We start from the raw sequence: 65424 nt of genomic DNA on the forward strand, positions 1-65424 counted from the left end.
CGCTAGTCAGTATCACTCCATAGTTGATTCCTTTACTTGTTTAAGAAATTCAACGTTTCAGAGTTCGGTCTATTTGTCAGCAAGCAAGCACTTTTTCTCGCTATATCGATGGATTTTATGCTTTCGCACGAATATGAATATTCTTTCTTCCCTAGGCCAATTCAATCACGGAACTCTTTTTTTTTTTTTTGTCGGAGAGAGAAAGAGATGGATATCATGGAATCACAGACGCATTAACCGATCTTTATTTGCTGTGTTCGTTGAAGGAGAACAAAGTCATAACTATCTTGTTGAATTAATGGCCTCGAGTCCGGTATGATAGACAAAGCGGATTTTGTGTTCGAATCAGGCTCACTAGACTTGCAGAGGCAGAGGCAGGCGGCCATGGAGCTTAGACTCGTCGCCAAGAACAAGCAGAAAAACCGCCGTCAGTGGCTTTTACAGATCTGTGATGATAACTTGATTTAGCGAACCATGGTAAATACCACCGTTAGTAGCTTTGTCTTAGTCCGGCACGACTCGCTTTGTGTCAGTCCAGTATATTCAGATAAATACAAAGAAAGGATGAACAATATTATTACCTTTTCTTGATATTTTTCATAAAAAGTTACTTTATTTTTATTATTTTATAAAAATATTATCTTTTATCGATATTCAGGACAAACAGTTGCCCTTATCTTTTGTTTATGCTTTATGCTTTCTTCTTTTAGTACAGACAATTCTCCTACTTGGACCAAAAGTAGGCTTCGATCAAAGGATGGGCTTCAGGAAAATACTTTGACCGACAAAAAAACATATTTACGTATACACCTTTCAACCCGTTCACTTTTTTGTCCATCAAAAATTCTACACGGTAATTGTGAATTGTGAAGGTCATGCCCCTCTGGCAAATTAAAGTAGCAGAATTTGCAGCAAGGAAAAGGAAAAATTAGATTTCATATAAACCCCGTTGGTCCGACCATGGTTATCATTGGGAGCCACTCCTTTGAAGGCTGATCATCAGGGAGTAGTAAGCTCCCGTGGGTCCCTTATTCAAAAGCGAAGAGTGGGTCCCCTTCTCCACCACCTTTCCTTTGTCCAACACCGCAATTAGATCACAATTCTGTATGGTGCTCAACCGATGGGCCACTACCACACTCGTCCTCCCCACCATGACTCGCTCCAATGCATCCTGCACCACCTTTTCCGACTGGCTGTCCAGTGCGCTCGTTGCCTCGTCCAACAACAACACCGCCGGTTTCTTCAGTATTGCCCGTGCTATCGCAATCCGCTGCTTCTGCCCTCCCGACAGCTGCGCTCCCCTGTCTCCGCACCACGTTTCGTACCCATCTTTCAGCCCCGCTATGAAGTCGTGAGCGTTGGCCGTCCTCGCCGCTTCGATGATCTCTGCCTCGTCCACCTTATTTGCCACCCCATACGTAATGTTCTCTCTGATCGTCCCGCTTAACAGCGTCGGTTCTTGGCTTACCAACGCTATGTGCTTCCTGAAGCACCTTAGATGGTATGTCCTTATGTCCCTTCCGTCTATACTCACCGTACCTTTTAGTGGGTCGTAGAATCTCTCGATTAGGCCGATGATTGTTGATTTACCAGAACCACTCTGACCCACCAATGCCGTTGATTTCCCGGCTTCAATGCTCAAAGAGAAACCTCTAAAGATCATCACGTCGGGTCTAGCTGGGTATGCGAAGTCAATGTCCCGAAGCTCTACGTAACCGGTTATCTTCTCGGGACGGTGACCTTCCAAGTCTTCGGGTTCAATACGGGTGTATCGATCGAGCACTGCAAATACCGAACCTACCGCGTCGGCACCCTTGGCCAAGTCGGAAGTCATGCTTCCAGCATCGGCGATGACCCGTCCGGTGCTCATAAGGACCATGAAGGTCTCGAAGAGAGCCTTGGCGGTGATGTAGCCCTGAGAGATGAGCTTGCCACCGTACCAGAAGTCGAGGACCCAAGTGCAAGACATAAGACTCTGGGAGGTGCCCAGGCCGATGCCGGCGAACCAGGACTGGCGAATGCTCTCCCTTCGGGGGCCTTCATTGGCACGGTCGAGCATGCAGAGGATACGGTCTTGGGAGGAGAAGGCGGTGATGGTTCGGAGGTTGGAAACGGCTTCGGCAGCAAGCTTACTGCTCTGGTCTTGGGCTTTGATGGCCTTCTTGGACATGGTCTTGAGGAGGACTCGGCGGGCGTAGTAGCAGAGGATGATCAAGGGCTGGACCGCTATGATGACGATTGCGAGCCTCCATGCGATTATAAGTCCCATGGTGAAGGCGATGCTTACTGCGGAGAACGTCTGCACAACAAGAGCCATTCGGTCTCCCACCAACGATCTCACCTGAAATACATGCACCGTTAATTCCACCTATCAACTACGTATTGTTATGGTATGAGTGTATGACCTGTCCGGCCGGGGTGATGATCGTGAATCACACAGCCTTTTGATGTATTGTTGTAGCCCTACCTTAACGTCACTTTAATTTAAATCTAATTCAAGCTGGGGCCTAAACAAATAATCAAAGGCTGCGATCTCATGGCCGGCTTCAGCCCTGCAGGCATGTCGTAACAAAAGTGGTTTTGGATGCAATTAGATTTACATTCTCTTTTTTTTTACGATTTTCTTTTTTTTTTTTTGATTTTTGGGGCGATTATTAATTTACTGTTCAATGATGAACTATCAAGATATATTATATATGATTTCATGTGTTTCTTAATTATCAAAAGGTTGATTAAACAAATTGGATGGTCAAAATGCACCCAAGAAACTGTTTTTATTAGCAAAGTATTTTATTTAATTAAAATACATTCATTGTAAATATCATTCATTCATGCTAATTAGTTAAAATATGCAATGAAGCTATCTCATTACCAAAATTTTAGAATAAGAGCAAATTAATTAATTAATGCTTTTCTTTGCGTATCAATACAGTTTCAACTTTCAATTGGGTTTCAATATTATCAATATACTTTTATAGTAATATAAATTAGGGAAAATTTCAGATTAGTATATTGTACTTTGGGAAAATTCTACTTAAGTGGCATTTGAAAAAGATACAAATGTCCTACAGGTGTCTTCTAATTTTCTTTATCAACCATCCAAATATTGACAAAGAAAAATAACAGTCCTAGATCCTTGAATGTTTAGAGACGATAATGCCTACTCAAATGTGACTCTAACTTTCTTGAATGGAAGAGACAAAGATTTGGGATTATTAATTTTCTTTCAACATTTAGATGGTTGATAAACAAAATTAAATGGCACATGAAGAGTATTTTTGTCTTTTTCAAATATCACTTAATGACTGATTAACAACTAATTATCAGTAGATACTGGATTATCATATTTCTAAAGTTTGAATACTGAATGACACTAGACCCAAAATACAACATACTAATTGGAAAATTTCATAGTCTTCATGACTTAAGGTTACCTAAGTATTGCAACTTTAAACGAACATTCTGTTTAAAGAATTTTCTTTTTCATAGTCTTCTTTGATTAAACCTACGATAACCTGAGACGTCAGGGATCATGGACTAGTAGAAGTCCAGAAAACAACTTCAAGGTCTGAAAAAGAAAATGTGCATTTTGTCCAAAATGTCCTTTGTTTTGTGTTGTGCCCGTGGTCCCGTGGCTTCCAAGTTCTCAACTCGCTGCTCTTAGTGGCCATAGTTTTCATTTGAGTTTTGAGTCATAAAAGGCAAAAAGTAGATTAGCTGAATTTGATACCTGTTTTACTGACTGTGTGGTGGGATTAATCATTTTGCCTGAACAAGATCTAAAAAAAAAAAAAAATAATAATAATAATACATCAAATGGGAATAAATGTAATCAAACAAAATCTAAAAATCAAAACACCCGATCACCACCTGTTGGCTATCACTTTTATGATACTTTAAGATTGGTCAAAAGTTTTCGAGAGAATGACTAATCAGTTCATGTCAGAATTTTATAGCCCTACAATACAGGGAATCCTGACCGTAAATTGATGTTAAATTTATGAATAGGATGCGATTTATAAGGGGTTACTAATGAACTATAGGGGGGGAGCTCATTTAAAATTCTGCATTACGTTGCAGAGTACTTAACCCTAACTTTTTCGGTATCTTAGTCGAATAATATCTCTGCAGGTTGTATTCGATATGGGAGATCGAATCGCATGGGCAGAGGCAGAGGATGAGGATTTACTCAACTTTGATGCTGGCCCAGTGGCCCACATCACATACTCTCGTATTATAAAAGTGAAACAACTATAAAGAGAAAATAAAAAATAAAAAAATAATGGGGATAAAAGGATAATTACCACGTTGGCATCCTTGGCGAGTCTAGAGCAAACGGCTCCAGTAGAATTTTCATGTTGATCGAACCACCCAACTTCAAACGTCAGAATCTTGGACAACATTCTCTCCCTGATCCTCTTGGTCAAGTATTCACCCATCGCGGCGAAGCTGTAATGCTGGCTCATGTTGATCACAAACGAGAACAGCGCCAATCCAACGAACAACAGACAGTACATCCTTGTCTTTGATTTCATCTCATCGTGATCCGTCAAGAAATACACCGACACCATACTTCCCAACACGTAGGCGTATGCCGGCTGCACCCCACCGAATAATATCGCACTCACGCACCCCAAGCTCGCTTGCTTCCACTCCGGAGTATTCAGAAGCAACAATCTCCGAAACGACGGCACCAACTGGGTGGCCTCACCCTTACCGCCGACCGGTGCCCGACTCGCTACTACTACCGAGTTTGTTGAGCTGGATCTACTCAAGGTAGAGAATCTTTTGCTATTGTTATCTTGGTTCACTGTCTGGGATGGTAAAGACGAAGAAGTTGATGAGATCTCGATCTCTCTTGCTGATTCGTCAGTTTGCTGGAGCCGAACGAGAGAAGTGTACAAGCCGTCCTCATCCTGGAACAACTCCTCGTGTGATCCTGTCTCCACCACCTGCCCATTCTTCATCACGGCAATCACGTCGGCGCTGCGGATTGTGGAGAGACGGTGAGCGATCACGATCGTCGTGCGGCCGACGGAAGCGTTGTCGAGTGCTTCTTGGACGACTCTCTCGGATTCTGAGTCTAACGCGCTGGTTGCCTCGTCCAAGAGAAGAATTCGGGGTGCTCTAATAACAGCTCGTGCAATTGCTATTCTCTGTTTCTGTCCCCCGGACATCTGAACGCCCCTCTCACCAACCTGGTTGGATTTGTTTAGCTATAATTAGTTATAATTAACGACAATTTTATCTTCTACCCTTTCTGTTTTTAATTTTTAATTAGCAGAAGAAGCTCCAGGCTAAGTGACAACAGGAACTTACCTGGGTATCATAGCCTTGTGGCAATTGAGATACGATGAAATTATGAACATTTGCAATTTTGGCCGCTGCAACAACCTCCTCCATGGTTGCACTTTCCTTACCGAATAGTATGTTTTCTTTGATGGAGGTTGCAAACAGGGCTGGTTCTTGGCTCACTAGGCCCATTTGAGATCGAAGCCATTTGAGCTGAAGCTTATCGATGGGGATCCCGTCTAGTAGAATTTCGCCACTGAGAGGGTTGTAAAACCTCTCCAACAGAGAAATCACTGTTGATTTTCCCGAACCGCTTCCACCAACCAAAGCAATCGTCTTTCCCGCCGGTATTTTCAGGCAAAAATCTTCAAAGATAACATTTTCCGGCCTAGATGGATAAGCGAATCCGACATTTCTGAATTCGATCGCCCCAGAAACATCTTGCAGGATCTGACCTTCCATGTTATCCGAATCTATCTTCGGCACCCTCTTTATTACCTCCATTATACGTTCTCCGGCCGAGAAGGCTTCGGAGAAGTATTTCAAGTTGGAGATTCCAGAGCCCAACGACCTACTCATTTGGAACAACAAGTATAGAGGGCAAATTTTAAATATTTCAGTAAGAGTTAAAAACCAGAAAGAAGAGATACATCTATCTACAGAGTCGTACGTGATGAGACATGAGAGTCTTACAGGCCACCAACGGATATGGAGGCTCCGACTGCGAAGACCGTTCCTCCTTCCGCACCATGATACATGACCAGTCTGCTACCATACCAAGACATGAAAGACCATATAGCAAAGACGACACCATTGCTTCCAATTGCTAGACCCTTGGCCAACCCTTGCTTCAGCCCCAACTTCACAGATCCTTCGAGGGCTGCAGAGAACTCAGCCATGGTTTTGCTCTCGCCGACGAAAGAGTAAACCGTTCTGATCGACGAAACAGATTGCTCTACTATGTTTCCCGCTTTGTTATACTCCTCTCTGATCTTCCTGGCTAAACCCATGAGAATCCTCCCGTATATCAAGCCCGGGATGATCAAAATCAACACGAAAGGAAATCCTACCAGAGCCAGCCTCCACATCAACAGAAAAGCCGCGATGTAACTTCCTATGAACGTCGACGCATTCATTAAGAAGTTGGGCAGCTGATACAAATTAACCAACCGATCGATCGTGCAAGCAGCATAAGATACAATCAATACAACCGGGTCAGGTTAACTGCTACCTTTGTATTGCCTTGTATGCACGGAATCATCAGAGAGGATTAGCAGGCGCAGGCCGTACCTTTTCACTGATAACGTCTTGAATTACGAGACAATCGTTGGAGACGCTAGTGACCACCTCCGCCGTGCTCGTCACCTGTACATCGAAATAACCTATGTCTTGTCTCATAACCGCTTTGAGATATCTCGCTCTCATCCTCGTCGCTTGCCTCTCTCCCGTTCTTGTCCAACAATAACCCTCTTTACAGTCAACAATAAGAGAACAAAATCATAATCCACAGGAATCCTCCAAAATGAGCTCAATTGAAATTAATGATGAGAAAAAAATTTAAAACACCTACCCAAGAAACAGACAATCCAGTATCCACATGCCATGTACAGTAGATTTACTGCATTCTGTAACCCCATGAAACAATTAATCAAACAGGGAGAGTAAGAAAAGAAAAAAAATGGGAGACGGGGTGGGAAGAAAGAAATTAAAGGGAGATATACCACATCGTATATATACTAATATACCTCGGTGACATTGTGAAGGAAGAGATGGGGATCAGCGGTGGAGCCACCGCCAAGATTGTTCATGATCTTGCTGGTGATAATCAACATCACCGGCATCCCGACTCCATCACCGACGGCGCCAATGAAGCCTAGAATCATCAACAGAATATCTGTGTGGTCGGCATGCATGAAGATGGTTCGGAAGGACCCGCCCTTGAATACTGCAGACTTGTTATCTCGAACTACTCTCCCCTTATTATCCATCTCGCCTCGCCCACTCGAGCAGGAAGATGGTAATTAAGAGAAGGAGATAAACAAACCAAGGACAAGGAGCTGTATGTTCTTTTCTTTGTTTCCCCTTCCCCTTCTTCTCAGACTCTAATAAAGCGTCTCTGCTTTTACTCTCTCTCTTACACTTCTCTTAACCAGACCACGGCATAACATGACTAGTGAGGGAGCATTCCTTAATGCTATATATACAGTGAGAGAAGCTTATGAAGATATAATGATACTTTGTTTATGACGGATTTGATGTATTCCAAATATGATAAATATATAATAGTTTAGATTTTAGAGTTTAATGAATGAATGAACTTGTTCAAGGTTTCGGTTGATTTTATTTTTTATTTGGTAAATTTAGGCAAAAAGACAAGCTAGGGATTGAGTGGGGTAATGTGTCATGGGGTGGAAGCTCGCAAATAGCCCAGGCTGTTTAATTTCAGTTGTAGTCAGGCTGTTTAATTTCCATATTTGACCTCCTGTATTTTTTTTTTTTTTTTTTTTTAAAACCAAAAGAGGCAATTCAGTTTAAACTCAACCATGCTCAGATGCAACTATTCAAGTGGGAATTTGTATTTGGAATCTAATTTGATTCAAGAGATTGGAATTCAATTCATTTGCAATTGGTTGGGAATATAGATCTCAACCCAAATCAAATCCGATCTTTCCTTTTGTTTTCTAAAACAAAAATAGCTGGCACATTGGGAAAAATTAATATGTATATTCACACTCTCAAATCTGATCATTCTTTTTCTTGGTATAACATTTATTCATGATTAAGTTCATTGGTTGGGAATATATGTAGATCTCAACTCAACTCAAATCAAATCTGATCTTTCTTTGTGTTTTCTAAAATAAAACTAGCTGCCACATTGGGAAAAATTAATATGTATATTCACACTCTCAAATCTGATTTTTCTTTTTGTTGGTATAACATTTATTCATGGTTTTGTTCATTGTTATCTTATTTTATAATTAACAACATATAATAATAATACTTCCATCTTAGTATTCAAATTTTCACTTTACAATTAAAAAATGTAGAATAAAATCTCCACAAATTTCTCTACCAATGGAGACTTATGCCCATTAGGTTTTCTTTTATTTATATACGACCTCTTCCCAGCCACTTCCAAAATGCCTTTCTAGGCGGTCAATAGACAGTACGTAGCTTTTCTATTGATTGTTATTGTTTAGGAGAATCTCATCAAAGTTGTAGTGTTGTTATTATTATTATTATTTTTTTTATAGTTCATTTAGTTAATCATTAATTTGGACAACATTATTCTAAAAAGGCTAAGTTTCATTTGTAATAAAAAAGAAAGAATCTGAAAAAGTGCATGCTTTTCTATTATTTTTATTCTTAGCTGATAAGATAATGAAGTAAGCTCAAATGGGGTTTGTGCTAGATTTAGAACTTAGTGGCATGATTTAGAAATAGTGAAAATTAGTGCAAATAGTTGCCTGCACTATATATCTTTAGTTGGAAAAGAGGATTGAGGTCCGATATATAGAAGAAGATTAATTCTATCTGAATTTGAATATGATAAGTCAGGTTATATATGATTTTCATGAATATAATTAATTAATATTGAGACTAAAATTAAAAAACTCTAAGATTGGGACCCAAAATGAACTGAAAATGATTTCCCACAATCCCCACCTCTTTTCCTTTTTCTTTCTTTTCTCTTTTTCTTTTCTTTATTCTCATTGAAGAGAAACCCAAAAAGCTGCATATACAATGTACAGGGGAACCATGCTATTGGGCTATAAAGAATGCACCCAACCGACTGACTGTAGGGAGATATTACTAGAAAATAATAATTTCTCTCCAACCTTGTAGGTAAGTGAAATGGCAATGATTGGATTATGTGTTGGTGACTCATCCATGGTTTGACATGGGCAAACTCGAGGACAAATTACATATGAGAATTGATCATTCAATATCCTCTGTGTGTGTGGGGGAGGGGCCGGGGTAATTAGGTTCTGATTTTTCATGCCAAGTGTTCAGATCTATCATTGGACTATGGCTGATTCATCAAACAGGTGACAATCATTTTCCTATGTGACAAATATTGAAAAAAAAAAAACTAAGACACCGATTTTTTTGGTTCAAAAGACATGGAAATTATTATAAAATATTATTGGAAATGGAAAGGAAAAAAAAAAGCACAACTGGGTCCCTTTTGTTTGATAAATTCAAAGAACTAGATGGAACATTTGATATTAACAGAAAAGATGAGAGCTCCACTTTATTTAGATTTTTTTGCATGATCTAAGTTGGGTATCCGCTTTATATATATAGGTTATTTTTTTTTTTTTTATTGTTGGGTAATAACTTTATATATGGTTATAGATAGGGAGGAACGTGAATTGAACATGGTATATAGGAGTGAGAAAAGGAAAAGGTCTTCTTCATATATCTTTTCTGCGTGCAACTTGGGGAAATTGCTATTCACAATTTCATATAGTAATAGATAAATAAGGGAAACCATGCATGAAAGAGACCATGGGAGATAAAAAAAAGGTATAGTTGCTATTTGCAAAGTTCAACATAAAAAGAGGCACTATTATAAATGACCAATCAGCTTCTAAGTGTCTCTTGACATGCTCGAAGGTTTTGAAGTTTAAAAGCAAATGGTGGCAAAAAAAGAACACCTTTTGGCCTATTATTTATATAGGGCTACTGTTCACTAATGTGTATGGTTTATTACGTACTGATGCGTCGCAATCTGGCTGCTCCTAGCTGGAGGTGACTTGGCTTCCAGTGGACAATGGATGTGAAGAATCTGCACAGAAAGAACCAGAGAACCCGGGGGTGCTTACCCGGCGAGGTCGCTCCGATGCTTAAGTCAGTATATGCGAGCTGAGAGTAATTAGAGAGCCAGAGAGCTAGTAAGCAGTAATTGCACGTACCTTGGGCCCCGGGAGGGAGGCCTTTATATAATGGAGTCCTCGCGGGCTTTACGGAGTAGTTCCGTGATCTTTGCCATAATAGAATCTGTTTTCGTGTTATCTGGAGACAACATTATGAGTGGATAAGGCTAATCACTTCCGCCCGGATCGGACGGGAAGATAATTCTTAGTTGTTACGAGGCGTGATCCCGCGGAATTCGGGAATCGTTGGAGTGACTTTCGAGATTACATCGAGGGCAGATCGGCACGCTCGAGCTGGTTTCCCCTCGAACTGATGTTCCCGAGCTAAGGCTCATACACCTCGAACTGAATTAGGTATTGGTGCCGCGACCTGGTACCAAGGTGCCCTTAGCTCGGGGTGATCTCAGCTCGAAGAATTTTAGTTCGGAGTAATGGAGTATTACTTTGTAGCGAGCTGGCTATGCCGAATTGTCACCTATGTCGAGTCACGTCCACGTGTCCCCTTATTACGAGGTCGGGCCAAATAACCCTCCATCACGTATATTATAATTCAATGCTTTATCAAGAAGATCCAACGAATGTTGATGTGCGCCTTTTGGATTGTCGCCAAACATAACTTATGGGCTTTTTGCATGAATCCCACTTCAGACCTCTCAAAGAGGCATCTATTTATTTATTTATTTGTGTATTTGATGCTATGCACCATTAATAGATTTCCTGACCCCTTTTTCTCCAAAGTGCTAGTTGTGGGATTTGATTCCCTGTCAACACTAGAACAAACCAGCCCTCGATTGGTCAAATGGGCATCTAATTAAGCCAAGTTAACATAGAGTAATGGCTTCCAAGTTAATCAACCCGGCCCTCTTTGGTTCTTCCCCTTATTATACAAGTTTTAACGAGTTATGAAGAAAAGAAAAAGGCTTGCTAGATGTCTGTTTACATTGTACATTGAAAAAAGAAGAATAGTTGTGCCAATGGATGGATATAGCTGGACCTTCTTTGGTGGATATTGTTATTATTGCCGCACAATGTGAGTAGACAACCACTAAACCATATGACACAGCATTTACATTATTATTAGCAATCCTATGTGAAATAAAACATCGCCCTCATCAATACAAGTAGATGATCTTTTTTCTTCAAGGTTCCGTTGCTGGCATTGCATCACAAATTCATCTCCAATGATGCATCTTCCTAGTTGCTGGGCTCCCCAAATAATCCAAGTGATCGTGTTCAGCAACGGACGACCCAGAATTAAGTGTGGTTTGCTCCTTATCATCACTAAATTTGACTTGGTCTCTGCACTTACGGGTCAGTTTGGAAGGAGTATAAATATAAATATGTATATAAAATATAAGGTTTTGCGCTAATCCTATATATTTATATTTTTGGAACCTACAGAAATGAATAGGATGAAGTACGAGTGATATAAGAAGAATCATGGTTAGCCCATCTGCATCATTAGTATATTGATATATGGGCATTCAAAGTTCTTTGGTATGATGTTGCAGTTTGTTTAACCAAGTGATCTGAAGATTTCAATACAATGTATGGATGAACCTGTGGTTGCTCATACTTTTAAGTCCCATACTCCTATGGGCTTTTACATGTGTATTAGAGAATAAAAACCTATTCAGGGACTTCACCTAACAGAGGTCATGGATTTTATTATGTGGGTTTCGCTTTAATAATTGATATATTGCCACTTATGCGTTTCTTCATTTTTGGTTGTAGGTAAATCCTTTGTGGATGATACATCTGATCGGTTGATTCCTTACCCGAGAGAGATAGAGAGAGGATTTCTTCCTCACAGGATTGGTTCTCACAGCCTTGAATAAAATCATACAAATATGGAGACATTAAGGACAAATTCTGTGAGGATGCAATCGGGATATAATAATATCATATGGATGTGTAAGTGAATGTATTAACCTGGCAAAAAACTAGCCAAGAATCCCAGACAAAAGAAAGAAAAAGATTTATCACACAACAATAGCTCGAGCTCCAGATAAGGCACTAGAAAGAGTGATCTTGGTTGCAAAAATATGGGGCATTTCTTTGTTGCCTTTACATGCTGACGATGATGGTACACACATATATTGAAATTGACGAAGAAAAATATTCAAGGGGCAATGTGAGCAAAGAATTCAGATGGCTCCACACAGAGTACGCCATACATATGCCCAGCGTGCATTGAGAATATTTCCAATTTTTTGTGTAAAAATGCTGTACATACAATCCCCTTAGAACAGATTACAATATAGATGGAAGTCATGGAACATCTAATAGTGACCCATATAATTTTAATGATGAGAACACGCAACACGGTGTGCATCCAATTCCCTCAAACTAATCATACCGCTTGGGAATAAGCAAATCAATCACTATAGCTTGTTGGGATTGTGACTTGGGGGGAATTGGGGTGGGGATGAAAGTGCAATTAAAGCTCCCTTTAATCACCCCTCGATCCCATACCTTGCAATCAGTGTCATAAGCGATTTTGGTGTCCTCCCTTTGAGGATTTGCTTTTTATCAATGAGTCAGACTTCACTCACATTACATAGCCCTCACACCACATCTTTGAATTGGCACTAAGTACTCAGTACTCCTCCCCAATCCCAACTCAAACCCTTCGACTTGTCTTAATCTCCTCTTTTCAATAGAAGCAGAGCTGACATGATATACTATAGATTACATCCAGCTGATGACATGTAAAAATATGCAGGCCATTTGCTAGTGAAAAATGTCTGAATGAAGGATGTCTACCCAAACTCCAGTTCTAATAATTCAAGTATGTGGATCCATCTAATATCTATATGAGAGAGATGGGCACAAATTAAGCACTAGTGCTAGTGGAGCCAAAGCCCAAGGGTTGTTGAGCGTGGCGTGCAGGCGAATTGTTACATCAGAGAGAGAGAGAGAGAGATGATCAGGCAAATGTCCTTTTCCTCGTTTGAGATGTAAATGCTTCATTGGTGAGAATGCCTGTATAATGTCCACTATATATATTCATTTGTCTAGAGGAATAGAGCTGCTTATCTACCATATACATAACTACCTAACTAACTACATGTAACCCAATAGCAAAAGGAGACTTCGATACTTGGCCAAAAACACCATTTAAAAGGTATACTCATTCTATGGCCATAATCATTTGATTGTGAGCCTAAAAGGTCTGCTGCCAATATATAGTGGACGATGCAATAGCTTATTCATTCATGGGTTTGATCCCACATCTCTTATTTAGAGGCTTCGAAATGATCATCTTAACAAGTGGGCCATTGACAGCAAATTTTCTAGATCTAAGGGTCCATTTGGTTTGTAGTTGGAATGGGAATTGGAATTGGAGTTGTATTATTGTAATCTTTCAGAATCTGAATCGGAATGATCTATTCCCATTGTCTGTTTAGTTCAGGAATAAAAACAGAAATTATAATAAGCTGGAATGGGATCTCATTCCCAAGGGGAGGGGAGGGAATATAATGGTCATTCCCTTAAATGGGAAAATGAGAATGAAATTCCGATTCCACCCTACCAATTAACAGATGAAATGGAAATGACCCATTCCAATTCCGATTTCAAACCTCTAATCATGCGAACCAAAATGGCCCTAAAAATTATATTGTTTAAATATACCCTCTTTTAGATGATAAAAATTGCTTAAATGTACCCTCTTTTGAGATGATTTCTTTTAATGATGGAAAGCTGTTTTTCCTAATTGGTTCCAGTGGTCAATCATGCCAAGGGTTTTTAATCATGGAAAAGTTTTGCTATCCTTTGCATCACATGTTAGTTCATACGGACTTCATACAATAATAACAGTGCTGACAGCATAATTGTATGGACTAAGGTGTCACATGAAAAGAGGCTGTGGATGGCTAAAGCCCCAAGTTAATGGAATATCTGTCGTCGCACAGCGATTGGTCACCTGTGACTGTGAGAAGCGTATGGAAAAGTATAGGAAATGGATTTCTGGTCTGGTCAGAAATGGCTTTATTGCTGAAGAAAGAAAATACTTCCATTTACTTAGAATGCAAATACTAGGGCCTGTAGTCTTCTTTTTGATATGTCAGGGCTTGAAGTCATTTTAATCCTGCTAATTGTCGACATACACAAGCAAATTCAACCTTCTGTATGGGAATATTTGGGTGCTGTTTTCTAACATTCTTTCCATTTAAATTAAAAGAAAGTTGATGTGTGCAAGCTCATCCTCAAGACCTTTTAAAGCAACTCCTGTATCAAGCATCGCTTGCCTGTCCTCAAGTATGTGGCCTGCTTCAAAAGCAAATCAAAACTAGTCCCTTCGATGTTTTGCTTGATACAGGAGCTTGCTTGTGTATGTCGACAGGCAAGCGATGCTTGATACAGGAGTTGCTTTTGTGAAATCTTTTTTGGCATTTGGGCTGTGTTTGGTTGTAGTGCAAATAAATTTGCATCGATGTAAAACTATGGCAGTATAAATTATTTGAGTGTAAATTTTAACTTATCTTGTTTAATTGCAGTACAATTGAAGTATTAAGACATGAAACAGAATAAAGTAAAACCCAAAACAAAATTAAATGAGAATTTGCATTTTTTTCCCCTATACGCCCATGCATTTGTATTAGTGTAAATAAACTTGCACTGCAACCAAACATAGCCTTAGGCTCGGTTTGGAAAGAGTACAAATTCAAATGTCTACAATGCAAATCCTTGTATTTTGTATTTCTAAACCTTTATTTGCACTATACATATTTGTTTTTGTACTCTTTCTAAACATGAAAACTAAAATACCCCCCCTATTGTTGAATTTTTCTTGTACATATTAGGTTCAAAATTTCAAATTATGTTTTCTAGTTTTGCACTATTACAATTTTTTTTTTTAGGTTTAACCTCATTCCCAACATGAAAACTAAACCATCCTTTTTACCCAAAGATACCTTTAATCGTTATCGAATTACCGCCGGAAGCTTCGACTGTTTGTGGTGGTCTTGCCATGAAATTCGTTTACGATTGAATCTTTGATCCTTAGCATTGATTATCGCGAGAATTGTTTAACATTGGGTTTACTCAAGCTCTGTGTTTTCTAAGTTAACTTTGTAGAACCAAAGAATACTTTAACAAGGGTCAGGTCAGGTGGGTCTTGTCAGAGAGTGGAACCCATTCTTCTGCAGCCAATTTAGCCCATTGCTAGTGACATAACTCTAGCATGGGTTGCATGGGCTGTAGCTTAGGTGTCACGTCTGTTGACATGGCCGCTAAGCTCTTTAAGTACTGCAGCAGGCGTATTTTGGCAATGACCGCTCAATGCTCGTCACCAATTTGTATCTTCCACGTTGGTTGCGTCGCAGTGATGATAACCAATGACCCGAGTCGTCGGGGAGAAGCTAAAATGGAATTCGTTAGCTCTCTTAGGAATCACCATGGAGCTGACGACAATGCCTACGCAGCCGTGTTTCAACAAGAAGGCGGAGCGGGTAATCCAAGAGTGTGTCACTCAACAAGGATTTGCACCGAAAGTTCTGCCGGTGAGTGAGCTCATCTTATATCACGACAGTGTTCGACAACTTTTTGCATTCGTATCGGAGGGAAGGCCGTGGTTCAACAGGTGGCACCAAAAAGTATCTCTTAGCCTTGTTGGATGAGCAAAAAAGCTTCATAAAATAAATTGGAAAAGGGTAGTTTGAGCATTTAAAAAGTTTAAACAGTCAAATGAAATTCTTTTTCAAAGTGAACTAATGGAATGCTAATGGAGGGGATTCTTTGTTTAACAATGAAAGTTCAGGGGTCTTTGTTGTAAAAAAAAAGTGTAGGGGTCTTTGTTACTAACCCCTTAGTATAGGGGGGTCTATGTAATTTACCCAAAATAAAATCTTGGGATCCTCTAAAGTTTTTGGAATTTGGGGGAAAATTTGGAAATAATTCAGATTATTAATATTAAACCTAGGGGCATTTTAACTATTTACCACTAGATATGGAGTGGGTTCATATAACCCCATCCCCCACCTTGTCGTCATTTATGATCGGGGAAGATCAACCCCATTTGGGGCAAGGCAAGGCAGGATGGGATGGGGCCCTAGTTTTATGGGAAAAATTGCCATTCTTATAGAAAAATAAAACATTGAGAGGAAAATTTTAAATAGGACATACTCAAAAAATAGAAAAAAAAAAGGAAAGGGAAAAGTTGATATAATTGAAACAGCCATTGAGTGAGTATATAGTTGTATTGACTTAAAATCCATTCAAGTCTTGATCATAAGTACACTCTATGAAGAGTTATGGCTTGATTAATGTTTTGTTGGCCTATTTGGGGAGTTTGGATTACGGGTTGATTTGAGTCGAGCCGAATGTCTAACTATTCAAGGTTGGCATGACAAAACAATGACAGGCTCGAGCTCGATTCGAGCTAGAGGCTTGAGATTGAATTTGGCTCCACTCAAAAGCCCGCAAATTTGAACTTGGTTTGGCTCGATCTCGACTACAAGCTGAGCTTCCTATAAGAAATTGATGAGGGCCGATTTGGCCCTCCAATAACATTGTGACACATGGCATCTTAGAACAACTGGGTGATACCCAAAACCACTTAGGCAACAACTTGCCTTAGCCAAGATGATGGTGTCCCAGTTGGCGACCTGGCACAGACGTCAACCTGGCGACCTAGCACTGTCGCTGACCTAGCGACCTGGCACTAACGCCGACCTGGCGACCTGCCTTCACCGTCAACCTAGCAACCTGTCTTTTTGCCGACCTAGTGACCTTGACCACAACTCAGGTCGGCTAGAAGCACCTCGTCCAGGGCCGACCTGTAGCACATCGTCACTGGCCGAAGTGACCTCGACGCAAGGAGTGACCTCCCTCGAGGGCGTGCCGGCCTGACTGAGGTCCAGGTGGTGACCTACGAGATGTGCTTGCGACAAATTCATAATGTATATCCCAACACTCCCACGATCCTTGGAAGTTGGCCCATGTACCGAACGTTCCAGAGGGTGGTCAACGTGCATGGCGGTTGCCTCCGGGAATCTCAGATCACTTAGGCGACCTCTCGGATGCGGTGTGTGAAGCCCACACCAAACAATGCCTATATAAAGGTACCAACCCCAATGACATAGGGGGGGGGGGGGCAAGTAAGCACATTCTAGCTCTCATACTTTATGATTTTTTAGCTCGCAATCTACTATGAGAGTACTAAATTAATCATCGGAGCGACATCGCCGGGTTAGTCACCCTGGGTCCTCTAACATTGATTCCTTGCAGGTTTCTCACAAGAACTACATAGCTCAACAATCAATCCAGCTCGTCACCATTCAGTTAGGCATCAAAGTCACCTTTCCAGCTCGCTACCAGATCTGCCCCCAGCTCAGCCTGGTCATCTCGGCACTTAATCTGCCTCCAGCTCGGCCTAGTTAGCTCGACACCTGATCTGCCCCCAGCTCGACACCTAATCTTCCTTTAGGTCGGCCTAGTTAGCTCGACACCTAATTTGCCCCCGGCTCGGCTTGGTCAGCTTGGCACCTGATCTGCCTCTAGCTCGGCCTAGTCAGCCCGGCATCCAGGTCCTCATCTAGCAAAAGTTCACCACTTCGGCCTCTAAGTCATCGGCCACTTGGAAACAGACCGAATGACGAGGTACTTAGCACAAGAATATGATTCATCAATTGGCGCCGTCTGTGGGAAACGCTACAAGAAACTAAGTTCTCATCTTTTGAAAGGCTAAGTCCTCTTCTTCCAGAAAGCTAAGTTCTCACCTTTTAGAAACTAAATCTCTCATTTTCTAATTTCCATTTTTTATGAATTCAAAGGCACCTTTGAGCAACATCAACACCCAGAACAAATACCGATTACTGGGGTGCAAAAACATCAACACCTAGCTCGACGTATTCATGTCGATGCAGAACAGGTAGCAGCAGAATGACCTTGACAACTAGCAGTACGGCGGCAGGCACCTCGGTGTAAGGCAGTCCTCGTAGGTTGAGCCAATCATGGTTCCCGCAGGAAGTTGATGGCCAATAGACTAAGCACCTCTGCCGACTTTATTTCAACTCGGATATAACCTCATCAGCCCTCTTCGCGAGGTACCCTCTACAAGATGAGCTATTCGTGGCTTCCGCGGGAGTTGGTGGCCAATGGACTGCATGGACGCCCTTGCCAGTCGAGCCTTCCAAAGCTCCCGTGCGAGTTGGTGGCCTAAAATAAGTAGTGCTCCCAGTAGCTTCTTGTAGGAGTGGGTGATTGGCGTTACTAACGAGGCTGATGCAGCACAACCGTAGTTCTAAGGTGCCGAGCTGGTAAAAGACCTCGGCGCCACATAAGACTTAATCGCCTCTTCGGCATGGGCAAAATCAAGGGCAAGGAGAGTGGACTACGAGTCGCTCCCAGAGTCTAAGGGCTAAAGTGCCGAACTGATAAAAGACCTCAGCGTCACATAAGACCCAATCGCCTCTTCAGCATGGGCAAAATCAAGGGTAAGGAGAGTGGACTGCGAGTCACTCCCAGAGCCTAAGGGCTAAGGTGTCGAGCTGATAAAAGACCTCGGCACCACGTGAGACCCAGTCGCCTCTTTTTCATGGACGAAATATAAATAGTTCGCATTCAACACAAGAAAACAAAGGATGCAAACTTGATTTCTTCATAGCCGACCTCCACCTCGATTCCAGGCTCTGCATCAAACTCACTGGCTGGGACCAACTCAAAGGACGCTGCACCGAAGTCTACCTAGGTGGAGCGACCTGATAAAGTAGTCACACAGAACCCCCTCTTAAGGACGGCATGATGAGCTTCACTCTTGAGGTACTTAGCCAGATCGCAAAACCTTTTGATGGTCACATCCCTAATAAGGTAGATGTCCTCGGGGTACCTGCTCCACCTCTCCTCGAGCAGATGAATTCGCTCTCGGGCCACGAAAATAAAGATGGTGAGGTCTTGCACAAGGCTGCAAACACTTGGACTCTTCCGACCTGAGAAGCAAATTGAATCGACGCTTACGAGCTCATCGAATTAGTCATTCCAAGCCAAAAGGAGCAATCTACTCCCTTCGCCGAGTTGCTTTCAGCTCGAGAGTGGGGGGCAATTGATGAGGGTGGATTTTGCCTTCCAATAACATTGTGACACATGGCATCTCAGAACATCTGGGTGACACCCGGAACCACTTAGGCAACAACTTGCCTTAGCCAAGATGATGGTGTCCCAGCTGGCAACCTGGCATTGACGCCGACCGGGCGACCTGCCTTAACCGTCGACCTGCCTTTATGCCGACCTAGCGACCTCAACCACAACTCAAGTCGGATAGAAGTACCTTGTCTAGGGCCGACCTGCAGCACCTCGTCATTGGCCGAAGTGACCTTGACGAAAGGAATGACCTCCTTCGAGGGCGTGCTGACCTGATTGAGGTCTAGGTGGCGACTTGCGAGACGTGCTCGCCGACAAATTCGGAATGCATATCCCAACACTCCCACAATCCTTGGAAGTTGGCGTACATACCGAACATTCTGGAGGGGGGTCAACGTGCATGGCGGTTGCCTCCGGGAATCTTGAACCACTTAGGCGACCTCTCGGAAATCTCGGATGTGGTGTGTGAAGCCCATGCCAAACAATGCCTATATAAAGGCACCGACACCAATGACATAGGGGCAAGTAAGCACATTCTAGCTCTCATAGTTTATGATTTTTTAGCTCGCAATCCACTATGAGAGTACTAACTTAATCATCGGAGTGACCTCGCCGGGTTAGTCACCCCGGGTCCTCTGAAATTGATTCCTTGCAGGTTTCTCAAAAGAACTACATAACTCAACAATCAATCCAGCTTGTCACCATTCAGTTAGGCATCAGAGTCACCTCTCCAGCTCGCCACTAGTTAGCTCGGCACCTGATTTGCCCCAGCTCGGCCTGGTCAACTCGGCACCTAATCTGCCTCCAGCTCGGCCTAGTTAGCTCGGCACCTGATCTGCCCCCAGCTCATTCTGGTTAGCTCGGCACCTAATCTGCCTCCAGCTCGGCCTAGTTAGCTCGCCTCCTAATCTGTCCCCAGCTCGGCCTGGTCAGCTCGGCACCTGATCTGCCTCTAGCTTGGCCTAGTTAGCCCGACATCCAGCAAAAGTTCTCCACTTCGGCCTCTGAGTCATCGGCCACTTGGAAGCAGACCGAATGATGAGGTACTTAGCACAAGAAATTGATTCATCCGAAATAAAAATTATACATATATATATATATATATATATATATATATATATATATATATTACATACTAAAAATTACACACACACAAACATATATATATGTTTGCTGAAAGGTTGTAGCTGAAGTAGTAGAAGAGAGGTAAAGGCAAACAAGTGCTGAGAATGTCAAACTGAGTAGCCCTGTCGACAATACTATTATTTATAGTAGATTACAATACAGTGTTACATGAAATGTCTGGAATGCCCCTGATTAGTGATAGGACACCCAGACTGCTTAAAACACTAAACAACCTTAAGCCCAACAACAAAGGCCCAATACCTAACAACTTAAAACCCAATACTAATAACATGTACACTTATCAGTCGAACCAACGATACATAAAAACAATTAACTTAACACTCCCCCTCAAGCTAAGCATGGATGTCAGTCACGTTTAGCTTGCCAAGAAGGTCCAAGAATTTTGTTGCAGCCAACCCTTTAGTCAGCACATCTGCAATCTGCATCTTGGATGGAGTATAAGGAATGCAGAGTTCTCCTGAGACTATTCTCTCTCTAACAAAATGTCAATCAATCTCAATATGTTTTGTCCTGTCATGTTGCACTAGGTTATTTGCAATGTTGATGGCAGCCTTGTTGTCACAATACAACCTGAGAGGACCCTCAGCTTTTATGCCAAGCTCATCAACAAGGGTCCTAAGCCACAGAAGTTCAGCAACACCATGAGCCATAGCTCGATAGTCAGCCTCTACACAGGATCTAGCAACCACATTCTGCTTCTTACTCCGCCATGTAACCAGGTTCCCTCCAACAAATGTACAATATCCTGAAGTTGATTTTCTGTCCCCAACAGAACCGGCCCAATCTGCATCGGTATAAGCTTCAATTTCAATTTTATTGTGTTTTTTGAACAGAATTCTCTTTCCTGGGCAAGTCTTCAAATACCTGAGAATCCATTCAACTGCTCTCATATGAGGGATCTTTGGAGAGTGCTTAAACTGACTGACAACATGCACAGCATAAGCAATATCTGGTCAGGTTAGAGATAGATATGTCAACTTCCCTACCAATTTTTGGTATCTCTCTTTATCATAGTAGTCCTCCCCTACTGATTCCTGTAGACCATGGTTCTGTTCTATTAGAGTATTTGCTGGCCTACACCCTATCATGCCTGTCTCTTCTAGGAGGTCAAGTACATACTTCCGCTGACATATATAGATCCCCTTTCTTGACCTAGCAACTTCAATCCCAAGAAAGTATCTCAAATGGCCCAAGTCTTTGATCTCAAATTCAGAAGCTAAAAACTCCTTTAGTCTTTTGATCTCTCCAGGTCATTCCCAGTAATCACCATATCATCCACATAAACAATGAGTGTTGTAAGTTTGCTATCATGTCTCCATATGAACAAGGTATGGTCTGCACCACTCTGAGTGTACCCCACTTTCTTCATGGCCCCACAAAGCCTATCAAACTATGCACGAGGAGATTACTTTAGTCCATATAATGCTTTCCTCAGTTTACACATCTTTCTATCAAAGTCGTAGCCTGGTGGAGAATCCATAAATAGCTCGTCATGAAAATCACCATTTAGGAAGGCATTCTTCACATTCAACTGATGGAGTTCCCATGAAAAATTTGTTGCTAATGATAGTAAAACCTGAATTGTGCTGAGCTTCGCTACTGGAGCAAAGGTTTCTTTGTAGTCAATCCCTTCTTTTTGAGTAACCCCTTTGCCACAAGTCGGGCCTTGTACCTTTCAATGGACCCGTCCTCCCTATGCTTTGCAATGAATGCCCAATTGCACCTGACAATGCTCTTCCCTTCTAGCAGATCCCCTAATTCCCAAGTCCTTACTTTCATTAAAGCTTTCATCTCTTCATTCATAGCTTCTTTCCACCTTGGGTCAGACACATCCTCTGAGTACCTAGAAGGAACATGTACAGAGGAAAGAGCAAACACATAGGAGTGATAGGATGGAGATAAACGTGAGTATGAAACAAAATCAGCAATGGGGTGCCGAGTAGTACAAGAACGAATAGACTTACGAAGAGCAATAGGAAGATCCATATCAGAAGTATGTGTGTTGGGATTACCTTGGATTGCGGAGACAGATTGATCAGAGTCCAACTGGTTGCTGTCATGAGTTTGAGGGCCCTTTTTTCTTCTATTGTAGGTGATTCTTATATCTTTCTATTGCCACTAGAGCCCTCAGGAACATTTTCAGTATCAGGAGAGGTAGCAAGCACAGTGGGAGCCTCACTAGGTTCACCCGGGATGCCACAACTAGGAGTAGAAGGAGAGGATGGAAGGCCCGAGGCAGATAGAGGAACAAAAAAGAAGGGAGAATAAGAATCCTCTTCCATCCCACTAGTCTCCCCCTGAAGAGGATTCTGGGAAGACTAAAAGTACGGTTGAGACTCCAAAAAAACCACATCTCTGGTGACATACTTTATCTTGGTGACAGGATCATAACACTTCTAATCCTTTTGTGTAGGAGAGTACCCCAAAAAAATTCCTTTCGTAGCCCTAGGATCCAGCTTGGTCTTCTTTGGATCCTTTACATGTATAAAACATACACAACCAAAGACCCTAGGAGGAAGAGGAAAGTCTGGAAGGGTAAGACACATAACAGAGAAAGGGGTTTTCATACCCAACACCTTAAATGGCATCCGATTTATCAGATATGATGTAGTAAGTACTACTTGAGACCAGTAGTGCTTGGGAACCTTGTGCTGGAATATTAAGGCTCGAGCTGTCTCCAATAGATGTCTATTCTTGCGCTCAGCAACCCCATTTTGTTAAGGGGTATTAGCACAAGATGATTGATGTAGCATGCTAGCATCTTCCATTAACAAGTTCAAGGATTTTTCAAAATATTCAGCAGCATTATCTGACCGAAATTGCTTAATCTTCTTGTCAAATTGTGTTTTAATCATTTTGCAAAATGCCATGGTTATCCGTGGCACTTCATCTTGTTCTTTTAACAGGTAGATCCATGTGCATCGAGAGTAGTGGTCAATAAAACTAATAAAGTAACGAAAGCCATAAATAGAAACAATAGGTGAAGGGCCCCAAACATCAGAGTGAACCAAATCAAAAGGAGCTTGAATTTCATTACTGGAAACTGGATAAACAGTTCTACATTATTTTGACTGTTGACATACTTCACAGACTAAACTCTGACCTGAAATGCCCTTAAACAATTCGGGAAACAACACTTCCAATGAAGAAAAAGGTAAATGACATAGCCTAGCATGCCACAGATGCAACCTAGCTATTGACTCTACATTCTCCGGACCACTAGCAGTAGATGCTTGTAAGGCTGAACCGATGTCTGTATCAAAATAGTAGAGGCCTCCATACTCATGAGGTAAGAGTAGGAACATGCAGAACTGATTTAAGAGAGAGAGGTCCTTGCTTAGATCAACCACCCCTTTGCCAAATATGATGGAGAAAGACCCGTCAACAACTCTCATCTTGTCCTGACCAGACAACAAGTGATATGAAGAGAATAATGAGGACATATGTGTCATGTGGTCAATTGCACCGGAATCAATAAACCAAGAAGTAGAGTCAATAAGACTAGTTGCATTAAAGGCAGAGACTATACTTGATTTGGCAAAAGAGGTGGAAGCAAAAGAGTTACTCCTTAGACAGGCTAAAGCCCGGCTAATGACCTCTACCTCACCAGTAGTGAAGCCCAAGGTACCGGCTCCGGAGGAATTAGCAACATGCCCCATGGAAGAAGAAGCCACTGTTGGTATACTCTGTGAGCTATCACCATTATTACTAGTGACAAGGTTCCCACTTGCTGCTTGACCTTTCTGTCGCTTCTTGTCTTTTCTCAATGCAGCTGGCTTCAGGTGAGGATACAAGACCCAACACTTTTCTTTTACATGTCTTTCACCTCCATAATGAGTGCACTTAAGATGCCTTTTGTTTGGATATCTGTCCCCCTTTTGATTTGTAGAAATCAGGGCTGAATGTTCTATAGATTGTTTAGCTGGTTGCATCTGAGTGTCAATTTGCATCTCCTTTCTCCTGACCTCTTCATTCCGTACCAGATAATAAACATGATGTAACTCGAGCATTTCATCTCTTCCAAGAATTTGTGACCATGCCCTCATACATTGGGTCCAGGCCAGCCAATAACTTAAAGGCGCTGCTCTCTTCAATCTTCTTATCATGTCTCTCCTTATCCCTGGCATTCTCCCAATCCAGAATCAAGTGATGATCAAGTTCTTCCCACAATCCTTCCAGAGTTGCAAAATATGTTGCAACTGTCATATCCCCTTGCCTTAAAGCAATAATGTCTTGGTTCAACCTGTAAATTCTAGTATTGTTTTTCTCCTGTCCATTGGTTTTTGACACTTTTTCCCAAATCTTAGCTGCTGTGGAAAAGTGTTGAATAGTCCTAGCAACTCGTGGAGTCATAGAAGCAAGCAACCGGGACATAACTGTGGCATTCTCCTTGTGCCACATTGCATACTCCACACTGCCAACTTCGGGTTCCTTCTTCTTCCCATCTAAATAACCCGTGAGTTCACGGGAAGTAATAAAAAGCATTGTAGAAATGGACCACTCCCTGAAGTTGTATTCATCCAGCAACACACTTGTAATCTGCAAGCTGTGTAGATTCGGGTTCTCCAGATTTGAAGACCTCCCACCAGGTCTATTATCCCTAGAAGAGACCTCTCCGGATATTGAAGACATCTTGGTTGTAGACTTTGTGTAGACAACACTGTTTCAGACTAGCCGAAGTGGTCACAGTTTTGAAGTGGACCAATTACAATAGCAAGAAGAATTTTGTGAGCTAGTAACTGAGAGCTCTCCACCATTGCACTATCTAGACTTCTCTTGGGCTTCGACTTCTGCTACTGTAGAGAGTGCTCACCCCTATGACCAATACTAGGACTGCTAAAATCAGTCCTCAACCTAGGTCTGTCCTATACAGACCTCTCTTAAGCAGCCGAATGGCTACTAACTACTAGAAGCAGTCTAGTAGGACATCAACTTCTGGGTCTTACTTCCCTTGTGCCCTACAACTAGGGGAAACCCTAGGTTCGAACCTTGTTCTGTTCTACGACAACCCTAGGGTTTCTCCGCAGCATCCAGGATAAAAAAAGAGAAAAAGAAAGCGAGAGAGAAGAGTTGGCGTCGGCTATAACCAGAAGATCGCTTAATGCTCTGATACCATGTTTGCTGAAAGGTTGTAGCTGAAGTAGTAGAAGAGAGGTGAAGGCAAATAAGTGTTGAGAATGTCGAATTGAGTAACCCAGTCGACAGTACTATTATTTATAGTAGATTACAATACAGTGTTACATGAAATGTCTGGAAATGCCCCTGATTAGTGATGGGACACCCAAACTACTTAAAACACTAAACAGACTTAGGCCCAGTACCTAACAGCTTAAAACCCAATACTAACTAACATGTACACTTATCAACCGAACCAACAATACATAAAAACAATCAACTTAACAATATATATATAAGGCTCGATTAAGCTCGTGATTCTCACGAGCCAAGCTTCACTAGGCTTGAACTTGGCTTAAATTGAGCCAAATTGAGCTTTTAACGAGATAGACTCGAATAACGCATGAAAAGCTCGAGCCTAGTGAAGCTTGGTTGTGTCACTTGTGTTACTGGTTGAATTAGCGAGAAGGCCACAATGCTAAGGGTGCTGATAAAATATCAAACCAAATCAAGAAAACCAAACAAAAAAATTTCGATTAATTGAATTGGCTGGATATATATATATATATATATATATATATATATATATATATATATATATATATATATATATATATTATCTATATATAAATATGCGATATTTACAATTATCTATTTGTAATATATTATAAATATGAAAAACAAAAATAAAATGGAGAACCCAACCGATCAACTGGTTCGATTTAGTTTCAATTAGAGGATTCTCAAAAACTTGTAGTATCGGTTCGGTTTAGTTTCAAAAAAGAATCATTGAACCGTGAACACTAGTCTAAGGCCTTATTTGTTTTTGGGTCTACTATCCACGTTACCGGATTACCCACAAGACATTACAATAGGGGTAGATAGCGTTCTAAGGCCTTGTGTGTTTTTCGGAAGTGAGGGCACGTAAATTGGTGGGTTAGGGAAAATAAATAAAATAGCATTTATATTTTGGTATTAATTAATTTCGTGAAAATAATAATTTTCGAGGGTTCATTTAATTGGACAAATAAGACCATCCTGAGACTTTGACAAATCACTTATCCATATATACCGATAATTGTTAATACGTAATGGAATTCGCGTTCTGTGCACCCATGTGTGCTCTGGACGCGTGAACCCGCGAATCAGAGTCCTCCATGTCAATCAGGAAAAGGAATATGTACCGTTAACGTTTCAAGTGCCGTTAATTGGGTTTAGCGGTTCAAGCAGCCGCAAAATGACAAAATGGAGATCAAAACCCCTGACAAACTTCATTTTTGACTTTTCCCTTTATGTTTTCCCCTTGGAGACCGAACCCTACCCACACTGTGACTCGAACCAGTGGCCGCCGCCGACGATGGCGAGAGCTCCAATGGTACGTTTCTCTCTTTCTCTTTTTCTTCTTCATTCATCAGATGCGCTGGTTTTGAGTGCGCATTTATTTATATTGACAGTAAACCTCTTCATGGCCGGGCTCGAGTTTAGCTTTTGCCATATACACAATACCGAATTTATTCAACTGAAGTTCTTTGAGTTCAGGTCTCTAATAAATAGTTTGGTCACTTGGTGGTTAGGGATAATAAAAAATTTTGAAAGATTCAAGATGATTGAACATGCAAAGAAGAGATCGAAGGTTCCCTAATTTTGGACTATGCAAAGGAGAATCAATAGAGTACTTGAACCCGTGGAGCTAAGCGGAAGATTCAAAAAGATGTTGAATCCGTGTTGTTGCCTATGAATAAATCGATTTTTGGTGGTGGATTCGAGTTCATCCCATCGCCGCCTTTGATGCTTTATCAGAATTTGAAGAGCAAAACCGAAGAATTATCAATGGACGAGCAAATAATTGGGCCAAAGGGGTGTGATGTGTGAACTGTGAAGGAGCTGGGGGCTTCGGTGAATATTGAATAGAGATGATAAGGGAGGAGTCTAGATCAGATTCTTACAAAGGAGCGCTCTGTGAGGGACAGGGAGAGTATCATTTGAGTCTGAACTCCGAATTGCGGACAAAAAAATCGTCGGAGCTCTCCTTGTTGCCGTCGATGGCTGCCAGAGAATACAGGGGAAAAGCAAATAGGGTTTACTGCATCGGTCACTTGAAGGTTTCGGTGGAAGGAGGAAAGCTCTAGAGGAAATCACTCAAAAATCTCGCAGTATGGGTTTGGCTCTGGTTTGTATCCGGTTGAACCGTCGAATCCAAGTTAATGGCGCATTTGACTGTTAACATTTGAATAATCGACGTGGTCGAATCCTATTGGCGGGTTCACTCGTCGAGTGCACCCACGGGTGCACAGAACGCGGACTTTTCGTAATGCAATAATATTACCCTTTCAATAGTGTCACTGTTTTTTTGGATAAAATAGTTATTTCACAACTTTACATGGGGAATAAGTATTTTCTTGCCTGATAAATATATTTACCCACGTAAATGACTTGCGGAAACGTGAACAAGGCCTAACTAGGCCTAAGTAGGTTGAGTTGAAGATTCAGTTATTGATTCAACTACTTTGAAGCGCTTTCCATAAGCTATTTAAAGAAATTGTAGCGGATGCTCGCGGGGAAGCAATCAAGCCATTCAAATGACTGACCTACAGCGGATTTGGGCTCATCGGAATTTTTACAAAAGCCAACTGGCAATAGCTTATACGCTGTCCTTATTGGGCCCGGGCTCTGGAAAGCCAGAAGCCGCTGCGCTTCAGCCCTCCCCTCCCAACCGGGCATTCTAACCTGTGGCTCTAACCGTTTGTAGAGCGTACTTACGATCTGGTTTCGGACGGAACTTTCAAGTTCCTTCGTCTGCCATATAGCGGGTAGTGCACTGTAAGCTATAAATAAGGTGAAACATTGCAAAAAGGCGGGAAAAACGAAGATGCTCGAAGTTCTTAATGGCGGGAGCTGATTCTCAGAAGCATCTCTTGACATTCATTCGCGATTTTGCCTCGGAAAAGTCCCATGGAGGTGATTTCATCCATTGCTTATGGTTTCTGTTAATGATATATTCCTTGATCCGTCTTTCCTTTTCCGGTCTCTGACAATATCACCTAAATATCCTTGAAATGTTAATCTATTCAGAACGAAGATTAGATGGTCTCAAAAGGAGAATCCAAGATCTTCAATCTGAACTAGGCGCTGCTAACGTAGAGCATGGAGACACCAAACGCTCCAAAGAAACTACTGAGCAGGAGCTCCAAGGCTATGAAGTGGAATTATCTTTGAATGAAGCCTCCATTCAAGCCTTAGAGGTTTTGATAGCTTATTTTTTGACTTGGTGATCAGGTGGATCTATCCTCTCATGTCATCACAGATTCACATATTTCTGTTGGAATTACCTTCAGGCCAGGATTTCTGCGATTCAAGATGAGATATCGAAGATTGGGTATGACTTGGAAGCTCTTAAGGCACGGGTTTCCGCTCTAAATAATTTATTTACTTATATTTTTTATGATAAATGTTCTCGAAATTGGTTATGCGCACATTTTTGTCCAACTGAAATCTTCTTACTGAGATTGCGTGAATTTTGGAAAATGGACGTGTGTGTATAATTGCGCTTACATGATGCACAGAACGACGAAGAAATTTCACGGTATGGTCTAATTTTCATCAATGCCTTTTTCCATTTTTATCTGTTTAAAATTGAAAGAATTGTTTTCCGCTTTCTGACTGTTCCTTATTATTCCTTATTATTGTCCATGCAGAGACAAATTTATTACCGAAATGTTCGAGTTCAATAAAAAGATAAGGTTCGCTCATCTATAATATTTTATTTCTTTCTTTGTTGCCCATTCCATTTCCAACAATATGTGCTTCACAAGGAAACATGGATGATAGTTGGATTTATAAATTCAACAAAGAGCCTAGATTACCAAATATTGGGCCATGACAATAGATTCCTGCCACCCTCCCACTGTTCATTGAATATTTCATTTAATTTCTAATCAAATTTCACGAATTACAATCTCTCAAAAGGAGGTTTGGCTTGTAACCCAACTTGATACCATCTCTCTTCTAACCGTGGTATTTGATTTGGTCTGAGGTCACTTAACTGAAGCACAAATGTAGGAAAGGAAAACATGGAAATGCTATTCGATTCATTCATTTGTCTAGGTCACCTTTAGTTCATGTACTTTACAATAGGTGTTATTTTCTTGACCAATGTAAATCAATTAGTCCAAAAGTTCATTTGCCTTCTTTCCAGTTTGACGATAATTGTGTTTTTATACTTGTAAAGAAAAGGGTATGGCTTTCAAGTTTTTATACTTGTTAAAGTTGTGCTAGACATTGTGCCTCAAGTGAATATCTAAATTTTGTCTCAGAATTGGGTTGTAATACCATAGCTGGAAGAAATATGGGTCCAGTAGTAACTCTCAACTTACCCTTGCAGGCAATTTCAAGAAACAAATGCTCATGCTTCTCATAAAGAAAAATGCCTTGAGCTTTCATCAGATCATGGTATGTGGGGTTAATTCTGGACATTAATTGTGAAAATATCATACTAGATTTGCATGTGCAGTTACAATGACAGGATGTTCAGTTTGTGACTAGTTTTCTCCACTTTTGGGGACAATGCTGCTACATAACTGGAATTTGCTTAGAACTTGTCTTTAATGTATGGTCAGGTTAACTCTGCTAATCCATATTCAGTCTTAATTTGAATATAAAACTTTATGAAGCTATGTAAGTGATGATTAATGCCTTTTTGTTGATATTTCACATTTGACTTTATGAGGTAACAAGACATTCAATCGATCCATTAATACATAAAAATGTTTTCAATGTTGGGGACAAAAATGATTTCATCCTCCATTTGATATTGGTCTACTCATTCATTTGCTTACCGTATGCCTCATCGGTATGTACAATCTTGTGGATGATTATGTACTTTGTTAGATATTTACTCCATTTCTATGGTAGAAAAATATCTTATTTTGATCACATAATTCACTAATGCTTTGTAATTCCAGGTTAGGAGCTTGATAACTACATCTAAGTTTTTGGAGTGGGACTTGCAATTTATGGGCTATGAACTTGGTAGCTCTATCTAGGATGTTCAAAAGCCAAATTAGATGTTTACTCTAAAAAGTAGAAGGGAGAAAAGAAGCGCTATTTTTGTTTCTTCATGCAACAGTCTTCTCGTTTTCTCTCCTCTTTCCAGAGAATTTGGACTGGAATATAGTCATAATTTTTATTCTTGTTGCTTCTCAATTTTGGTTCCTGGTATTGAAATGAATTCTGTTGTTGAAGTTCTTCTACATGCTCTAACTGTGTTAAAACTTAAGACATATAAGGAAATGCCTGAATTGTGGAAGTGTCATAACTAACACTGAGAATGTTGACTTTACCAAATAAATCATCAAATATGGTGTATATAATACAGAAGTGGAACTTTGGTAATTATGGTGCTTATCAGTAGTAACTAGGTTAACTACATAAATGTTAATGGCAAATTGGTTCACCTTTCCAAAAGAAATTATGCATGATATTCTTTGCTTTGTTTTGTAAATTTCGAAGGGAGTAGTTTTGATTTGCTTTTGAAGCAGGCCACATGCTTGAGGACAGGCAAGCGATGCTTGATACAGGAGTTGCTTTAAAAGGTCTTGAGGATGAGCTTGCACACATCATTTCTCAAACTCACATGGAGGAACAACAGTACCAAGAAGAGCAAACTCTTCATGAGAAGGTGAGAAGTTGGTCCACCATTTTTCTTTGGGCTGGTAATCATACTATGCTTTACTTATGGTGGAATCAAACTTATCTTCTGATACTGTTCGTGGTAGAATGGATTATCTTTTGCTATGCAAATTTTCTTAAAGGGTTCATATGCCATGCATTATGATATATTAGGGCCCGTTTGGTTCGTGGGAATGGGTGTCTGGAATCAGACTTGAAATGGCCCATTCTGATTCCAACAGTTTGGTTGGGCAGAATCTGAATCCCATTCCCATTCCTGGTGGAATGGCCATTCCTCCCCCTCCCTTGGGAAGGAGATCTCATTCCAGCTGATTCCAATTCCGATTCCGAATCCTGTCTGAACCAAACAGGCTATGGGAATAGACCATTTCGATTCTGATTAGAGGGATTTTGATTCTGATTCCGGAAGCAAACCCAACGGACCCTTATTTCTTCTATGGTATACATCTTTGTACAATTGTTGCGAAACACTAGTTTAAGGAAGAATAATAAGGTTTACTAAGGAATCAATTCAAAACACACACACACGCAGACACACTACCGCAGATCATTACAGCCCAACCAGAAGGTAAAGGAGGGGCCTATTAATCTCACAATTTTAGTCTGCAACACTTTATTTTTGTCTGACTATATTTTGACATATTATGAAGGATCATGCATTGCTAGTGTAATCTAGCTTGTAGGCTCTATGCTTTCTGCTTTAGTGACTGATCAATATTGTGATTATTTTTAATACTAGTAAGTGGGCACATGCGTTTCACGTGGGAGATTGTCATGATAATGATTAAAGTATGGAAAATTAAAAAGAAATTGAAGAAAAAATTTCAACACAGGGCTCACATATAACAAGAAACTCATCTGGATGAGGTTGTTCAAAGAATCACGTGGCAATGTAGATGGTATTGTTACTTGCCAAAAATCAGTCTTGGGTTGCCTCTTGAGCTTCCATTGAATATGAATCTAGGTATTCAATGTTTTTGGGTTGATCAAAAAATTAATGAGACACCCTAATTCTTGTCTGCCCAACACCTGCAATCACTTGCCATTTCCTTAGATGTCAGGCATTACTTAGGCACACTTATGTTGACACCTAGCCTTAACACCATGAAATGAATTAGAAAGGTACTCTCCTAGCCAAGAAGGTTTTTTTTTTTTCCTTTTTTTGACAATAAACTGAAATTGATAAAATATCAGAAGGTTGCAACAAACAGTAAAGAAGTTTTACCAATAAATAACACAAAAGGAAAATTGATAACATAAAATATCTGCAGCTACAAGGTCTAAAGTTGGCCAAAATTAACACCAAAATCTGAGCATTCCAAATGTTTACACTCTGTATGGTAAATCTGCTACTCTATCATCAGGAAAAAATTCACTGTTTCCCTTCAAAGATCCTTCTGCTCATTTCCTTCCAGATCCCAAACAATTAATTAACCATAAATTGAAGATGTTTATCCCACATCGATTTTGAAGTCTGCATTCTGATTCGTTATTAATTAGGGTACGGAGTTTGTTTGCACCTGTCCCTATGGTTTTGAAACCAGGCTTCAACTTCTTGTGGTTTCAACTTCAGCTGTAAAGCCAACGCTTCCTTTTGTTTCTGCCCCCAACACAAAATATCAAAATAGGAAAATTGTCAGTGATAAGTAAAAAAAAAAACAGACTGCAATTGCATGGAAGATTATAATCGAAGAGGGTTATCATCTGCGAAGGAATGAGTTACAGGATTCAAGGTCTGGTTCTGTCCGAAACTCTCCCAGTAGACGAGATAGTTCTTTTGTGAGGTGGAGCTTCTTACGGTGAGGGCCTTCACCACCACCACCACCCAAGCTGGTCTCTTCTTCTTCTGCACTTCCCACTTCTTCTGTGCCTGAGGGGATTTGATTTATGTCCAGCTCTTTCATCACGCTACCACCATCTGTAAGGAAGATGAAGATTTGAATTAGTGTTTTTCCATGTTTAGCAATGAAACCCATCTGTTGGAAACCAGAAAGAAAATAAAAAAGGCCGAACATTTACAAGTGGATTGGATTACCTATTAAGAGTGAAAAGATCGATCCAGTATCCTCCAGAAATCCATAAAGAAAAAGAAGAGACTCACGTGTTGGCAGAAAGCCAAGACTCCATTTGAAAGTAAACTTGATCAAAAAGAAAGAAAGAAAAGCAGACAAAACGTACTTTAATGTGAGCAAAAAGAGAGGAAAAGAAGAAACAAGCAAAACTAAAATGGAAGAAAACCCAGCTATAAACCAGATCCAAGACATATACATAAATCGATAGACAGAGATTAAAAAAAGTCTAGTAAATTCGAAGGATTGAAAGAATACAGGTTTTAATTCATCAAAAAAAAAAGAATACAAGTTTTAACATTACAAATCATAAAAGAAATCGAAAGCCCATAAACAGAGGAGGCACGAACTTGAATAAATGAACATAGTGATAAAACCCTTGAAAAATTTGCTCTCTCTCAGCATCGCCATCTTCATTGAATTTTCCAGAACCACTGGTGTTCTCATTGCCAACCTCAACCGTGTCTTCTCGGCCTCCACCTCCACCTCCATGCTTGCCGCTGCTGGTGTGCCGGCATCTCGAAAAACACTGGCCTTCAAGCAGAACCCAAAAGAAAATGAAGGAAAAAAAATCAAAAAGAACTGAAAAAGATCAACTAAATTAAAAACCAAAAGGTTTTTTTTTTTTTCCAGCCACTCCCACCTTCTCTAACAACGACGGACATCACTGCAACTACGACACCCTCTTGTTGCTGGCTCCCCTCTTGGGTAGCTGTCTTGGGTTTCTCTGCATACTCTGATTTTCCACTTTCTTGTCCATCCTTATTATAAGAATGGCAGAAGTAGAATAATAACCATTCATAGATAAACCATCGTGGAAGCGTTGATCTCTTTGAATGTAGGAGATGAAACCGCTTGGAGGAAAGGTACTCAAAAGTGGGAGATGAAACCGCTTGCAAGGAAGCTACTCAGAAGTGGAATAATAGTTTGTGGGAGATAAACAGTTTGAGTTTGTGGGAGAGAGGGCACTGTTTTCCGGTTTCTAATCCAGTGAGAGTAAAGGACATATATGCCCTCTACATATGCATAGAGAGGGGGGCAGAACATGTCCAATGAAAATTCCAGAAATAGAGGGTGTTCGCTCTTTTATAAGTAGTATAGATCTTAGGCAACAATTCAAATCTGAAAGATATTTCGCATCAAGTTGACTTCATGTTTTTCTGCTTGTTTTTTAACTCTAAGAAGTTATAGATTGACATTTACTTAAGTAGCTCTTCTTGCTTGTAAGGATTATTTTTTAATAATTCATACACCTTTGGCATAAAATGAAAATTTGGCTGCACAAAAAGCTGAAAGAATCTTTTTTTTTGTCAGACTCATTTTATATTTTCTGTTAAAACATCATGAGATTTTCTTAAATTATATAATCTATGTTATACCATTTCCAAAGTTTGTTCTTATTTACTTTTTTTCATTGAGGATCATTTCCATTACGGGACTCAGCAAGTAGTAACCTGAGGAATACTCAGCAAGATCACGCTTTTGCTGGATTTGCAGTATACTAGATTTCACCTTCTTATTTAATGGTTTTGATATTCTTCATAAAGTGATGAGAGGTCACTTATGCTTTGGATATTAAAACTGCCTTCAGGTCCAGCCGGAGTTTGTTCAGTCTGAAAGGCAAGTGTTCTTAATGGAGGAAATTGTGAAAGAAATGAAAGAACTTGAGCATATCACAAGATATCCTTTTCATCATAGTAAAAATAGATGCACTACCTGATACAGCGGTAACAAATTTGGTAGCATTATTGTGGCCCATGTATCAATTGATTAATGGCACTAAGATTTGTGGAAGTGACAATATGAAGATAGAATTTCTCGGGTTGCTAGTGCTTGATATCTGAGAATACTGTGATAAGATACCGGCTTGTGCATTGTTGTCCATTGCCAAGTATGTTCCTTTGACAGCCAAAAAAGCAGATTTCTGAACTAGAAGAGTCATGTGCATCTCTTGGTGAGGAGTTGCAGAGGAGATTTTTGTGCCCCAGCTGTCATCTAGATAATGCAGGAGCATTGGGAGGAATACTTCAGGCAAATGAGAGAAACTGATATCATTTATCTTGGCTGCTTAGGTTACATGGTCTTTAAATGTTGTTACCTCCCATTGGAAAAATTCTCCTGGTAAAGCACAAAGGAAGTGTTGCTGTCAGGGGCTCTACAAAATCAAACCTAAAGCTTATTGCTTTGGTTAATTGATATGATGCCCAGCTAGTTGTTAAAGGCTTCACAGGATATTGTAACCATTTTGATGGGATTCTCTCTGTTTAGAAGACGAAATGCTTTAGAGTTTTGTTAGTTTTGACTGCACAGAGGTATATAATACCTGCGAAGCAGTCATTTTTAAACCTGTAAAAATCAGTATGGTTTCTGTGGGAAAGAAGTTTCTATTGTATGTAATAAAGATGGCTAGATCTTCTTATGTCTTTATCTGTTTCTTTGCTTTTAGGGAGGTTTGAGAGGGATACTCCCTCCTGAAGTCTTGAATGGCTAGGGATCAGTGGTTATTTGTCTTTTCTTTCCTTCTCCAGCAACTTAGGAACATGGAAACCAACTGAAAGAGTGAAGGGACCCACATGGTAGGGGCCTGAGCCCCACATCAAAAGGTAGCTCCTCTATTAGCAACGGTCACTTATTACATTCATTAGTCAATGTGTTATCTGCTAACTTGGGAATGGAAGCATAGCAAAGCTGCTGTAGGCCCAAAAAGTTAGGGTGCTTAGCACCATGGTTTTCGAATGGTCGTTGATCCGGACAGTTGGACTGTTTGGCCTGGAGAGACTGGCCAAGCAACCAGTTCTGTTTCATCCCTGAACCATTCTTTTACCAAAGACCGTTGACTTGGTCAGTGACCCACTGACGTGGATGGTTGAACTGTCAACCTGTTTGATCAAACGGGATTTCTTACTCACTTTTACTACCCACTCTCAACTTGTCGTGAATTGCAGCCACACATCTCTCAATTCATGGCGGGTAGAGAGTGGGTAGGAAAAGTGATTAAGAAATCTGGGTTCCGGTTTGACTCAGACAATAGATTTTTAGTTATTTTATATTTTAATTATTATTTTTTTATTTTTTACTTTTTAAATTTCAGCATGCTGATCTGTTTGGACCAGATGGTTAAACTGTTGACCTAGAAAGTGGTGGCCAAAATGGTTCTGATTCCAGGTTGGCTTCTTTTAAACCATTAAGGCCCCATTTCCTTTTGGTAAGTTATTTACTTGGGCAAATGCAATTACTTGGGTAAGTTTTTCCTGGGAAACATTTACCCGGGTAAGTGCATTTACCCATATTCTTTTATTTCTCATGTAAATAAGGCAATGGCCATTTTAGCCATAAAAATCCATTATTAAAAAGGGCATTTTTGTCCCATTTAAGTGTTGGCAACTTTCCCTTTAAGGTGAGAAAGTTATTTATCCACCTAAGAGATGGGTAAGTGATACCCAAAAAAATAAACTTCCATAGTCCCTACATAAATCTGAAAAAAGGACATGTGATTCTTGGTCAATGGGAACCAAAATCCTATTGACCAATTTTTTCCCCTCTCAAAATCTGAAAAAAGAACGCCCCCTAATTGGCACCGAATAACCCAATGTGTCTTTCCTTCTGTTTCAATAACTAGTACTTGCTACGTTAACCTGTTAGACTATTAAGTGTTGAAAAATGTCAACTAAAATATAAAGGAACCATTAAAAAACATGAGAGATACATGACCCGGCCCCTCCTACATGTAAATAGCAATTTGGAAATAAATGGAAGGGGTGAGTGAAAGAACAGAAGATTTAGAGGTTTTGGCTTTATGAGACATTACATAAGCTGTAATTACATCAGTCCTATTAACATAAACTAAAGATATACTATCAAAAAGTTCCGACATTTATCCATAAGTTCCAATACGGCTATACCCTAGCGGTTAGCTGTATAACGTAGATTGGCATCCCCATCACAAATAGTTAAAATTGCGAGAATCGAGATTAGGAATAGGTACCTCATTATTTGTTACAACTTACAATTAAGAGTGCAAATTGGGTGGGGCAGTGGGGCTGAGTTGGGAATTTGTTGAGTTTTCAAATAAGCCCAAACCCTAACCTTAGCCCGGTGTAGTTGAAATCCGGCGACCCAACCAGCAGTTTCAGTCACATTAATTTCGTGGAGTTATACCAAAAGTACCATAATACGTATTGCCCCAGTATCTAAACACGTCTCAGTCATACCCACCTTTCTTATAAATGAATGAAACTTGAGCTTCAAGGAACTTTTGCCAAGATTCCTTCCATACAACGGTTTAATCTCTGCATTAAAATATGTAATATTGTAATGGGCCTAATGGTCGACCGACAATGATTTACTAATATTGCCACTTCTGCTAGTATACACTAAATTAATATAGAAGTATAGATTATAATGTGGCATAATCCAATAGTATCGGTTCATATCTATTTAAGTTCCAGAGCATCGAAATTCTATTATTTTTTGTGTGTTTTGATAAATTTAGCATCCACAATTGAGGTACAAGCTCATTCCTCTATCAACACCGAGCAACAGGACTCTGATCTTTAACTGGTCGCATTTTATTCATATTCGCACCACTTGCAAATTAGTGCAGAATGTCCTAGACCCATGGTTCAAAATATCGATACAGGGCAATACATCGGTAGGGTGTATTGGCCTGTATCGGTATTGTTTTTTCTTTTGTTTTATTATTTTATTTATTTTTAATCTAATTCAGAGGGGCCGATCTATCCCTTGAATCACTCGCAGACCTGAAATATCCTTTGTAGGAATATATCGAGAAGGCTCCGATATAATATGTATCGACCAATATGAGCCGATATATATCGAAATTTTGAACATTGACTGGGAGTTTGAGTTGTAGCTTAATTGGACATTGCTGTGTAACTAAATTGCAAGTGTGACTGGTCAATGGTGGTTCTACTGACTTCAAAAAAAACGGTGGTTAGGTGTTAAATGAATTATTAATCTTGTATCTACTATATCCATATTAGAAAGAGGAAGGAGGTGAGGGGTTGTCTCACCATAGAGTCATATGAATCTCCTTCTCCTTTCATTTTTCACACGCATGGTTATTTATTTTTAATTCTTTCCATACAATATCTTTCCCACATCATAGATTTACCCCCAATAATAAATATAAGAAGTTAGAAAAAAAGTCTCATTAGATCTCAATTGTCTCTAATAAAATTCACCATTACTTTCTCCATTATGACCATTCTTGAAACTCTCTCTCTCTCTCTTTCTCCAATAGTCTATGTTTGGAACGCCTCCTCTCCCCTATTAAATCTCTTTTTTCCTCTTAAATCACTCTTTAAGTTTTGTCCTTGATCAGTTTTTTTTTTTTTTTTTTTTTGGGGTGGGGGGGAGGTAAGTTAAACAAGAAAATGAGATAGGAAATAGAAGAGGTAGGGTTTGGAGAGAAAAGGCCTGGGAAGGCTTGGGTCTATTGCAGATTTTTTAAAGAAAAAATAAACATTTATTTTAATTTTGGGAGTTGAAGCGTTAGAGAGTGATACTTGACATTTTTGTTCAAGGTTGCTTTTATTTATTTATTTTTTGTGTGGGGGTGGGGGGTTGAGGACCCACTTTATTATGTTTTTGGCCCTGACTTCACTTACTATATAAATAATGGTTTTAACAAGAATTTTTTTTTTTTTTTTTTTTGGGGGGGGGGGGGGGTCTTAACCATTTTTGACCCTTGCCTGAAGCCAAACAGATGCCAAGACCCAAATATGTCATCCCAAGCTGACAGATTTCCATTTAGCCTACAACAAAAACCTGAAAAATACTCATATCATCCGAGGCAAAGTGAAGAGTCCTCTTGACATAGAGCTCACATGGACCTCCTATCCCTCTCATTTCTCATACGTGGTTATTTATATTAAGTTAAATTATTAAAAATACCAGACGTCCCAATAAACAACCTCCAATATCTTAATTTTCTCTAAAATCCATCATCTCTTGATAAAATCATTCAAAATGTTTGTGATATTTTTCTACTCTCCCATTAAATTCTTTTTTTCTTCTGAAATTTCTCTTGATCTCTTTTGGCTCTCTTAATAAAACAGGGATATAATTTAAATGGTTTGGATCAGGTTAAGGGTCAATTTAACCCTAAACATGGACACTGGCCTGGACTCAAAGTAATGTAAAAATCCAAATTTGCCAATCCAAAATTAACCTAATATCCATTCAACCTGATGTATTTGCATGGATTTACTTGCTGGTTATTATTACTAAAAAAACAGGACTATTAGTCATTACTCCCACGCGGATTTTTGGCTATCGGGAGTCTTGAAAGGGCTGGGACTAGACAAGGACCTAACATCCTTCGTTTTTCACTTTTTTGCACAAAGTGACCTCTCTCAGAACCCACGTTGTCAGCCGAATGTTTCATTATGTTACCAAGCATTCAAGCAATGACCCCTATTTCTGGTCTTGATGTTGTTCCTACTTCCTAGTTTCTCTTTTACGATTTGTTAGGTCACTATATTTCTGGGTTCACTTTAATTGGATATGTTATAACTAATACATGTACAGTTTTGATAGGACAAAAGCTTGTCCTTCGATGCAAATTTGATTGCAATGTTCCTTCTATTTTCTGTGCTTTAAATTTCATATAAAAGGGTGAACAATTTTCTCATCTCCACAGGTTCCTGAGTTCATCTTAGTTTCTATCCAAGGTGTGGTGTGGCCAGACCAATCGTCCGCCCTCCCCCCACCACTGGGTCAAGCCTCATTTGTTGAATAAGTTCCGACAGATTAATTGAAAAGCAAAACCTGGATGAATCTTCAATTTAGGCGAATCACAGGTTCACAGGCGCTAGCATTGTGGTTCAACTCTCTATTTCAAAGCCAACCACAGGTCCCACTTCTAATTAAACTATCAACAAACCTTTTGCACTGTTGCTTAACGTGTGCAATGGGAGGGATTTTTGTTTGCATTTGATGCCTTAAAGGGTTGATCATTGATGTGGACATGCATTGTCTTCAACCTGATAAATTAATGCTTTTTAGTCTCAATTCTAATAAAACCGAAACAAGCACATGCTCAGTTCAAACCACAATGTTCTACCATATTATATGTTTTGTCCAAAATCCCGGTAGTTGAAACGGTAGAAGATGGTCATTTATCCTTTCATTGCATGGTTTTTTTTAAGGTAATCTCTGTGACAGTCATAGAGCCATGGGTGCAGCTTAAAAAAGAATTGTTGATCAAGATCTAGTGGGTTAATCATAACCTTCTAATCTGCTGACTTATCTTTTAGATGAAGGCAACCATCATGCATATCAAGCTGCATGTTGCAACTTGCAGGTTAGGTTTGAAATCATCTCTTCAATTTCGAGAGCGAAATCATTGATCCAAATTACTAAATCTATGAAAGTTAAACCAATGGTCTGATCTTATAACCATTCAATAATTCTCAATAACTAAAAACATGAAATAGAAAAAAAAAATACAAATCCTTTAGATGAAGTCACCGGATGGGCAAAGATTTCATGAAATCCTTTAGATTTCATGTAAAACTTGCTTAGATCTGGGGTTATTGTTGTTGCAGTCGAGAATTTGGGTCATAAGTTGGACTGTTGGATGACCCAAAATTTATTTTTGCAATTCAGGACGAGAATTGCAGCCACACATCTCTCAACTCATAACAAAGATGTGTGGCTGCAATTCAGGAGGATAGAGTGGATTGAAAAAGTGAATAGAAAATCCGGTTTGGTTTTGTGATATTGAGAGCTTTTTAATTTCATCAAATCAAAAGGGCAAGTAAATATTCATTTTTTTCCTTGTCCAATCCAACACACTAAACTAAAAAGTTGTTACAACTTTCAAGGACTGCACAAGTAGGTAATACCCACTTCTCTCTCTCTGTGGTGAGCTGTTACAAATTGGGATGATTTGCTTCTTATATGGGCACCTCACACCGACTTTACAGTCACATCTCACCGTCTATTGGGAGAATCTCCCATAAATAATAACGTATAAATAAGGGAGATGTTTGTAATACATGGTGGGTGTGAGATGCCCTATGTGATGAGCAGATCCAGTCTCAGCTGTTACTACCTATCTTGTCATCTAAAGAAAAATATGTAAGATTAAATAATAGAACAATAATATGAATCGCCATTACTGCCTCAGTGTCTGAACATGGTTAGATCTGTTGACATGTATATACAAATTCAATTAAAAATAATGAAATGGGTGAAGAAAATAAAAGCATGTTCTGGATTCTAGTTTGTCATCTAAGTAATAACTTCTTAATTCATTTGATTTAGAGAGGAAGCCAAAGAACAGTCTATGATTGCCTTTACTACTTCCATGTGTAACCATTAATGCTAATGAAAATTATAATCCAACCTAGCATTATCCATTTAACGTGGTCATAGAAAACCCCCAAAATGTGTGGGACCATCACGATCATGATCATCAACAGCAGCAGCACAGCAGTGCCCTAGAAGACAGGTCCATCAAAATATCAAATGACCCTCCCAATCATCTGCACACAGTAGCAAAGCGTAGCCTTCTCCTTTCCTTTTCTTTAATTGTAAGGCAGCCCATCCCAGCTCACACCTCCTTATGCATCAAATAAAAGTGAGCTTAATTAAAGAACAGAAAGTTTCCCAACTGAAATTATTGGATGGAAGACATGGTCATAGCTCTTAGAAGAAATAGGGTCGGGTTGGATTCGATCATATTCAATTGGAAATGCTTGTTGGTTGGAATCAGATTCATGTTCATGAATGAGTGAATGACTAGTGGTGTATTGCTTTGGTTTCATGTGTCCTGTCTTCCTTTTACCACATAAAGCCAAAATCCCTTGATTTCATACCTCATTTCCATGTAACCGATTAACCTTCCGCGATCCTGTGGTTGATGACGAATTCACAGCAGTTGGGGTGCTGTTTGCCTCCTGGTCAAGGAACACAACATAACTCCTCTCCTATCTTCTCTCTGTGTTGTCTCTTATCACTCAGCTGACGAGTCGCCCGCTGACAAGTCACAACATATATATAGCTAGCTAGCCTCATTAATTTATTTATAGTTCATGCATCCTTACATTAACCAACAATGTCATCCACAGCTAGCTAGTTGAAATGAAAAGATGAAAATGAGAAACAGTAATTAAAGATTATTTGTAAATACATTCATTGGATTGGATTCCTTGTTGGTCACATCATATATTATCGATTATTTCTATTCGTGTTTGCTGTAGGCAATTTGTCGTCGTCCTCACGTGAAAATTCCCTTTCCATTGGAATTGAGGCTGGGGTTGGTTCTTTATCCATTTTCGTCTGTGTTCTAATAATTCCCTTGAATCCTTGATTGACGTAACCAGCCAAAACCCATGGGTCTGTTTGGAAGGTGCCCATAAATGGGCTAATTCATGATGCTGCCTTAATTTCGTTCGAGGGAAATTGTCTAGAATTCATAATGAGTTTTTAGCATTTTTCTTAAATTCATCACAATTTTTCAAAACGTTCATGGGACCCCATGTTAGTGAGTTTTATTTTCCAAAATTCACCTTAATGCACCATTAGTGTTTCTTAATAGAAATAGTCATATCAGCATAAATAACAATCTTCCATGACCAAATTACCCTTGAGTGGCGAGTTAGGAAAAATGGTCATTTAGGTTAGTGTTAGACTGGGATTCTCTTTCTCTCTCTCTCTCTCTCAGATTTGGCTGCCACACCACCCTTTCTATCTCTCTCTCGCTCAGATCTTGCCGCCACACCACCTTCTCTCCTGCTCAAATCTTGAAGGTAGTCGTTGCATCACCCTTTCTCTTACTCAGATCTTATTGCCACACCACCCTCTTCAGATCTTGCCACCACACCACCTTCTCTCACTTAGATATTGAAGGTAGTGTATTTATAATTTCTGTTTTTTTTTTCCATTTTTCTATTTTCTAACATATATAAATTTCCTGTATTTTTTGTTATTTATTTGCAATTTCTGTGTTTTTCTATAATTTTCAGTGTTTTTTCTAAAATTTTTATTTTCTGATTTTGTTTTTCAATTTCTATAGTTTCTATAATTTAAAAATAATTTTTTTATTTTGTTTGAAATTTTTATAATTTTTATAATTTTTTATATTCTTTGTAATTTCTATGTTTTTATGTATTTTATATTTGAACATGTTTTTTGAAAAGTTCTGGTGAATTTAAGAGAAATGATGAAAATTCATGGTGAGATTTAGACAATTTCCCTTCTTTCAAATTAATATTAATGACCTCACTTGTACAAGAAGGATACATTTAGTGGAAGTTTTGTCTAAAATATCAAAAAGAGAGTGGCTCATAATAATTTAACTAAAAAAATTATGTTTTGGGCCCTCCCATTATAGGATGCAATTTGTCTCTTTCAGTCTTTCTAAATATGCATATTCCTATCAGCCCATAATGGGCAAATTATCAGCTCTATGGAATGGATGGTCCATGATAACCTGAAATATTGACAACAGTAAGATGGGCAGTTTGTGGTTTTCATTTATGATATTTCCTTTCTATTAATTATCATAAGAGGTGAGAAGCAGAAAATTGGTGGAAATTATCAAGGAATTTTATGAAAAATTTTAAGAACTTTCCCTCAACTTCTGTTTCTCTATTCTTTTCTGATAAAACAAACACAACCTAATAAATCACTGCTTGGTTGGTTACATGGTTTTACAGGTTGTAATAAAATGGGCATGTTTCGTTTGTCCAATATGGGCTAGTCACTGGCTAACTTATTAATCTCCACAAGTCACGTAGGTAGTAGTGGGACTGGTTGGTTGTTTGATCTTATTTATGACTTATGACTGAACTATGACCCCACGTTAATCTTGTAAATCTTGTCCATTACATTTGGTCGATGGAGTTATTTTCGAATAATTGAGAGTGAGAGGTCCAGCCAAATGAAATTTGTTTTTATAAAAGTCTAAATGAAACTTAGTGGGGTGTATCGGGCGTTTTGATACCTGTTTTTTATTTTATTTTTTATTTTATTTTTCAAAATTGGTTCAGGGGAGTTGGTTTAGGACCCTTTCATCCCTTGAACCGGTCAGACCCCGATATACCCACTGTAGGGGAGTATCAGAAGGGTCCTCGAACGATACGTATCGGCCGATCTGTAACGATATTTTGAACCTTGGTTGCTAGTTTTAAAAATAAATCAAAATCATCTTGTTTGAAAACAGATTGTTTCTTAAAACAAAAACACAAAAAATATATGTGTTTTTTTTTGAATCTGGTTTCAAAAGCATGTTTTCATCTGATTATTCAACATCATGTTCCATAAATCATATAATTTTTATAGTAGAAAATTTGTTTTTGTTTTAAAAACTAATATTTTATTGATTCTAAAAACATATATAGTTTTTTGAAACAAAACCAACTTATTTTTTCCTTGGAAAACAAAAACAGGGTTCAAGAACATATTTTGTTTTCCTTTTTGCTGATGTGGTGATCTCAAAAACAAATGAAAACAAAACTAAATACAACCTTATACAAGTTATAACAGTTGTTTTTCGTTTTCAAAAACAAAACCAACCATATTTTCAAAACCCCTCCCCCAGATTTTATAAGAGTAAAAATTTATACACATTTTAAATTTTTGATGCCAGGCAGTCTGTTAGATAGGACGCTCAGTGGAGGGGGCCGATCCTTTATATGCAAACCTCTCTCTCTCTGCCTTGATGATATTATCATATTTGTAACGTTGGTCTTATATTAATAAGTAATAGCAATGATTAAAAGGAGATCCTACGAATCAATCACTTGTAGATTTGTTTAGATTTCAAATTCTTGTCCAAAAGATTAGATAGAGGTGACGGGGGATGGAAGAAACTCGATATAAAAAAAAATGAAAATAACCCAGAGAGAGAAAGAGATCCCGTCGGAAAACTTCCTAAATTAGCTTGCATTTATCAAAAGTATTGGTGCATGCAGTATCATTATATATATTATATGTTAGCTTTTGCCATCTCATCCCTCACCTGTACACCTGGCAAGGCATGTAGAAAACGAGTCTTTTGGACTGTGAAAACGTATTTTTGTTTCTCCGTAGAAGGATATATGAGCTGAAAAAACATTATTAAGTGGGACTTTAAATGAAAAAGAAATCATACAAATACAGATACCCATGTGGCAAAAGCTTATATTATATTGAGATCTGTCACATTGAAGCTTTATGACCCATGAGACTGATGGAACCATTTACGTCCCCACCCCCTCATTTTCCATGCCTTAAAAGGCCCTCAATGCAGGGAATTTTCTATGCATAAACACTTTTTCCCCTTTAATGACATGATTGGCAATCACGCCCATACTCAGGTGTAAATGAGCATTAGCCTCTTGAAAAGCTATCAAAAGTTGTAACATATATAGCTCGCTTCACTGAACAATATAGGCTAGGCTAGGCTAGGTTATGTACCAATTTGGTTCATCATGGGTTAAGTGGTCTGAGCATTGGCTTGATCCATTGACCCATGATGTCTAAGTTGCATTTGGGTGATTCAAATGGTTTGAGGGTCTGGCTCAGTTAGTTAAAATTATGGTTTTTGAACCATTATTGATTCAGATGATTAAAACATTCCGCCTCAAAATTGTTCAGGCAACTGGTTCTATTTCACCCTTAAATTATTCTTTTTGTCAAAAAACCGTTGACTTGATTAACAGTTCATTGACCCAGATGACCAAATAATGGTTTTGGTTTTCTTTTTTTTTTTTACTTGAATTAATTTTTTGTTTTTCAAATTGCAACTGACAATCTATTTAAATCAGGCGGTCAAACTGCAGTAGTTCTGGTTCCGGGTCAATTTTTTAAACATTGGTTAAATTGGTTTGGGTAGACTTCCCTGGCTGGTCCAATTACAGAGATTTCCGTAACCTTGTGTTTGTGGTTGTGGAAGGATGTCAATGGGCAATTTTTAAGGAAAATCTCTTACCATTGGGCCAAGTGTTTGTCGTCTAGTCAAAGTCAGCCCTTCAACCACCAAGGTCCCAAACTCTCTTATTCTTTACCTTCTGATGTGATCTGATCTGATATGGATGACAAAAGAGAAGATAATGAGGGTGGATATATGTGGCTCGTTATCAGCATGGGCAGAGAGTTGTGAGGGGCAACACATCACACATGAAATTCCTTTGGGCTCGCATCTGAGCTGCCATGGCCCATGTGGTTGGGCAGCCCAATCTCTTTGGCTCAATTGACCGAGGGTCAAGAAATACTGGTCCTCATGTGGCCCAGTCATTTTCTCTTTGTTAAGCGACAGTCTGCCATTGGGCTCCATATTCATTAAAAAAGGGCACTGGCCCTATATACATGTACCGATTGAGTTGATGCATACTTTGACCGGAATCCGTTGGAATTTTCGGTAGGCCTCCAAGTTTCAAAGCAATCCTTCAACCTGAAAATAAGAAGAAGAAGAAGAAGATGATTAAAGATACAAAAAACTTTAACCATTGGGATAACAACAGCCCATGGCCCGACCCAATTGGGAAAACTGCTTTTCATTGCCTCACGTGACTCTAACTTATTCACTGTCACTTTCTTCCTCTCAAAATTAAAATAAAAATATCAGGGGATGTCAAACTAATAAATATTAATTATTCTCTTTTTCTTTTCTTTTTTTCTCCATTAACAAAAGTGAGGTGGAGAGATCCTTGCACCAGCTCACCTATTCCTTTTCCCCCTCCCCAAGTTAAAAAGGCAGAAAATAGACTCGCACTAGGAGTGCAAATGGATCGGATCATGTATTTGGTCGAATTTGGATCACCCCTGATTAGATCCTATGTTTCGATCAGAAATTGGATTGTATTCGGATTACCCCTTATCCGATCCGAAAAGATTCGATCCGATGTGTTATATATTTATAAATATATAATACATATATATATATATATATATATGTTATTTATTTATTTATAAGTATATTATTTATATTATATTTTTATAAATTTATTATATTCTTTATTTTTTGTAAAAAACATGTATATATGATAAAAATAATTAAAAAATACTTATATTTTTTTGTTCTTTCTTTATTTAATTAGTATATTTTATTTTTTAATAATTTTTAAAGAATACAAGTTAGATCAAATCAGATCAGAAGATCTGAGAGGATTCAAATTCAGTTAGAGTCCTATCAGATCTGATTGGATTGGATCTGACATGAATAGTATTGGATCGGATTCGAATATACCCTAATTCGAATCCAATCCAATCCGTTTGCATCCCTATGTATCACTGGAATTAGTTTAATGGAATGATACATCTCTACACAATAATAAAATGGGAATTTTAATTTTATTTTGAAATTAAGTAAAATCTATGACATAAATAAACCATATAATATTTTTAACATGATTGATGAAAACTTTGATTTAACATGTAATAAATATTAATGAATATATCATAGTTAACTCTTGCAACTATCCTTTATAAACAATCAAACCATGGGGTTTAATTTAATTGGAAGACGAAAAATACCTTTCAGAAATGGAATATATTTCCTTGGATTTGGAACTATCATTTCAAAATATCAATGGATTGGATGTTGGTAGGAAGTAGAGGGAGAGTTGATTAGGTAGGAGTTGGACCGAAAGAAACAGCATTGGATAGGGTAAAGGGTGTTCAATTTCATTCTGAATACGATCCCAACACAATAACAGCATTTGGATTTGGATCAGGTGGTGTCAGAAATTGCCAATGCATCAGATGGAGAGATGGTCTCATTGCCTTTGACACGCCATCCCTGATGGCATGATCCAACAAACAGTGGGTTACCCACTCAAGTTACTTATATTAGGCTATAGCCCATGGGCCATGTCAACCAACCAAACCACCCAACTGTGTGGACCATATCATCCCGTCGGTCCATCCCAACTCCAAACTCTTAACCCAATTGTCCATGTATGTATTACTATTATATTATAGACAGCATTACCAGCGAGTGGGAGAGGGAGTGAGTTTGACTCTGTAGTCTGTTGCATTGTGATTATTGCTAGCTTATATCTAATAATCTTCTTTCACATGCTCGCCATTTATGTATTATATTTCTATCTTTTCCTTTATTAAAAATTTTCCCTTTCTATGTCTTCTAATTATCATTTCATTTATTAAAAGGCAAAATTATTAGAATAGAAAAATACGCCATTGATTTCTTACATTCACTAAAATGACTACTACCCACTACCCATTAGTATTACCAACCCTCTCTCCCCGACAAGAAAATTATTAGTTAATCTTAAAAAAAAAGAAAAAAGAAAATAAATTAAAATAATGGTGGAGTGATTTGAGCACACCCCTACCCCTAATAATAAAATTGAAAGTGACAAAAATACCCTCACATTTCCACTTTTATTAGAAACGATGAATTTTTCATTTTTGTTTGTCTGCATCATATCATCAGCCATTGGGGATGTGCCCAAATCTGCCCCCAAAAACTCGAATTGAATTTTCAGCCGTTGCTTTCTTGCTTCCGAATGAAGTGAAATTATGCCCTTCACCTCTCTCTCTCTCTCTCTCTCTCTCTCTCTCTCTCTCTCTCTTGTGTTTTTTCACATTTTGGTGTAAACTCTCTCACTTGACTCGCACAGAAATGTGTAGTTTAAAAGCGTCCCTAGTCTACGGACAAACGCAGAGAGAAAAGGAGCTGGAGAGCGAAAGACGAACCTACGCAACCGACGAGCATCTCAACTAACCGTCTGAACGAACGCCGAAGAAGCCCGGCAATGTTGCCGTAGATATTAGCTACGCCACTGCTCTCCACCTGAGCCCACCTCTCACAAATGCGGGTTTCTGACGCCCATTTTTCTCCATCTCCGGCAATGGCTCAGCCGAAACGGTCATCCCCGACTCCACCCCAAAATGCTTCCACTAAGGATCTCAAACAGCGTGTCATTACCTGCCTCAACAAGCTCTCTGACCGAGACACTTATGCCATCGCTACCTCCGAGCTCGAATCCATCGCTCGGAATCTGAATCACGACTCCTTCTCCCCGTTCCTTACTTGCATCTACGATACGGATTCTTCCGAGAAATCACCTGTCCGTAAGCAATGCGTCCGTCTTCTAGGTTTCCTCTCTGAGACACATGGTGACGCTCTCTCTCCTTTCCTCTCTAAAATGCTAGCCAACATCGTCCGTCGCCTCAGAGACCCTGATTCCGCCATCCGGTTCGCTTGCATCGATGCGGTCTCCGCGATGGCCTCACAGATCACTAAGCCTCCCTTCTCCGTGTTCTTGAAGCCGTTAACGGAGGCCCTGCTGCTTGAGCAGGACTACAATTCGCAGATCGGTTCTGCGCTTTGTCTTGCTTCCGCGATTGATGCTTCTCCCGATCCGGACCCGGCGCAACTGCAGAGGCTTCTGCCCAGGCTCTTGAAGTTACTGAGGGCTGAGTGCTTCAAAGCGAAGCCAGCGCTGCTGTCGCTCATTGGCAGCATTGTTGGCGCCGGTGGTGCCTCCAGCCATAATGTTTTGCTGAATTTGATACCTTGTGCGGTTGACTTCTTGAGTAGTGGAGATTGGGCGGCGAGGAAGGCCGCCGCGGAGACGCTTGTGAAGTTGGCTATCGTGGAGAGGAATCTGTTGTCGGAGTTCAAGTCTTCGTGTATTACGTCTTTTGAAGCTCGGAGGTTCGATAAGGTCTGAAAAAGGTTACTCTTTTAGATTGACACGATTGAGATTCCTCGTTTTGTTAGAGTTTCATGATATCTGGTCTAATTGCATTTTGATATTGTCGTAGGTGAAGGCTGTTCGGGACACAATGAATCGGATGTTAGAAGCCTGGAAGGATGTTCCTGGCCTTCCTGATGAAATGTCGCCACCATCCCAATCCAAACCTTCTTCGAGAGGTAAGAGTGTTGTTGTTCTTTGCTTACTTTTCTTGTTTTCGAAAAGATTTTTCTGTATGCATATCTTGTCAGTTGTTACAGAGTCAGTAAGCGTGTTTCTTACTCGAATCTTTGTTAGAGATTGTTCAACCAGTCTATGACTTCAATTGCAGCTTCTGATACTCCCTGCCTCGGTTGTATTCGTTTGCTTAATTTGATGATTTCAATAAATGTCTTTTTATTCTCCTGGTTTAGATTTCTCAAGCCATCATGTCATCCACTGGCGAAACCTATGTAAATCTTATTCTGGTTTGTCACACTTACAGAGAGTGCCAGCGATGGGCGTTTTCCTCCTTACTCCATAAACTCTGTTTCCTTGGGCTTTGAGACTCCGCAATTGAAGAAGAAAACAATTTCCAAAAGCACACCATTGTCACCATATAAGTCACCCGAAACGAAAGTTAGAAAAAAGAGTCCATTGGAGACTAATGACACGAAACATGGTAAGCTGGAGTGCAAGAAGCCATCTGATTGGAAAATTGAGATTGCTGTTCCTCATTCTCAACCTTTTACTGTTCTCTGTGATGACGATGTTAAACAAAGAGATGGAAAGGTTCTGGAAGAAAATGAAAGCAGACACGGAACCAAAAGAGCCCTCTTTAATAAGAATTTCGATGACAAGATGTACAAGTTTGGAGGGTTAAGATCTGGGTCTCGTGTTGTCCCGTTTCATGACAAGGAGGGTTCTGAATCTACTATTGTGGTCAGTAATACAACTGAGGATATCTATGGCAACCACAAAGATAATGAGGACTTATGTTTGATACGAAAACAGCTGGTTCAGATTGAGAACCAACAATCCAGTCTATTGGATCTTCTCCAGGTATATATATATATATCCCAAAAGCATTATTATGTTTATTTTTCTTTTGTTAGTCCCTCACGGGTCTTTTGTTTCCATTTGAATCATACATATGATTTGTTCAGTGCCTGGGGTTCTGTCTGGCTACAAATATCATTTAGTGGTTAAAAATGCTCAATGTACCCAGAATTTTTACTCAACCATGAAAAACCTTCTGTATCTTCATTACTCTCTCGAATTAGTTGGGTTTTGGAACCTTAATTATTCCAATGGAAACAGAAAAATGTATTCTGTCATGAGTTGTAGCTAATTAACTTCCTATCCTTTCATCCAAAAAGTGGAGTAAGGATACATAAAAAAAAAAGCTTCAATGACTTGGAATCTTTGAATATCACTGCCATATTCTTCATCAATGTCAAATTTATAGGTGAATCTGCTTCATTGTAGTATATTTTATTTGCATGCTTAATATACAACATTGGAAAAATTTTTTGATGAATAATATACAACATTGAAATTGCATATCAAGTTTCTATGTCCGTCCATAGAAGAATCAATTCCAAAACCTGTCAGTGTTTTAAGGCATTTTCTAACAGAAGTAATAGTGTACTTTAATTTTAGAGAATCCTCTGCTAACTTATCCCTTCTCTTTCTTTCGTGAGTTTAGAAGTTTATTGGGAGCTCACAGAGTGGGATGCGATCGCTGGAGACACGTGTACATGGGCTAGAAATGGCACTGGATGAGATTTCCTATGACTTGGCTGTATCAACCGGAAGGATGTCAAAGACTGACACTGCAGGAAATACATGTTGTATGTTACCTGGTGCAGAATTTCTCAGTTCCAGGTTCTGGAAGAGAACAGATAGCCGATGTTCAACGTCAAGGTTCTCTTCTTCGGGGGGCACATCATCATTGGCTGCCATGAGAAAAATGACCGATAATGATGGAAATGCTGAACTTTTTATGCTGAAGAACAGGAGATTCCGACTCCAATGGGGCAGTGGATTTGTTGTGAATCCATTGGCAGAGATTCATAATGACTCCACGGGGAGTCCAAGGGTCTATTCAAACAGAATGACAAAGTCGGCAATTCAGGCTCTTGAGGGAAGGCAAGGTCACAATGGCAGTGGCCTTCTCACTGGGTTACTTCCAGCCGATGCAGTCAGCAGGTGAGTGTCGGTTGTGAAACTTAGATTCTTTGTTGTCATTGTTGAATGTGAATATGCGTTGGGTGTGTGGTGGGGCTAGATGCAGATTTGCTCAATCTTCTAATCTCAGTATACAGAGAAATGACTGTACTCGAAACATAATCAAACTATTAAAATTTAACAAATTGTCCAACTTTGGAAAACTTTTATTATACAATTGCTTAAGAACAGGGGAAGCCATGTCCAGCCTAGGTAGGAATTCCTATGACCATGTCCTTATGTACTTGGTCTCTTCTGTGAAAATGGGTCAAATGGTGCCTTCTTAAAATGGATCGGAATATTGTACTCTCAATTTATTTGCTTATGCATTTTATTTGTACTTGATCTTTTCTCTTTCATGTGAGGGTGGGTTGCTCCATTATGACCTGGGTGATCAGGGTTCAAATCAAACAGCCTCTCTGCATTGATCTGCTTACCCGATCTTACGTTCTTGCAATTTGTATTGATGGTTGCTGCTATGCTCCAGAACCTAATGTGTTTCTCTTTCTCCTCCGTTAATTTCCAGATCATCTGCGTAGATGGAGTGGAGGTTGAGTTTGCTAGAGGTCTCAGTATGTGAGAATGCGAGACTCACCATGGTTATTTCATCAATTAAAGATAGTAAGAGGTATGGTGAGGCTGAAAATTTACCTGGGAGGGACACCTGTGACAGAGAACGTGGGGCGAAAAATTGGCTTGGGGAGCAGTCTTCCTAATAGTTAATTAAAAGAGCAGGTTGATTCATAAAATAACTAAACAAAAGCAAGCATTCAATTAAGTTGGAGAATTCGGGATTGTAATTACGTGTGATCTTATATCAGACAGATGCCCTTACAGGGGAAAGAGGTGCAATGTACATAGAGAAGAAGAGGTTTTCCTTTCCTTTCTTTTTATCTGGTACTTGTTATCTGTTGCTCTGAAATTGATTAAAAAAAGAGGAATCATGTGAAGATATAAACTAATAATGGTCTTGACCATCGGCCCATAATTATTTAACCGTAGAGAAATACACAAGCCTTAAATGGCAGCCAGATTTAATGGGTAGGGAACCGGAGAGCCTGCAGCCTCCAAGCGATGCTGAATGATCATCTAATCTTACAATTTTTTGTTTCAGTTTTGGAAACAGAAGAAGGCACATATATAACCAAAACCATGTTTTCAAACCAGTTGGTTTTATTTTCTTTTGTTTTTAAAACTTGCAATAAGAAAAGCAATTCAAATTGGAGGAGAGCAGTGGTGAGAATGGGAGAAGGATGTCACTCTCCCATTTCCACTCTACAATTTTCTGAACGCCCAACTTAACCAGAAGATGGTAGATCCTTCCAAGCTAGACGCATCATCGCACGTATGAACTTATTCTTATGGGGTTAATTTGGGCTCTAAATGATCGGCGTTTTATTGGACCCTTGGGCGTCAAAAGGGATATAAGCCCAGATCCAATAACAAGAAGGCCAAACCAAATACAAAGCTAAGTGGGTGAGAGGTGAGGACTGAGGAGGAACCTTCCTCACAAGTCATAGGAAGGGAATGCCGACAACAAAAGGACTCCATGGCCGGTAAAGGTGGAACCCAGCCCGCGGGGCATCTCTGGCGGTGCATCCCCCCATGTGCAATCCACTTTCCATGCATCACATGATATATCTTGGTTTAGTTGACCAGCTACTGAACTATGGGCTGTTGAGATCTATACACATTGGAGAAGATTTTTTTTTTTTTTTTCCTTTTGTTTTTTGGGTTTGTTCAGTGAGTGTGTGTTTGTGTTCCCTGCCCCTCCTCCCTTTAGGAATGAAATCTCATTCTTGTCTGAACCAAATAAACTACAATTTCTATTATGAAGAATCTTGATTCCGATTCTAACTGCAAACCAAACGGACCCTGATTTGGTTTCAAAGGGCTCTCTCCAATCTCCACATTTACATTTCCAAGATGATATGTCACTCTATAAATCTTGTGTTCTCTTATTTCTTTCTCTGAGAAGGGCCTTAGTCCTTAGATTCCCTTCATTCTCTGCCAGTATAGTTATAGTATGGAGGCCATGTGTCCGAGAGCCTGGAAAGCCAATTAGGAACCTGAAAAAGGGTCGACCCAGTCCGTGGATAAGTTTGCTAGTCAAGTACAATTTATAAGCTAAAGCTAATAGCCTTGTTCTCCATTATTAGCATAAAGACTACTTTATAAAAAAAGGAAGTGGTGGACTCGTTGCCAGACTCTGCAAATATTAAAGATTGCAGAGATATGCTGCCAAGTGATGGCACAAAACTTGATGTCTTTCTTAATGTAGGGATTAGGGCAGGAATTGAGGACAAGTATCACCAAAGAGGATAAAAAGTAAGGTTGAATTATTAATTTTCAATTCAGTGTTTTTTTTTTTTAGGATTTTTGGACGATTTGCAGTCCCCTCCTAGTCAGAATGATCTATTCCCATAGTTTAGATAGGAATCAGAATAAGAATTAAAATCAGTTGAAATGGAATTCTCAAAGAAAGGGAGGGAATGACCATTCTATCAAATGGGAGAATGCCATAATCAAGAATGAAAATGGGATTCTGATTCTGTGCAATCAAACAATTAACCATTCTAATTCTAATTCCAAAACCTTATTCCCATGAGGTAAATGGACCCTTATTAGGTTGTATTTTGTCAGAGGAATTGATTTAGTGATTTCAATCCACATCAGCTGGTTCAACAAATCAGGAAAGTATTTGCTCAAAAATCAGCAAATCGATATAGGGATTAATATCTCACCACTTTCATGTTTAATGGTGATTTTCAAAGCCGAGGAAGATGGCTTCCAGGAAGAGGGGCGATTCTTGAAGTGAATATGACAAACATGGCAATGTCCATGCCAATGGTATATATGAATAATAGGTAGACAGCTGCACATTAGCATTATAACACCCTTTTTCATTTTCAATTTTTTCCAGAAACAGATGATTCTCCAAATCCTTCAATGTTGGTGATTCCTGATTCCTGGGGAATGTGGTTTAAAGGAATCAATTCCTCTTACCAAACACCATCCTAGTTGAGAGCAGTCAGAGTAAAAGATGTTTCGGATCTAAGGTGTCCCCTCATGATCTGCTGGTGCAGTTGGGGTCCAACTTGAATCGGATTGGGTTGAGCATTTGTTAAATTTTAAATGGGCCCAAACCCTAACCCGAGCCGATGTAGTTAAAAGTTTTTCAATTTGATCAACCCGATTTTCAGCCCTTAGTTTGTCGGTGGACCTAAAGCCTAGTCTTAGTGGGCCAGGCCGCCGAGACCTATCCTGAAAGTTTCTTCAACATTCAACAACCTGAACCGTGTCTAAAGATAAGCTTTGTACAACAAAGAGAGCAACAATGGCGTCCACTTAGAAGGTTCTACTTCTCTCGACACAACAGTACTGAGAAGTAATATAACAATTAACAAGTGAATTAGCTGTATTATTCTAAACGAGAGATGATGCCTAGGATGTGAATGGTGTGGTGTCTTTCGTGGCCGTAGGTGGTGGTGCTTCTATGTCTTTCGCCATCAAAGATAGCAGCGTTGTCCTGCCCTTGCCCTTGCCCTGCCCCTGCCATAAATACCGGATTACCAATTGTCAATTTCATACTCAGTTGGGGTGCCTTTCAGGATCCAATTTACCCATTGAATCAATGTTTTAAAATCCGACAAGGAACTGGAACCACTTTGGCCGTTGGTTTTTGGGTCAGAAATTTGACCATCTGGTTCGAATTGACGGTTTGTTTTAGTTTAAAAAAAATGGTGAAAATTGTTGTTCGGGTCAAATAAGTCAACAGTTCAATCACCTGGATCAGTGGACCGCTGATTAAGTCAATGGTTTTTAGTCAAAGAATGGGTTAAGGATAAAATAGAACCGATTGACCTAAACAATTCCCGAGCCTAACGGTCTGACCATCTGGATCAACTATGGTTCGGAAACACTATCTTATGGCTCCACTAAGAATTTAAGAGGACATGAACACACTTACTGTTTCGGTGAGAAAGGAAGGCATGGTGAACTTGGGATTCATGGATTTAACAACTTCAATCTGAGTGGAAAAGAGAGCAGAAACAGGTCTATGATCCGAAAATCTACTTTCGCTTCGATGATAAAAGAGTTGCCTTACACCTTTACCATACCACAAGATCCGATCACACCTGCACAAATGAACCTTTGTTATACCAATAATCAACTTAACTAAACAATTTTAGTTGAAAACCACACACACAAAAGCATTGCTCACACAATCTGTTACATCATTTTGATTTGCCTGTCTTTTTCTTTTCTTTTCCTATATATTTTCTTTTTGGGGTGGGGGCACAGGACCATAAGATGGAGTATGCTAGGCCATAACTAGCCATGCATTGAATATTAAGAGGATCTAAATGTAGGTCCTACCTATTTTTAGAGATAAACAATTAGCATGATCAGATGACTTCAGCCATATATATCATCACTATAGTGCTTTCTCTCCCATATATTATTTGGCACTATTGAAGTTAAGTTATGCTCTGTATTTTGATCTTTTTCTTGTTTGGTTGAGAAAAGATTTTGTCATCCCAAAAAAGACATTTAAAGTTTATTTTGGGTTATTTATAAAACATTATAAATGAAACTTTTCAACTTTTTTTATCGCATCAACGCATGGAAGATGCACCTTAACCAAACGGTTTTTAGACTGTTAAAATCTTAATACAAAAACTCCTTGCCAAACGGCACCTTAATTGGCTTACCATGCTGGAGTTCTTTGCTTCTCTCCTGTCAAAGTGGGGAGACCGCCTGAGTAGCGATTACAATTGGAACAAGGGTATTTGTAGGTGGGAGCAAACTCTATGTTTGCTTCCCTCCATCCTTGGAACACACCGCCATCCTCTTGCTCCCTCCGAAGCTGATCAAACTCTTGCAATGATCTCCAGTCTTGCTTCTTTATCAGTTCTCTCGCCAACCGATCCTCCAAGCACAACCTGTAGTTGAGATCCCCCAACCAGAATATCCGACTGCTCCACCAAAACATGTATATCAGAATTCATCTTATACTTCAGTTCTCTGAACATGATTTCAGTTTAAGACCTGAGAGAGGTCTCTGGTAGACATCAAAGCAATCTCAGGGCCCAGTGAGGTTAGACATATTTCAGTTACAAGATAGTTCCAGTTCATCTTCCCCTGTGAGGAATGAGGTTGTGAACTCAGTTGAGAACTGGAAGACCATGGACCTCGGCCGCCTGGGCCTGCATGATACCAGAGCCCAAAGCATAAGTGGGACGGCCAGACTGGGAGTAGCTTAGTTTGGAAAAATTGTAGAGACCCGGCACTCACCATAGTCCAGGCCAATGCCAACCTTTATAGTACCCCCAGAAGAAGAAGCCTCCCTTGAGAGTTGAGATCTTCTGCAACTTCAGATTCCCCCGGTGGTAGATACCCACTTACAATACTCCATTTGTAGAAAATAGGTTTGGTTAATTTGGGCACTTTGGTGAGTTGGTGATAAGCTTGGAATAGACTTTAGTCTCGATGTGGGTCCTAAAGCTTTTCCTGTAATGGAAGACACCATTTCCAGACTACATTGTTTAGTTTAGTAGCTCGTGGATGGATCGATCTCACAGGGTCACACTTTTCTATACAAGTATATAACGAATGGTGCGAAAGTGTTTTTGTTTCCCCTCTCCTCCTTGATTGACGAGGCGGATATTATTATCTTCTTATCAAACACCTAACTGTATCACAATTTCTTTGTCTCTTTTTTTTTGGGTAAGTAAGGACACAGTTGGGTGAAATAGGTAGGATATTTAGAACACTAATTAAATTAATTTTGTCATGAGAGGATAATCTAATTTATTCTCTTTTCAGAAAACTGATGTCCATGGTCCCATCCATTAATGGATTCACTCCTTATGACATGTTAGCCACGACCATGTGCCTTGTTAGATAGATAGATAGATAGAGAGAGAGAGACCCAATTGATGGGTGGGGCTGAAAGGCTGAAAACTTTGCTACAATGTGCCTTTTGTAACCCTCTCAGTTTTGGGTCATGAAAAGGAAGAATTAAACATCTCATTAATAAATGGATGAGTGCTAAAAGCCCTGATGTGGTGCATCACATGCAGCAGTTGTGTGATAGCAGTGGTCCACTGTTGTTTAAGAAACTTATTAGTACAGTTTTCTTAAAATGATCAGAAACCTCAATGAAGGTTCATGTACCAGTACTTTCTGAAGGGGAGGGAGGATGATTACTTACTCATGTCCTAAGATGGTGAGAGGATGTGAGCTACTGCGATCATGATGAAGCCGAGGGAATGAGGTTCGTCTGAAGATCTCAGAAACTTGATAATTCCTTCTGGTTTCATCCCCTTTCTTCTCACCGGAAGCTAGGTGGGCAGCAATGAAGCAAAAGCTGGTTCCTTCGATTGACATGCTAACCGAAACCGATCCCTTGTTTCCCAAATATCCCATAATTCCACAAGCCACTGAGCAAACTTTTACGTTGGAGACGCGATACTTCTTCACCAAATCCCCCCTCATCCAAACACTGATGAACACACCGACCATTTTCTTGCTTGCCATTAGCTTGTACTTACTGGTAGACGACGAGACTCCATCTGCTGGTTCCTCCTGCTGGAGACTGCTCCGCCGGTCTCTAACTGGGGTTCTCGTTCCGCCGATGACCCTGTCGGTTGTCCTCGATTCTGAACCTGAAACTTGTCCATAGTAATAATTGTCACTGGAGATTGGATGCAGCATGGGCGTCAACCAAGGGCTCCCAAGTTTGTTGTTGAGGGTCTTCCCGATGAGCGAATTCCATTTTGTTTCCACCGTCGCATCTTCTGCTCCGATCACGTTGCAGACCTTCAACGGGACAACCTCTTGGAAGCTGCTGCAACCAAATCGTTAATTTGCGATCCTTAACCAGGCAGCAATCAAGGATCGATGTAAAACAGGGTTCACTGACGTCCATACCCAAGAACATAAATGTCAGCTGGGTCGTTGAGATTCAACCAGTCGTCCAAGTCTACGGCCAAACTTCCTACGGGTGACCTTCCTGCAACATTCCAAGTACCCACGAAGACCCTGCCATTGAAAGACAATAATCGCCATTTACATATAGATAGAACCCAGAAAGCGAAACTCCAAGTTTAAAATTGAAGTCAAATAAAAACAATTACGCACCTGAACTCAGTAGTTTGGACGCAAGATCCCTTCTCCAGGGAATTAACAATACTATCGTCCGAGTAATCACTGTCGTCGTCGTCGTCATCACAATCTACAAATTAACAAGAAAACGAGCATCACAGTCCAAGTGTCGAATGGCATCGGCATACAAAAGCGAAATCAGATATACAAGATCTCAAGAAAAGTGGGGGAAAAAGATCTAGCTAGAAATTTATTTGGTTTAACCTGAATCTTTAATGGTATGAAATCGGCTTTCTCCCTTCTTTTTCCATTTAAGCCAATTTCGCAGCTTTCCTGGAGGAGCATATCGATCCCGTAAATCCATGCCCCGATCACTACTTAAGGAGTGAGAGAAGACTCTCGCTTCGCTTGCTTGGCCTTGTGCGTTGTGCGCATAGAATGATTGATGCAGTAAGCAGGAAGCAGTATATATATATTCATTTATCATTCGCTTACCATCACAGAGACACAGTAACGTTACTTGTACAGTCAATAGTCATGTCTTGACCCTAAGGTCAATTGAATTAATCGCCTATACGACAAACAAAGAATGTTTCGTGATGTTGACAGGAGGATCAGGCCCATTACGAAAGACTGATTATGAACCTAAGCGCGCGAGAATTCAGTATGTTGGCATTAATTTGGGGACAGAGTATTGTCCGAGGCCTCCATCCCTATAACTTGCCACATGGCTAATGTTTAAACGATTCAGGCACCTGGCCAGAAATTGCACAGATGATTATAGCAATGTGATTTTATTGGTATTTATTTGAAGGGCAAATTTCTTAAACTACTTATTGTATTAAAGTGACATTATGTGATTGATATTTTTTTTTTAATTCTTAAAATACTCTTTTTATGAAATGTTCATCGTCATCCCTTACCCAATTTCATTTCATCCCACTAAATCTGCAATTGTTGGTGTTCTTTGAGATATTTTTTGAGTAACAGTCAACCAAGACAATTCGGGTGGCATTTGCCTGAGAAGAGCATGTGCCCACGTTGCTGTGAATGAAGATGGATGTGTAGGTGGATTAGAATTTACAATGTCCACCTCTCCAAAACATCATTGTCAGAGCTACTTTCTCATCTTCCTCAAACTTTTCATCACTTGGGTTTTGATGAATCAATTTTTGGTGATGTATCAATTTTTCGTGCTAAGTACTTCATCATTCGGTCTGCTTTCAAGTGGCCGATGATTCAGAGGCCAAAGTGGAGAATTTTGTTGGATGAGGACCTGGATGCCGAGTTGACCAAGCCGAGCTGGGAGTGGACTAGGTGCCGAGCTGGGGGCAGTTTAGGTGTCGAGCTGACCAAAGGACCAAGCTGCATATTAGGTGCCAAGGTGACTAGAGGGCCGAGCTGACCAGAGGGCCGAGTTGCGTATTAGGTGTCGAGCTGACTAGTGGCGAGCTAGATTGATTGTTGAGCTTCGTAGTTCTTTAGAGATCTGCAAGGAATCAATGTCAGAGGACTCGAGGTGGCTAACCCGGCGAGGTCGCTCCGATGCTTACTTGCCCCCCCTATGCCATTGGGGTTGATGCCTTTATATAGGCATTGTTTGGTGTGGATTTCACGCACCGCATCCGAGATTTCCGAGAGGTCATCTAAGTGGTCTGAGATTCCCGAAGGCAACCGCTATGCACGTTGACCGCCCTCCGGAACGTTCGGTACGTAGGCCAATTTCCAAGGATCGTGGGAGTGTTGGGATAGGCATGCTGGATTTGTCGACGAGCACGTCTCGCAGGTCACCACCTGGATGTCAATTAGGCCAGCACGCCCTCGAGGGAGGTCGCTCCTTGCGTCGAGGTCACTTCGGCTAGTGATGAGGTGCTGCTGGTCGGCCTTGGATGAGGTGCTTCTTGCCGATCCGAATTGTGGTCGAGGTCGCCAAGTCGGCGCCTGTACCAGGTCGCTATCATCTTGGCTAAGGTAAGTTGTTGCCTAAATGGTTCCGGGTGTCACCCAGTTGTTTTGAGATACCACGTGTCACAATGTCATTGAAGGGCCAAATCCGCCCTCATCAATTGCCCCCACTCCCGAGCTAAAAGTAACTCGGCGAAGGGAGTAGATTGCTCCTTTTGGCCTAAAATGACTAATTCAACGAGATCGTAAGCGTCGATCCAATTTGCTTCTTAGATCGGAAGAATCCAAGCGTTTCCAGCCTTGTGTAGGACCTTGCCGTCTTTATTTTCGAGGCCCGAGAGTGAATTCATCTACTCGAGGAGAGGTGGAGCAGGTACCCCGAGGACATCTACCTTATTAGGGATGTGACCATCAAGAGGTTCTGCGATCCGGCAAAGTACCTCAAGAGTGAAGCTCATCATGGCGTCCTTAAGAGGGGGTTCTATGTAACTGCTTTATTAGGTCGCTCCACCTAGGTAGACTTCGACGTAGCGTTCTTCGAGCTGGCCCTAGCCAGTGAGTTTGATGCGGAGCCAACAACCAAAGTGGAGGTCGGTTGTGAAGAAATCAAGTTTGCATCCATCATGGTGCTGAGAGCGAACTAATCTTTCCTTTTTTCTCGTGTTGAATACGAACTGCTTTATATTTTGCTCATGCAAAATAAGCGGTTGGGTCTCATGTGGTGCCGAGGTCTTTTATCAGCTCGGCACTTTAGCCCTTAGGCTCTGGGAGCAACTCGCAGTCCACTCCCCTTACCCTTGATTTTGCCCATGCCGAAGAGGCAACTAGGTCTTATGTGGTGTTGAGGTCTTTTATCAGTTCAGCACTTTAACCCTTAGGCTCAGGGAGTGACTCGTAGTCCACTCTCCTTGATTTTGCCCATGCCGAAGAGGCAACTGGGCCTTATGCGGTGTCGAGGTCTTTTATCAGCTCGGCACTTTAGCCCTTAGGCTCTAGGAGCGACTCGTAGTCCACTCTCCTTGATTTTTCCCATGCCGAAGAGGTGACTGGGTCTTATGCGGTGCCGAGGTCTTTTATCAGCTCGGCACTTTAGAGCTACGACTGCGCTGCATCAGCCTCGTTAGTGACGCCGGTCACTCACTGCTACAAGAAGCTACTGGGAGCTTGACCTATGGGGGCAGCACTACTGACTTTAGGTCACCAGCTTGCCCGAGAGCCTTGGAAGGCTCGATCGGCAGGGGTGTCTGTGCAGTCTGTTGGCCGCCAACTCCCACAGAAGTCATGAAGAGCTCATCTTGTAGAGGGTACCTCACGAAGAGGACTGATGAGGCTTTGTTCGAGTTGAAATAAAGTCAGCAGAACTGCTTAGTCTATTGGCCATCAACTTCCTGCATAGTCTTTGAGTTCATAAAAAATGGAAACTAGAAAGTGAGAGCTTTAGTTTCTAAAAGGTGAGAACTTAGCTTTCTGGAAGAAGAGGACTTAGCCTTTCAGAAGATGAGAACATAGCTTTTTGTAGCGTTTCCCACAGACGGCGCTAATTGATGAATCAATTTTTAGTGACGTATCAATTTTTTGTGCTAAGTACCCCGTCGTTCGATTTGCTTCCAAGTGGCCGATGACTCAGAGGCCGAAGTGGAGAATTTTGCAGGGTGAGGACCAAGATGCCGAGCTAACCAGGCCGAGATGGGAGTAGTTTAGGTGCCGAGTTGACTAGAGGGTCGAGTTGCATATTAGGTGCCAAGGTGACCAGAGGGCCGAACTGCATATTAGGTGCCGAGCTTACCAGAGGGCCGAGCTGCGTATTAGGTGTCGAGCTTACCAGTGGCGAGCTGGATTGATTGTTGAGCTTCATAGTTCTTTAGAGACCTGCAAGGAATCAATGTCAGAGGACCCGGGGTGGCTAACCCGGCGAGGTCGCTCCGATGCTTAAGTCAATACTCTCATAGTAGACTACGAGCTAAAAATCATAAAGTATGAGAGCTAGAATATGCTTACTTGCCCCCCTATGCCATTGGGGTTGGTGCCTTTATATAGGCATTGTTTGGCGTGGGTTTCGTGCACCGCATCCGAAATTTCCGAGAGGTCGTCTAAGTGGTCCGAGATTCCCGGAGGCAACCGCCATGCATGTTGATTGCCCTTCAGAACATTCGGTACGTGGGTCAACTTCCAAGGATCGTGGGAGTGTTGGGATAGGCATGGCGGATTTGTCGGCGAGCACGTCTCGCAGGTCGCCACCTGGACCTCAATCAAGCCGGCATGCTCTCGAGGGAGGTCGCTCCTTGCGTCGAGGTCACTTCGGCTAGTGATGAGGTACTGCAGGTCAGCCCTGAATTGTGGTCGAGGTCGCTAGGTCACCAGTTCAGCGCCTGTGCCAAGTCACCATCATCTTGGCTAAGGTTGGTTATTGCCCAAGTGATTCCCGGTGTTATTCAGTTGTTCCGAGATACCACAATGTTATTCCGGGTGTCACAATGTCATTGGAGGGCCAAATCCGCCCTCATCAAGTTTTATTTTAAAATTTTGAAAAATAGTGAAAGGTAATTTTGACATTTCATTTATTTTTCCATCAGTACTTGTTGATAATGTCAATTGTGGAAAACGATAAAGATATTTTAAGACAATATACAAACAGTAAAGATAGAGTTAGTCAATTAAATAAACCACAAGCGTAATTTAAAAAATGTACCCCTATTTAATGTTTTAACTTGGATGCATGTGACATGTTATGAGCCCCAAAGTCCATGTCCGACGGCCCGAGGCGCTTCTGATTAGCTGCTATTTCAGTCCATTGCTGGTGTAATATTAAACAAGTGGTCTACACACAGAGTTATGATGGTGGGGACAATGGACCAAATGTTAGTTAGGGCCGTTAGGCTGGCTCATCTCTCTCCCCCCTTTTTTGTCGTTTTTCACGTTTAAAAAGTTATTATTGCTGCAATGCTGCTTAAAAAACAAACAATTTCAAGCACAAGCACAAGCACAGAGCAAAAGGCGCCTGGGCTCAGATTCAAATTCAGGCCCTGCCGCTCAGGGACAGTCAGATTGGGGTGAGCAAAAAACCGAAAATTGAACCGATCAAAAAAATCAACTGATATCGAATCAAAAAATTGGTTAATCGGTTGGTTTGGTGTTTTTAAAAAATCAAATGTACTGGTTCGCTTTTGGTTAATTAATATAAAAAATCGGTGGTTAATTGAACCAACTTATATATATAACCAACCGATATATTTATATATATATATATATATATATTATATTTATGTATATTATATTATATATATATTTTTTTTATATATTATAAATTATTAAATATGCATTATATATATAAATTTATAGATTTATAATATATTATATATTATTTATTATTTAAAATATAATATTATATATATATTTATAATTTTTTATTATATATTTTTATAATATATATTATAAAAGCTAAAAAACCAACAAATCACACCAATCAATTGACTTTGGTTCAGTTCCAATTACCGATTTTTCAAAAACCAATACTACTGATTCGTTCCAAAGAATGTCCCACCAAACCGTGATCACCCCTAGAGTCAGATAGCCTGACCCGTTACCCACAGCGTAATGAGAGACCCGCAACGGATCCGACAAAAATACAAGAATACATATTAAGATATCTCATTTGATTAGAATGTAAATAAATTTGTATAAAGTTAGCATAAATTTATAAAATTAAAAATAAAACAAAAACTTATGGAAAATCGATTTACTAAATCTAAAATCACTAAAGAATTAAAAAAAAAGCATGGTATTCTGTAATCTGTAAATCAAAAACCCAGCATTATCCAAAATTGATCCGATCAATAACTAAATAAATCATATTTGAAAAGCCAATTCGGTATCCGAATCTGAACTAAAGAAATCATATTAAATCCGATCCATTTACAAATTACAGCCCTTCAAAAAAAAAAGAAGTAGGGTTGGGTTGTAGGTGTACCGAAGTCCATCAAATTAAAGTGGAGTCGAAAAGTGCAAAATAGACCAAAGCACATGGATGATAAATGTCTTGAAGACTGTGCTATGAATTTTCACCATCAGTATAAAAAGGGTTTATTAGATTGGATGGCCCAGATCTATTCAATGAAGATATGGAGATGATGTACATATAAATGAAGTTACATGTGCCCGCCCATATCTGCTCAAGGCCTCAATCTCAATTCTCAACTAAAGAATAACCGACAGTTTTTACGGAAAGGAAAACCATTTCTCAGCTTTGTTAGG

The 65424-nt window shown here is 40.0% G+C and overlaps 4 protein-coding genes and 1 long non-coding RNA gene across 10 annotated transcripts; 2 read left to right on the forward strand and 3 right to left on the reverse strand.

Annotated features, from left to right (window-relative positions):
* Nucleotides 1–762: 762 nt before the first annotated feature.
* On the reverse strand, nucleotides 763–7487 carry LOC104607998 (ABC transporter B family member 15-like). Its single transcript, XM_010273824.3, has 7 exons — nucleotides 7038–7487; nucleotides 6863–6917; nucleotides 6583–6761; nucleotides 5986–6443; nucleotides 5320–5863; nucleotides 4305–5198; nucleotides 763–2341 (listed from the first exon to the last, which is right to left on the reverse strand). Exons 1-7 carry the CDS (start codon nucleotides 7278–7280, stop codon nucleotides 968–970), a joined length of 3747 nt encoding a protein of 1248 aa, XP_010272126.1. The 5' UTR covers nucleotides 7281–7487; the 3' UTR covers nucleotides 763–967.
* Nucleotides 7488–26788: 19301 nt separating this feature from the next.
* On the forward strand, nucleotides 26789–35701 carry LOC104608000 (spindle assembly checkpoint component). 4 transcript variants are annotated; one of them, XM_088902605.1, is made up of 9 exons: nucleotides 26789–26892; nucleotides 27092–28475; nucleotides 28590–28759; nucleotides 28853–28915; nucleotides 29081–29100; nucleotides 29213–29257; nucleotides 29899–29966; nucleotides 31055–31194; nucleotides 34866–35701. In XM_088902605.1, the coding sequence occupies exons 2-9, from the start codon at nucleotides 28403–28405 to the stop codon at nucleotides 34992–34994; spliced, it is 708 nt and encodes a 235-aa protein (XP_088758731.1). In that variant the 5' UTR covers nucleotides 26789–26892; nucleotides 27092–28402; the 3' UTR covers nucleotides 34995–35701. The 4 variants fall into 4 exon arrangements, with proteins under 4 accessions (XP_088758731.1, XP_088758734.1, XP_088758732.1 ...); XM_088902608.1 differs by lacking the exon at nucleotides 34866–35701 and adding an exon at nucleotides 34718–34859; XM_088902606.1 differs by having other exon boundaries at nucleotides 26793–26892; nucleotides 26972–28475.
* On the reverse strand, nucleotides 32404–34642 carry LOC104607999 (uncharacterized). Of its 2 annotated transcripts, XR_016085218.1 has the most exons (5): nucleotides 33918–34639; nucleotides 33625–33808; nucleotides 33241–33343; nucleotides 32929–33123; nucleotides 32404–32805 (listed from the first exon to the last, which is right to left on the reverse strand). It is a non-coding gene; the product is annotated as an uncharacterized LOC104607999 (long non-coding RNA). The 2 variants fall into 2 exon arrangements; XR_016085217.1 differs by having other exon boundaries at nucleotides 33241–33808; nucleotides 33918–34642.
* Nucleotides 35702–48702: 13001 nt separating the features above from the next.
* Nucleotides 48703–53120, forward strand: LOC104608001 (TORTIFOLIA1-like protein 4). Its single transcript, XM_019199530.2, has 5 exons — nucleotides 48703–49920; nucleotides 50021–50129; nucleotides 50435–50991; nucleotides 51638–52140; nucleotides 52685–53120. Exons 1-5 carry the CDS (start codon nucleotides 49063–49065, stop codon nucleotides 52695–52697), a joined length of 2040 nt encoding a protein of 679 aa, XP_019055075.2. The 5' UTR covers nucleotides 48703–49062; the 3' UTR covers nucleotides 52698–53120.
* Nucleotides 53121–55420: 2300 nt separating this feature from the next.
* On the reverse strand, nucleotides 55421–59756 carry LOC104608002 (type IV inositol polyphosphate 5-phosphatase 9-like). 2 transcript variants are annotated; one of them, XM_010273833.2, is made up of 7 exons: nucleotides 59533–59756; nucleotides 59305–59398; nucleotides 59095–59205; nucleotides 58376–59008; nucleotides 56874–57137; nucleotides 56129–56297; nucleotides 55421–55710 (listed from the first exon to the last, which is right to left on the reverse strand). In XM_010273833.2, exons 1-7 carry the CDS (start codon nucleotides 59753–59755, stop codon nucleotides 55603–55605), a joined length of 1602 nt encoding a protein of 533 aa, XP_010272135.2. In that variant the 5' UTR covers nucleotide 59756; the 3' UTR covers nucleotides 55421–55602. The 2 variants fall into 2 exon arrangements, with proteins under 2 accessions (XP_010272135.2, XP_088742499.1); XM_088886373.1 differs by having other exon boundaries at nucleotides 58376–59011.
* Nucleotides 59757–65424: the final 5668 nt, after the last annotated feature.

This window comes from Nelumbo nucifera, chromosome 4 (assembly GCF_055504915.1).
Source record: "Nelumbo nucifera cultivar China Antique chromosome 4, China Antique-T2T, whole genome shotgun sequence".
NCBI lineage: Eukaryota > Viridiplantae > Streptophyta > Magnoliopsida > Proteales > Nelumbonaceae > Nelumbo > Nelumbo nucifera.

Excerpts from the sequence above, each read along its gene's own strand:
- LOC104608000 (XM_088902605.1), top strand. The coding sequence starts at position 28,403 with ATGGCGGGAGCTGATTCTCAGAAGCATCTCTTGACATTCATTCGCGAT. Across the intron at positions 28,760-28,852 it reads CCTCCATTCAAGCCTTAGAG|GCCAGGATTTCTGCGATTCA; the intron begins GTTTTGATAGCT and ends AATTACCTTCAG. Across the intron at positions 29,258-29,898 it reads GAGTTCAATAAAAAGATAAG|GCAATTTCAAGAAACAAATG; the intron begins GTTCGCTCATCT and ends TTACCCTTGCAG.
- LOC104608001 (XM_019199530.2), top strand. The coding sequence starts at position 49,063 with ATGCGGGTTTCTGACGCCCATTTTTCTCCATCTCCGGCAATGGCTCAG. Across the intron at positions 49,921-50,020 it reads AAGCTCGGAGGTTCGATAAG|GTGAAGGCTGTTCGGGACAC; the intron begins GTCTGAAAAAGG and ends ATATTGTCGTAG. Across the intron at positions 50,130-50,434 it reads ATCCAAACCTTCTTCGAGAG|AGAGTGCCAGCGATGGGCGT; the intron begins GTAAGAGTGTTG and ends TCACACTTACAG.
- LOC104608002 (XM_088886373.1), bottom strand. The coding sequence starts at position 59,755 with ATGATAAATGAATATATATATACTGCTTCCTGCTTACTGCATCAATCA. Across the intron at positions 59,206-59,304 it reads GTCCAAACTACTGAGTTCAG|GGTCTTCGTGGGTACTTGGA; the intron begins GTGCGTAATTGT and ends TTTCAATGGCAG. Across the intron at positions 55,711-56,128 it reads CTTCCTTTCTCACCGAAACA|GGGCAGGGCAAGGGCAAGGG; the intron begins GTAAGTGTGTTC and ends TATTTATGGCAG.
- LOC104607998 (XM_010273824.3), bottom strand. The coding sequence starts at position 7,280 with ATGGATAATAAGGGGAGAGTAGTTCGAGATAACAAGTCTGCAGTATTC. Across the intron at positions 6,918-7,037 it reads TCCTTCACAATGTCACCGAG|AATGCAGTAAATCTACTGTA; the intron begins GTATATTAGTAT and ends ATGGGGTTACAG. Across the intron at positions 6,444-6,582 it reads AAGACGTTATCAGTGAAAAG|CTGCCCAACTTCTTAATGAA; the intron begins GTACGGCCTGCG and ends AATTTGTATCAG.